This window comes from Ammospiza caudacuta, chromosome 4 (genome assembly GCF_027887145.1).
Source record: "Ammospiza caudacuta isolate bAmmCau1 chromosome 4, bAmmCau1.pri, whole genome shotgun sequence".
NCBI classification, from domain to species: domain Eukaryota; kingdom Metazoa; phylum Chordata; class Aves; order Passeriformes; family Passerellidae; genus Ammospiza; species Ammospiza caudacuta.
The window spans coordinates 42,640,248-42,712,336 of record NC_080596.1 but is presented as its reverse complement, the minus strand read 5'-3'; the positions used below and the strand labels follow the sequence as shown (position 1 = coordinate 42,712,336).

The 72,089-nt window shown below is 36.6% G+C and overlaps 2 protein-coding genes across 5 annotated transcripts; one reads left to right on the top strand and one right to left on the bottom strand.

Moving 5' to 3' along the window:
* Positions 1–20,506: 20,506 nt before the first annotated feature.
* SPCS3 (signal peptidase complex subunit 3) lies at positions 20,507–30,497 on the bottom strand. The gene is made up of 5 exons (XM_058802962.1): positions 30,256–30,497; positions 27,738–27,811; positions 25,144–25,220; positions 23,596–23,711; positions 20,507–23,152 (listed from the first exon to the last, which is right to left on the bottom strand). Exons 1-5 carry the CDS (start codon positions 30,396–30,398, stop codon positions 23,020–23,022), a joined length of 543 nt encoding a protein of 180 aa, XP_058658945.1. The 5' UTR covers positions 30,399–30,497; the 3' UTR covers positions 20,507–23,019.
* Positions 30,273–70,568, top strand: ASB5 (ankyrin repeat and SOCS box containing 5). 4 transcript variants are annotated; one of them, XM_058802960.1, is made up of 8 exons: positions 30,273–30,330; positions 60,026–60,093; positions 63,387–63,466; positions 64,530–64,637; positions 65,979–66,129; positions 66,263–66,397; positions 68,399–68,590; positions 69,962–70,568. In XM_058802960.1, the coding sequence occupies exons 2-8, from the start codon at positions 60,036–60,038 to the stop codon at positions 70,087–70,089; spliced, it is 852 nt and encodes a 283-aa protein (XP_058658943.1). In that variant the 5' UTR covers positions 30,273–30,330; positions 60,026–60,035; the 3' UTR covers positions 70,090–70,568. The 4 variants fall into 4 exon arrangements, with proteins under 4 accessions (XP_058658943.1, XP_058658940.1, XP_058658941.1 ...); XM_058802959.1 differs by lacking the exon at positions 30,273–30,330 and adding an exon at positions 54,466–54,653; XM_058802957.1 differs by lacking the exons at positions 30,273–30,330; positions 60,026–60,093 and adding an exon at positions 42,353–42,566.
* Positions 70,569–72,089: the final 1,521 nt, after the last annotated feature.

Here is a 72,089-nt window from a genome sequence, read left to right as displayed (position 1 = left end):
CAGTCTGAATGAGAAATTACAATCTTTGTCATTTACTTGCTTTGGAAACAAGGTAATGAAATAGTTTTTCTTCAAGACATAAATTTCACTGAAGAATGGGTGTATAGAGAAGACCCACCTAACAACACAGGCATACTGTGTTTAGAGGGTCAGGCTACCTCGTCAATTTTCAATGTAAAATTACGGAAAAATTTAGAAAATAATGCAAATTTACACTGATAGGTAGCATGTTATAAAATTAAATTATATAACACCAAAGACAACAACAACTACAATCATAGTCTCCTCTGTAAGTTATCCAGAAAATAACTCAAATGCATGAACAATACATTTGATAATCATGTTGTAGGCACTGGTGACACAGATATCATCAATATATTTGATGAATCTACAAACCAAAACTACATCTTTGCTCCTGCACAGATTCATGGCTGCATAAAGTATGTAGCAAAAAGGACTTGACAGTACTTTAACAGAAATCTCCTGATGTTGTTGTGTTTGCATATCTTCAGCTCTCTAAAAGTGAGACAGAGACCATGTCCTTTCCTTCATCAGTCCCTGTGTGACACTCTTGGAAGATTCAAGATTCTCCCCTGACTTTAACATACACTGGGTATGGAGGGTGGGGGAAAGCTGACTTGAAAATTAGCAGTTTCTAGCAAGAGCTCCTGTGTAAAGACGGTTGTTCTGCCCCTAATGACCATCTCTGATTGCAAGTCACTGCTAAGACAACTGCAAGGATTGCTAAAAACTTATTTCTTTGGCACATGCTCAAAAGATTTTAAGAATTTTACCTGGTTAAATGTTTGTTTGGCTTTGGCACCACCATATCAACCTCCTTCCTCCACGACTCCCCAGTATTTCTAATCACAGCAAAATCTAGGAGCAGCTAAGAGGGAATTAACTTTCCATAGACTATAGGACTGATGCAGACTGCAAAGTAGCCAAACAAGAACAACTGTCTTACACACAAGTTCAGATCAGAGTGACAGAGTGGCAGGTCATAAGGGAAGAGATTAAGACAGCTAGCTCACGGATAGACAAAGTAATTTATAATAACTAATTTCTAAACCCAACTTGAATTTAAAATTTACAATAACTACACCAACACAGACAGGAAACAGAAGCCTCTTGGAGAAACTATACAATTTTCACTTCAGCCACAAGAACCTGATGTGCCTCAAAGGAGTCTGTACCCTTTATAATAAAAATGATTTAGACTATTGCAGTCCAAATTAGACAGCTCAACCAGCCAAAGTATTGAGCATGTAACTGCTTTTGCTGTAATTTTCACTTAAACTGCAAATTTCAGTTTTCATTTCAAGCAAATCAGTCCAAATATAAAACAAGCTTGCACCACACAATTTTGCTAAAGGAAAACTGAATTTTTGATCAGGTACTAGCAGCAGAACTATAAGCCCTATTTAAAAGTTCACAGCATCATGTTAAATAGTGTCTTTAGTGCAGAAAGGTATTTATGCCTTGGCAATATCTTGCCAATTTGCAAGATTTGGCAAGAATTTGCCAATTTGCGAGAATTTGCAACCTAAAGTCAGGAGTGATCCTACCTTGGGCCTCCTGAGTTCTCCTTTTTATTATCTCCCTTAAGTTATTTAGGGATCTCACAACTTGATGATGATATATTTTATTATTGCACCAACAGAGCAAGATGCTAAGACACAAAGATCACATGATTGTTTAGGTTAAAAGGGACCTCTGTAGATCTGTCCCCAGTAAAATGTAAATTTTTAGCAGTTTTAATGATGCAGGTTTTATCCACACATGGTTTGCCATCTGTAAAAGCTTTAAAAATAAAAATATATCAACAGGAACACATTTAGTTTCCACCATTCTCACAAGCATGTGAACTAATTTTAAACCCAAGTCAGGGTTTTTCAAGTCTTAATAGGTGTATTTAAAAAAAGTCTCTTCACAGGTACAGTATATGAATAAATACTCCTAATTCCTAACCACACTGTAAGGCACATACTCTTGGAGTGCTCATTCTACTAGTAAATGAGATTCAAGTTAGCACTCACAGGATAAGTCCTATTAATGCATGTTAGGGCAACTACACAAACATATTTACATATTAGAGTAATTATAAAAACCAACAGCTTCTTAAATTAGGCAGTAAGTCCTGAGCTGGTTATTTGCTTCATTCTTAGCTGCCTCAAAAAAAGAACAGAAAAGAGTCAGTCACCAAACCTTGACTTCCAAAAATAACACATTACAGCATTACTAGACTTGGTAAAATTCTGCTAGCAATAAAGCACCTCATGTCTTCTGGGAAGAAATGCAACTCACACTAGACCATAAATGCAATAACCTTGTAAATCATGGCATTTATCATTTTGACTCTTGCTAGAAAATCATATTTAACCCATGGTTTTGTGTTTATCATTACAAAGAGACACGTCTGAGCAATAACTTGTAACAAAAGACCTGATGGATTCTGTTACTTTTATCTTGATTATCCTTTGCAATGAGAGTTTGAAGCTAATACAACTTGAACAAAGTACAGTAGATTTCTTTATAATGTAGAAGTACCGAGAAACAGGCCTATTCTGTTCTTATACATCATTTTTCACCAAGGGATCTCAAAATACTTTAAAGAAAAGGAAGGAAACGTCATTAAGCCATTTTACAGGTAGATAAATTTCAGAGATTTCAGTTTTTCTCTGCCTATTTCACATCCTCCTATGCAAGAAAAAACAATGGACACTATATTTAGAGGCAGCTTCCAAACTGTGGTCTGTGAGAATTCAGTAATTCACACAACCATATTCAAGAGTGGTTTCAGGGTGCCCTTTAAACTTGTGTGCTGATCCTGAAGTTCTAAAATTGGACAGCTGTTAACTGGGCCCCAAAAATCTTGCAAGGCAGAGGCAATGTTTATATGCACTGTGAAGTGCCAAGATACAGAAAATGAGCTCCAAATTCCAATACTCTAATACTTAAGGCCTACCCATTAAGAATTGTTACCCAATTCAGACTGAAACTAAGGTGAAATTTTTCTCTCTGTGGAAGAACTTATCTCAAAGTGTCTTCCTTTTACAAATTACCAGCAAAATTCAAAGTCATAAAAATTCATGAAAAATAGGTATTCTAATTTAGTCCAATATTTTTTTTTACATTAATGAAAATCTTGATTAAAATCGGATGTGAACTGAAAATGGGAGCTTTTAGATTGAAATTTTGAAGGAAGAATTCTATCCTTTTTGTTGGTTGTTGCTCTGTTTTTAATATTTATGATTTATTTGGGGAGGGAAATAAAACTGACTCATCTGGATTTTTGCATTAGGCGGGAAGAAGCTCTTTAGATCTCCCTAATAAAGTAATGCTGAGTATCTCAATTTTCTGATGATCCACTCTCAGTACTCAGATCCCCTAGAATGCCTGGGTTTTCATGTTCACAAGAGCCAGTCCCAGAGTCTAGAATGCCTTAGAGCTCTCTCACTTCATATGAAGGTCTCAAGATTAGGTAATAATCTCAGTACCAAATGTGAAGAACTATTTATAAAAACAACTATCTTAAATGTAGGACTAGAAGCTTAACTTTAGGGGGAAATAAAAGAAAAAAAAAAGAAAGAAAAAAGAGTATCTTCAATTAGTACTCTTTCTGCCTTACCTCCATCCATTTATTTGTCAAGCTACATAGCAACAGCAAATTATATCAACTTCAGATTCTGGCCACTTCTGTTTTCTTTAGTAATGAAAACAAGTGGCTGATAATTATGTCATGTTTGTGTAACCAGTTTCATAATGAAAAGCTCAGTGCTGTGTCAAGGGAAAGCTTTGTACACCAACCATCTCCTAAGCCCTTCCTGGCAGGAGTTCAGCAGGTTGCCACCAAAAGTTCCAGGTCACCTCAGGAAACAAAGTGGAATTAAATGTTTCCACATTAAGATTTGCAAATGCAAATCTGTCAGACAGATGGATTTCATAGCTATATCTAAGCTCTGCAATATACATCTTCCCAATGAAAGACCAGCAATTTAAGTCTAAAGAGTTTCTGGTAAAAAGGTTTTATACTACGTCAAGTCTGAAATTATGAAATCCGTTGTCTCTCATCATTAGGCCAGTTAAACTTCTAGTTATATGGCTTGAGTGTTGATACAAATGCTGGATAACCAACATGGAAACTAGTTCATGAAATTTTCTGCTCAATTGCAAACTTTTGAGTATTTCAGGAATAAATATGACAATATACAAATTTGATTTATTATGAAATACAGCCCACTTAAATGAAGCTGAAGACGTACAAGAGAGAGAAACATTCAGCTACACAATTTGTAACAAAAAATTAGATGTAATGTGCGATCCCCAGATACAATTAAAAAAAACCAAAACCCACACAAGAAACATAAAGGAAACAAGAAATCGTGCAAGTACTAGTGCTAGTTAATGCTTTTATTCAAAGGCTATCTACAGAGACAGTTTCAGGGCCAGAAGAATTTTGTTTTGTGCAAGTTTTTGATGGAATCTTTTCAGGATGAAAAGATCTTCAGGGATCCTCTCAGCCAAAGAATTCAACAGAAAACAGGAAGAAGAGAAAAAAAATTCCTTTTCTGCCACTCTGAGAGATGCTTTGGGCCATGAAGATGTTATGGAACTCTTAACATTATGGTTGATTCCATAACTAAAGTTTGCATTTTAAAATGAAAATTGACTTCCATAACAAAGATAATTCTTTCTATACTAAGAACACAGAATGTGACCTCATGATTTTTATCCCAGTATATAATGCATAGGCACAGAAATTAAAAGAGTTCAACCATTTGTTTCACTGTGATCTGTATTATTCTGTATGGAAGTGACCCTCAACACATCTAACACAAGGAAAGGACATGGCTAATAGGAATAGCACAAAATAGGCCACCAGCACTTAATTCCTGTAAATCCTACCAAACACCAAACCAATGCCAGCAAATATCTGAGTCATGGAAGCCTTTAAATGTGCTTTCAAGTAATTTTAAAAAGGAAGAACTTTACCCATACACTCACAGTCTCCAGCACTGAATGCTGCTAGCTTTCATTGCTGAAGTGTTTTTCAGGGCTCAGCTTATAAACCATAATCATAAATCAGATAAGGAGCTTGCAGGAAGTAAATCTGAGGTAAATCTAGGTCCTACTGCCCTAAATTACTTGATTACAAAAACAAATAAACAAGAATATCTGGGGATGTTTTTGAAGATGTAAATATTTTACATACCTAACACAACCTGAAATCAAGATGATTTTATATGTATTTACTCACTCAACTGAACAAGCCTGATTTTTTTTTAAAGTAGACCTTAAGTATTTAATACCCAAAGATCTGAAACAAGTCCCAAGTTATGATGCCCAAATTGCATTTCACATGTAGTAACTTGACCTGCAACTGAAGAGTGCTCAGTCCTGACTCCTATCTTAAACATATTTGACTGCACCTGTTTGTGAAAAAATGGCTTTGTATAAAAATTGAGTTATTTAAAAGTAATAAAATCCTTTTCCAAAGTTTAATGAAATGAGTGTATCGCAACTCAAATTTCATAAAGCCATTGACACTTGTAAAATATTTTCCAAGTATAAAAGTATAATTGTTCAATATTCATACAGAACTGCTCCATTAACAGTATTGTATGTACAGAACATGACAGCAAAAGTGCTCTAACACATCCTTTTTCATGTACCTGAGTGCCACATGTGTGCCAAATACCCTGCAATACCTAATTCTAATGAAATGCATCTTGCAAGGAAAGCAACTGTGAAGGAGCATTGTTAAAAAACCACTTACTCCCATTTTTAGGATGGAAACATACATTCTGAATTAGTTGGGCAAGGTTCAGGAGCCCAGACATAAAGTGGAAGAGCAGTGTGAGGTCTAAAGGACAATTTCAGGGTGCCCAGCTCACTGAGAGTACTGGTACTTTCAGTATCCTGGTACTCACTGAGAAACCAGTAAGAAGGATGAGTAGCAACCCCAAGTTGAATTTTACACACTAAAATGTGCAACTATGTGCAAAGTATGTCTTTTGCCGTAGTTTGCTATATTTTCTATTTTATTGATATGCTTAATTTTTAATTAATTACACAAAGGAAAATAAGCAAAAAGGTGAGAGTATAAATGACAAACCAGAAAAACAATATTAGATGAAAACAGGCATCCCTATAGGCAGGCACTTTGATAATCAGCAAAGGAAAAAGTAAGAACTGGGCAAATATATGAGGCTGTGCAAGGAAGAACCCCCTTAACTTTTTCCATGTCCAACTTTATGCAAAGGCTAATATATGCTTTTGTGTAGTAATTACACATAGATCTCTATTTCAAGTACTTGGGCCACCCTGAACTCAAGCAAATATTATTCATTTCATTCATGATCACAGCTCTCATTCTGCAAATAGTTCTGGAAGCAGCTTCCAGTTGAAACATCTCTAAAGCATCATTGACTTTGAACTTGCAGAGATTTCATCAGCATAAGAAAAAAAAAGCAATGACAGAACTATTTGTAAAAGTCAGACTATCAGGGGAAAATAACCTTGTAGTATGCTAATAAGAAGGCTAAAAGAAGAACACTTGCATTCTCGAAGAAAGCTAGAATTTGCCTTACAGAGGAGATGACTAATTAAGAGCGTCTTATGGTTAAAATACTGTAACCATTTACTTTTTAACCAGAAGACATTCCTTTATTTCAAATATGTCACTACAGACTCCTCCTGTTTTCATACACAGTTAAGTGGCAGACAATATCCTAAGTCTATTCTGTACAGATTTATCAGCCAAAGACTTGTTGTTGAAAAACAAGGCAAACTTGGGCACCATAGGAAAGCATTGCCAGTAAGAGGGTTAGGATATTTTTCTCCAAATTGCTTTCTTGCAAAATATGGTTTGTGTATTTTTTTTCTCTATTTTTCATGCTACCACTATGAAGAAAACACAGATTAAAAATACTTCAGAAGTGAAAAAATACATGGAAGATTCAAGTCTAGAGAGACAGAGCTGACCCTGGGGAACCATCCTTTTCTCCCATTTTGGAATGGTAAGACCTCAATAGCATGGCGGGGAGGGGAAAGGTGAAGGAAGATGAGACCTTATTTCTTATTACCTAAGCAATTGGGTTAAAGATTACAGGAAAACAAGAGAACTTTTGCTTTTAGCTTTTATATCAGAAGCCAAAGCAGACTTGGTTGAAAGAATTTGCAACACTAATTCACATCTTTCTCGTGTCTGGAATAACCTAAATTGAACTGAAGAATTAAATTAAAACATTGTTCTTTGTATACAAACATTGCAGCATCTTTGAAATTGTTTGTAATCAGAACAATTTCATCAAATAATCTTCAAGGGAAAACTAGGTATCTGGTTCATTACATCAGCAGTGAGTAGTAATTTCTCATATTTATCTCAAATCAGCTTCACTTTGTTGACACAGTTTAATCAATATTGTGCTTCTCATTATTTATTTCTTACTGTGAGAGTTAATCTTTTTCAACAGGCCTATCTAACTCAATTGTCAATTTATGAGCAAAACTAAATATGTTTTGTTAAAAAAAAGTCTTTCTGACACTGCCAACATTTTTGTGGGAGGGCAAATATTCAGCTGTAGTTATTTTCTTATTTATATTCATGTTTTTAAAAAAAAAACAAAACCAACAACACAATATATACCAAAAATACACAAAGCCTTACTTTATTTCAGGTCTTGTAAAACTCTGTATATTTTAATTTAGTAGCAACTTTAATTTAGTAGCCTCAAAACTTTTTGGTAATCTCTGACAATCTCTGCCTGTGGTAAGACATGTATAGAATTTATAGGTTTTACCTGCAAAAACTGCATTTCCAAGCACCAGGCAAACACTACCCAGTTTCCTAATATAACAGAGCTTATATTTTCATATTCATTGTCAGTGAAATAAGCCTCATCTAGCACTTTTTGTGATTTTCTGTTCCCTTTTGCTAGAAAGAAACTCTGGTGTTATTATTCTGTTAACTGCGCCTCCTGATTTTGCCTTTTTTTCTACCAGGACTGGTAATTGTCTTGTCTCTGCAAACAGATGAGACTTCCATGTTTTTCCTACAAAACCTGAATCATAAGCTTCCTAAACTCTCCAGTTCTTTAAACAATTTAGAAAGTCATTTGGATCAGGACCACTGTTCTATAATGACCATAAGTCTATGCACCTGCTTTTTTCAGTTAGGTTTTCAGGAACTCTCATAAAGCACACCATAGAACAGGTTCCACAGAGGGAAAATGTGTATAAATATAAAAATCTAAGGTAAGCACTGGTAAGAGAGACAGGACAACTTGAAGCCACACTTGGCTTTTCTGCTGAAGAAGTGGAGACAGCTGTTTAGGCAGGAATCAACACAAATGAGCTCCTAGAGCCTGGTCACTGAAAATTTGTATGTGTGTGTATGCTGGTCTGCCTCAGCTGTCAAGGAGCTCTTTGAAAACAAACTAATGATCCATTAAAACTTCCACTGAGGTAAATAATTATCACATCTTCTTTCACAGATGAGTAAATAAAGATAGTAAATAAATAGCTGGTCTGAAACCACAGAGTAAAATCAGTAGTTCCAGAAACAGAGTACCAGTTTCTATGTTTACGTATTGCCTTTAAAGAGTTTCTGTCCCACTTTACTTCTTGGTTTAGATTACAGATTAGCCTTTTAGGTTTTGCAGCTGCATATTTTAGCTCAGTTTCACAGAAAAACCTCACAAGGGAACAGAATAATATGTGTGCATTGTACAGTATTATACACCTGAGCTGCATCCAGAAGAAGCAGCAGGATGAGCACATCATATAAAGTAATCTGCTGGTAGAGTAAAAGGAAGACTCAAAAGGAATTGTCATGCAGAAGTCAGGTTTTGAAACACAAGCATCTTCCTAGTACTGCCTGATACAGGCAATATGTAGTTTCATTAGCAGCTTAACATCTAGCTCTATAATGAAGTTCCCTCCCAAATTATTTTTATTACAGCAGTAGATGGCCTTAGACCACCTTTCATGCTACTTAATTACATCCACATGTTCCAGAGGCCCAACACAGACTTCATCACCTACTGATCAATCTTTCTGAAAAGACAGGCATGGTGAGGAGCACAGAGGAGCTGCTAAGCAAGCTGCTGTAGCAGCAGGCTGGACTGACACCCTGGACTACTATGGGGGAACTGAAAACATAGTACTGCTAAACCAGAGAGGTTTGGTTAAGAGCAGCACAAAAGAAATTAGTGTAAAAGTCATACTTTTGGAAAATAACTTTATTTTTGAGAAAGACCAACTCTCAGCGGTAAGTTATGGTGAAGCAGAAAGTAAATATAATTCAATTACTTAAATAATTTATCAGAAAAATATGATCTGACAAAAATTCTTGACAAAAAACGCTGTTTGATAAGGATAGCTACACAATATCACATGTAGCACATAGGAATAAAAATACATAACCTTTAAAAACAAACAATAGGTCACACTTGAGGGCAGTTCACTTAAGAAAGAAAAGCAAACTTTCTTACTCCCTGTGAAAAAGAATAAAATTCAGCTTCTCTCCATTCTTTCTTCATTTGTGTAATGTAGAATCAAGAAAAATTACAGCTATACTTTCCACATTCCATGTCTCTCTCATAATGAAAATTTCAAATGAAAAAGAGGGAATGATAGGAAGACATTAATGTCCCTCTTTGGAGGTTGTTGTACCACCTTTTCAAAGCACTGATGCACTGAATTGAGTTTAGCGTTTGATCAGAGAGTTTGGCACATAGGACTAGCTGTTGGGACAGGCAGGGAAAAGAAGTTGTAAAGAAAGAGGCATAGCAGAATGATTAAAGCAAAGCCTAAAAAACTGAAAAGCATACTGATATACAGAATTGACACATTCACAGAAGTCAGCCATATACCTACTCTTTCAAAGATTGTCATTTTAGAGACTTAATATATTATCATATGTCTACATATTTAGGCAATATTGATCTGTGAACTTGAATAAATTGCATTTCATATTTCACTTTATCTGTCCATGGTTTTTGTTTGTGCTTTTATTACATTGCCCACCCTAACACATTCCAAGGTCTTGAAAATATTTTCAGTAGACAACCACTAAAATATCTGGTAACTTAGTAACATTAATATACTCATAAAAAAAGGCTTAATATATTTTTACTGTAAAAATAAAAAGAATACATACACATTCAGAAACAACTCTTCCAGATGACAGTTTAAAGGGTTTGCCAAATGCAGTTAAGGAACACTGATAAATTAACATGAAAATGAGTGTATATGGCACAGTATGTTTTCTGTTTAGTGGATTAACAGAGAACTTTAGCCTATTAGTGTTTTCTGTGCTATATACACATCAAATCAGCACTAAAAATACAACTTCTGTAACTTTAACTTCAGCTCCCAGATAAACAAGACTCCTTTAACGTGACAGCTATAAGCATTCACGAGAAAATAACTCTTTTCAGCAGTCATGTAACAGAAGCCATATGCAGAGACACATACCAGCAGTAGATAAAAATCTTACTATACTGAACTCAACTTCCCCAAGACACAATTTTGCTCAATGTTCCACCACATCAGAACCACTATTCCTGTTTCTCACATGGTAAAATCATGCATGTATGGATGCGACTTCATTTGATCCCAAGTGTAATCACAAGAGCATTGAGAAAGCTCTGGTGGGGAGTGCACACTTGCCGGGAGAAAAACTTTTACTGAATAACTCAGGGAGAGTGAAGTTTGAAAACATCACTCTTTCAGGGAAAACATGTAAAGAGCATTTAAATTAAGCAGTAAAATTCATCAAACCTCTGTAGTTTATCACACTGCTATCCACAGTCCTCTTTTTGTTACTGTTTTACTGCCAGTGTTCACATACTGTTACACTGAATTTAACATTTGAAAGACCTATGACTTTGTAGTATTAAACTTTAGTAGTATTTTGTAGTATTAAAGCCTTTTAAAGTAGTAAACATATTTTGCTAAACACTTCAATAAGTCAGACCCAAAGAAGGGAGAATGCCAGATAAAGAAGTCAGCTCTTGGCAGAATTCAACTCCTCTAAGTCTTCAAAGAAAGGGCAGTCTCTGAAGACAATGGATTGGGCAAGCAGTTTTTAGCATGCCATTAAACCAAAAAAAGTCCAGATCAAAAGTGGAAGCAGATTGGGCTGTCTCTCTGAAAACAATACTTTGCATGCCATAGTGTTTCTCTAATATAATTTTGACTTGGCTAGAACATTACTTTGGGTTTTCTTTAGCAGACCTTCTTTGAAAGGTGGGAACTTCTAAAGCACAGACTTCAGTTGTGAGTCATTACTATTGTTTCCTTTAAATTTTCTCACCAGCTCATCCTGCACCACTTCCCTTGTTCTCATGAATGAACAACAGTAATGGAAACATACCCATTGGTAAGAAAGACTGAGAAAACTGTTGTGATAGATTCTCAAATGTCCTGACAAAAAAAAGGCAACAGTTAATTCTAGTCGCTGATTTTAGGGCTGTTGTAGAAATTAAGGACTTAATATTAACTCATTTAATATGAACTTATTTCAATTTTGGAGCCATGAAACTCCTTAAGAGAAAAAAAAAAAAAGCATCCACCTTGTGCAACTTTGTTTTATGATCCATTACCGTAAAAAGGAAGGGGGATGTGATTTTAATCTTAAAATAATATCCCATCTGTGTAAAGGCAATACATCATCAAAGCTTCATTTCCCCATAGCATCTCTGTATATCAGCACAAGGGAAAAAAATAAAAAGTCTTTACATACCACGAAATCTTACCTCCTTTTGAGATTAATGAGCACTAGTCTGTACGTACATTAAGAGGTCACTCGACCCCATCTGTTGTGCAATAGCCAGGCACACTGGGATAAGTGAAGGAGACTGAAAAGCTTCATTTTCCCTCTATAAGTCATTGCATGCAAGCTTTGTGCTGTGGGCCCTTCGTGTGTTACGCCCTTGGAACTCCCTTTGACAGCAGTGGAATTTCTGAGAATGACATGAGCGTGGTACTGCCACATCAGGTTCTGCCAAGTGCTGCTTTCCTGCAACAAGCTCCCCCAGCTATTTGGTCTCTCCTAGTACTGAGACCTAAAGTTAAAAACCAAACAGCCCTCCACCAAACAAACAGAAAAAACCCCATGAAAATAAGGGGAATAGTCTAGTTTTACTAAAGACATGCAAACTTTAACAAGTTGTAGCCTAGACTTCGTTTTACTTAGCTACAAAGGAGGCCAAGAAATTTCCAGTTGCCCTTTCATGAAGGAGCACTATGACACAAACTCTGACTAAACACCTACTGCAATTTCTGTTCCACCATAACTATGAAGGCCTTCAAGCACAACCAGAAATATTAACATTTCTCTCCTGCAAGATTATAAATATATCGTTTTTAGATAACGATATCACAAGTCTGTTTCCTAGCTTCTCATTTGTTGCACTTTTATCCATGAAAACTGCCTCAAAAACCTGTTTTTTCTCTATCTTAAAAACTTGCTCATATAGTTTAACAAAGTCCCCCTCTGCCATGTGTTACATTGCCATCTAGTGACACATTGTAAAGGTATTTTCTGCTGATAAACTATTCTCAATCACTTTTCCCTAATGAAATTTCACTCAGTGTATTAGCTTAGGGTTAATAAAAGATTATTCAAATCATTAATGTAGTTTAATAGGAAAGGAAATTATATTATTTGATTGTTTTTAGACTATATCTCACTGTGTGTTTGCTTTTCCATAATTAGCTCTACGGCAGTCTTGCTGGTATTTTTTAATATTGTTAATGGAAAAGACCTTTATATTAGTAGGAAGTGGAAGTATTTTCTCTTTGAAAAAGAGATCACACAGGACTACTGGCATGGTTACAGACCTTGCTGTTAGTGCTCTGAATAATTATATTAATAATTTTACTGGTTTTACACTTCAAAATGAACCTTCTCCTAGTGCACATCTTACATGCCATCACCTTATCAATACCAGGTGCTTTCAAAACAATAAATCTAAGAACCAATTAAATTAAGCCAGGCCTAAGCCAAAAATGAATGGGCTTGTGCTGAAGATGAGAAACATATATGTGCTGTTGGGTTACAGCCTTCTCTCAAGCAGAGGGCCAGATAAACCAGGGTGTCACAGCCTCAGCTCACTGTGACTCTGCAAGTGGCCTGGAACAGGCATAAGATGCTCCAGCACCACCTTGCTAAGGTAATAAATGCTCTAGAGGACACAGTCAAAGCCCAGACTGACAACAGCCTTGGCAGGGTCCTTCCCTTCAGCTTTAGAAGGCCTGTGGTGTGCAGCCCAGCCCTGGGGAGCTTGCACTGCACTGCCTCTGGCTACTCTCATGACAGCTAAAAATCCAAATGAGGACAGTTCCAGAGAGCCTCATCATAGTTTGCACAAAGATTTGGTTGACAGGGTTGACTTTACCTGTCTATAGTGTATTATACCAAACAGTCTTTGAAATTGTTCCAAACAATCTTTGAAATGTTGCTACTCTCCAGAAGCTATTTTGTGCACAACAGCAAGTTTGGATGCCCTGAGCTGTTTTTATGCTTTGGACTTAGGCACTGAAGGTGACCATTTCGCTGAACTTCTTGCAATTCAGAACAGAATTAATGAGGTCCAAATGAGAAGAGTCTTGCCTCTGGCAAGAAAGTGATGCTGACCAGCTCAGGCTGCTAAGTCTAGTGATGAGACTGATTGTCCAGCTGACCAAGTCCTGACTCACTGGTTCTCTCTGCCTGAATGAAGGAGCAGTTACTTGCCATTCATTCATAGAAAACTGTTGGATCAGCAAGCTCTTCAAAATTACTTGGCCCCAACCCTTGAGTTGGGCCAATAAAGGTGGAAAAAGTATGTGAAATTTTCTTGAAATACTTTTACACTAAGTCATCTTCTTTCTAATCTGCCACTTTCAAAGTGGTTTATGAACACTACTGATTCTTATTTATAGCCGATATCTTTGTCTTTCCCTTTTAAATTGGATCAAAAATACTTTCCCAGTGCTTGCACAAAAGGGAAAACCCCACAACATTCTGGAGCAGGTATAAAACCAAAACGTCCCTGATAAATGTAGCACTCCTTTATTTCTCATATATACAGAATACAATATTTTCTTACAGCACTTATTTTGGCCCTTCTTACTTGAAGTGGCAAAAGTTGGTAGGTAGAGGACAAAAATGGTTGGTTGTTTCTAATACAGTGGGAACTGCAGAGGCAGCAATTCTCATTTCATGCTCATGCTTTCTCTTGTTTTAACCACGGCTGCTTTGAGTTTCCTGCTGCTGCAGCACCAGCAACTGACTTGTATCTTGTCTCCTTGGGAAGCAGCTGTTCCCACTTAGCAGGGGTAGATGCTCAGAACACAGACATTTACCTTAAAGAACGGGGTCACTGCGGTTATCTGTATAGAAATACCACCCCACTTCAAAGGACAGCTACTCCTGCTCCACTGCCCAAATATTTACAAAAAATAGTTTTGTTTTCTGTATGAAACACATAACAGGTAATAAATGCACTGAAATTTGCCTTAAACATATTCACAACAACAGTGCAGCTTCAGAAAGAAGATGATGCTGCCCAGACTTCATTCCCTACAGCAATCTCTACCCATACTATTCAAAGTTGGAAAATTTGATTTATATTTGCAATGAATTAGGATTCAAAATGCTTGTGAGGCAACCAACCATCACTCCCTATATAGTTTAAAACTCATCTGCATTTTTCATCTGCAGCTTTTTTTTGGCCCATGAAAGATCTGTAGAGGACCCAAGAATAACATCCCAGAGTCCCGGGGCTGTCACAGTTTTTAACTGTAAAGATTTTCTCATTGACAACAGATGATGGCAAATCCCATCCCAGGGATGAGATTCCCAGGATAAACTAAACAGCACTCTTAAATGTCACCAGACACTTAACTGCCTAGAGAACACAAATGCAAGTATGTCACTTGTGTACACATGTATATAATTGACTCATCTTTTTTTACTGTATTATACATGACATTCATAAATATGTCAAATATATTTTTAAAAAAAGTTATAATAAGACAATCAGTGTCTAAATCCAAACACTCTGAAAATTCCTTTAAATTAAAATCTCTCAATTAAAATAGGTAAAAAAACCTGCATATTAGAATTATATACCTAAATTTAAAGTCCAAATATCTTATATACCCTACTCTGAAAATGAACATTTCTCACTCGATGGTCTTGTAAAGTGAATGCCTGACATCTGCTGGTAAATATACAAACTGCATCTCGTTGAATTAAACTGTTTTTTAGACTAAGGAAGACGTTTTAGAATATGTAATTGATTAGAATAAAAGATTAAAATTATTACAATCATGACATAATGAGGCTCAAAACTGAACTGCATCAATATTGCTTTTACATATTAGACTTGAGAGAGATTCTTAGATTTTCCTACAAAATTTCCTTGCAGGAATGATCAAATCCAGTCCTCAAAAAACCAACATGAAAACCAATCATTTTTCCTCAACACGATTTTTGTTTACGTTATTTTTACTATACTAAATTATCAAAAGCAATTTTAGTGCAATTACACTGCCATTTTGTTTAGATTGGACATTCTTCAAAAAGCTATTTCTACACTATTCTGTAATATTTCAGTCATGCTACCAAAAGTATAATTGCTGGTTAAAACAACTGGAATGTCCATTAAAGCACTGACTTATAAAAGCCTAATCTGTGACAAAGGATACAAAACATTTTTTTAAGACTTCTCAAGACCCAGGAAAGATATTTCTCTAGGAAAAGCAGTGGAGAGCACTGTCCCCAGAACTGATCAAATGAAGGCTTTCAGTTTTTCTCCCTCTCATGTATTGCACAGTTCTTTTTCTAAAATCTGAGGAATTTTTAGCATGGATAATTAGGACTCAGTTTTTATGATGTACCTTTGTAACACAATGTCTTGCTGAAACACAATTCAGAAATTGATTTTGTGCACAAATGGGTCAGCATATCAGAATTAAAATAATCTTGCTGGATCACAGCAGAAATCAGGAAGGAATGAATATACCCAGGAAAATGAAAAACTAAAATATTGTATGAATTCTTTAATATGGAGTAATATGAAAGTGGTAAAAAGACTGAAGTCCTTTTTGACAAAATTTAAAAGGGGAAAAGATTTCCAAAGCTAATGACAAACCTTTGCTTAAATCCTATATGGATATGAAAGAGCAGAACGCCTTTGTCAGACAGAGAAACTGATCCTTCATTGAAAAAATAAATTGTTTGACAAGAATTTCTTTTGTAAAGTAAAAAGCTATTGTCTTCATTCAATTTTGGTTATTCATTTTCCCTCTGTACCAACAAAAACAATGAAGTATAATTAAAACTTGGTACAGTTTCTATTGAGCCTCTATATCATAATGTGCATTTCTGGTGTTGAACAATATGAACACTATACTTGGCTACGATACCACCAAAAAGAGAGCATAAAAGAATTACTATAACTTTAATTGCAAATGTAGATCAGTTTTCTGAAAGCAAACCATCCACAATTCTCTTTGACAGAATAAATTAATAAAAAAGGAGAGAGAGCTAAAAATACAAAAATTAATTAAAATCCAAGCCATCAAAAACCTTCACTTTGGTTCCAGCAAAAAAGTCATTTACACCTCATATAGCTCCCTGGGAAAAGGGTTAAATTTGTGTTGCACCCTGTAGAGTGGCCAGATAAATCTCAGTGTTTGATGCTGGTTCCTCTGAAATACAAGCAGCACTGAAAAATTGCTGAAGTTCCCTGGTGCTGACCAGTTCTTGATGGATTACACTAAACAACAGATACATATAGTATAAATATTTATTGGATCTCCCAATATAGAAAGGATAGCAGCTTGTTATGTAAAATACAAATGGAAGTTCCCCATTCTTTGTTTTCTTTATCAGTAAAAATTATGAATTTCAGAGTAATGGGAAATTGTCATGCTGGGATCAGGAGAGCATTAAAAGAGACATCACTACCAAACCCATGACATTACCATTATGTGAAGTATCCAGAAAAAAAGAAAGAAACAAACAAACCCAGACACCTCTTATCTGAAGACACCCACTGGCTTTGATAAATATTGATGGATTCTTACACAGGTTATCTCACTGTGAGAAGTGGCCTACTGTCCATGCTGAGGATGTCAGCATCTCCTTTACAAATTTCTGATTAATAACTTATTAAAGTGAGAGACAGGGAAAAAAGATACTCGTCTAGTAAAAGGCTCTACCTATACCCTATTAAGTAAAAAAAAAGTTTTATTAACCAAAAAACAAATCCTAAGGAGATACTCCTTTTTAGGAGAGACACTTGACAATACAGAGAGGTGACAACTAGGCAAAGTTCACTGCTCATGTGGATCAAACCCTGTGAAATGAGGCAGTCTTTACAGTGAGATCAGGAAACATTTTTGATGAGATATAGATCATCAAAAGTTAATGCTATTTCATTACAGCATTAAACCATACAAAACATTTTACTTTTTAATTTTAAAATTTGATAATATAAAAACCCCCAAAAAACAGTCTTTAAAAAGAAGAATGTTAATGTTGGTTTTTGCCACATGTGCATTTAGAATGCAGGCATTAGTGCACTACTCTCTTTCTTACTATACTAATTCCTAAAGCAAAATGCAAATGAACAAGTAATATTTAATGAGCAATGGGGACTAGAAAGGCAGGAAAGAAAAAGAAACCCTTGCCTGCTCTTTCTTTCAGAACTAGGAGAGAGAAAGAAAGAAAACATGAAGAAATTTACCTTCTAGAAATAAAAGTAAAGTAAAAAAAACCAAAAATCAACCAACCAAATAAACCAAAAAAACAGCAACACCACCAAACAACAAAATGCAAAACCCAGAAAGACTTCAGCAGCCACAATCTGATCGCTGTTACTTCCAAATTACAGTTAAACTAGTTTTATCTCAATCTTCAATTACAATGTCACACAAAACAGACCTCTGTCTGCCACTCATAACTACATCTAACACAAACCATTCTTAACCATAAACATTTTTACACTTCAACTCAGAAATCAGTGTTTTGGCTTATCTTCTTTCCCCATCTCATAGCTTCTACCACCACACTCTGAAACCTCATCTGTGTATCAAATCCAACAAATTCCCTTCAGCATGAGCACATGGGGCCAGAGCAGTCTCTTGGAAAACAAAAGCAAACTCTGACAGAGCAAGAAGAAACACTGAGCAAGGAGGCAGACTGAATGAATAGCACTGTACCTGCTGTGCATGATTTAACACAGAAGCAAAACTCCACACACGGCATCCAAATCCCAGCTCTGCCAAAGGCCTGCCCAATTAAGAGTTCTCAATTATCCCTTCTGGTTACCAACCACCTGTGCAGCCAGCTGGTGGAACCTGTGGTGGGTTTATCACATGCCACACAGGCAATTGTAGTTATCCCAGGATACTGTTTTGAAGACAGTTGCTTGCAAAAGCACTTCCAGTATGGCTTAAGAATGCCAGGATCTTTCTGGAATTAAATGTGTATTTTTCGTGTAAAGCACTTGGAAATCATTGCATTACAAGTGCAAAGCACATGATGACTGCTGCTAACAAAGTTAGTGGTATAATACAAACATGTCTTCTAATTACAGAAATGCTTGCTCACTGTCATGGTCTTCTAGCACTGGAAATATGTATGCCCTCTAACCCATTTCTGCCAATTTTATAATTTTAAAATGTGCCAGCTATTTCTTCAGAATTTGCTAGCAAGGAACAAAAGGGAATACAGCTGGGAAGCAGAAGAAAGTTTCAGATGAATTTGCCCATGGTTAACCCACAGTTGTTCTTTTTCCACTTTATTTTCTAAATAAAGAAAATACTTATTCACAGAGGATTTAGAATTTCATTATTAGACCATTAATGATTGAAAAAAGCAGTTGTGTTGAAGCTTGGAGTAAACAGGCAGGGGCAGTGAGGAGAGAAGGGTGAGAGGAGGGAAAGAGAAGGTGGAGAGATGGAGAGAAAAATCCTGGCCATGCAGATAATTACAGGGATGGCTGAGAGAATTGGGCAGTTCAACTGGAGAAAGTTCCAGGAACTTCTAATTGAGGCCTTCCAGCACTTGGGAGGGGCCCTAAAGAAAGACGGGCATTAACAGTTTAGCAGGGCTTGTTGAGAGAGGACAAGGGATAATGGTTTTATAATGAAGAAGGCTGGATTTATAGAAGGAAGAAGTTTGAGGGTGGAGAAGCACTGAGCATGCTGCCCAGAGGGGTTAGCTGTCCCATCCCAGGAAACATTCAAGGTCAGGCTGGATGGGGCTCTGGGCAGCCTGATGTGCTTGGAGATGTCCCTGCTCATGCAGATGGGTTGCATTAGATGGCCTTTAAATGTCCTTTCCAACCAAACTGTTCTATGACCATTGTTAATACTGAATACTCGTTTCCATCTGTGCATCTTCAGCTCATTATCTTCAATAACATTGAGAAAATGGTCTGAGGGAAGTGTTGGAGGGCACCAGAAAAAGATCCAGAAATTATTTGGCTTGTTCAAGCTAAGTCTTGGATATTTATTTTTTGTTTAATAAAAAGATGCCTGATGTAACTACTGCAATATGAATATTTACCCATGTGTGTAGAATGAGACTTTTCAGGCTAAACAATATCTGTCTGCTGCTTTTGAATGAACAGTTTAAAATTTTATAATTTCTAACTGTTTTAATGAAAAAAAAAATTCCAAAATAAAGCAGCCAAATAAACCAGAAAAACTTTTTTGAAGTCTTGACAGTTATTCTGTATGGATTTTCTGACACAAATTCGGAGCAAGATTGCTTCTCCAGTACCTGAGTTTTCAGCTTAAATAGCTTTCATTTTGCAGAACTGATCTGTAAAACCTACCATCTCGAAGCAATTTTCAGAACAACATTTTCAACAGTTGGAATCCAAAAATTATGCAGGAACTCTATTTAAATCTTGCTAGTAAACAATATAATAGCTAGGTTTAATGTCATTGTTCATAAGAAATATATAAAATAATTAACAACTGATAGAAATAATTTTTCTTAATGTCTATTTTCAATAACTGTAGAGCCACCCATAAATAAGACTGCCTGCTCAGGGGAGCAGAGCTCTAAACACAGATTTGTCAAAGCTATTTTGCCCCTCCTGCATAGAGCTGTCAGTGTAGTGCTGCATGTTTTCGATGGCAAATGGAAATGCAGGCTACTTTAAAAATTTCCCTTTTCCAGTCCTTACACAAGAACTCCTGTCTCCAGAACCTCACTTAAAAATTACTATCTGAAATCTATCTTTAGCATTTCAGTTCAGCCTCTCTCCATTAAGTAAATCAATTGCCAGGGAATACCTTGTTTGTACATATTACTTCATAAACCAGCAATATTTGGTCAGCAACACAGCTAAGAGCACACTCAGCTGCCAGCAGTACTAGTACCTCATGAGATGTGTGAGACAAGAGGAAGTCAATGCCATTAGTTCCCACAAAAGCACATTCTTTTTGTAAATGCTTTGAGAATTGTCACAACAAAATACAGTAGCCATTTGACTTTTGGAAAGGCTTTTTTTACTTTTTTATAGAGATCAGTTGAGGACTTTGCCTCCTTAAACTCTGAACCAACACCCCATCTCCGTGGCTCAGGAGCAAAAGCCAAGCTATTACAGCATCAAGTGCTCATTTATGCTGGCCTTTTCATCAGGATAAAAACAAGTTCTTCTCTCCAAGAATTTGAACTCCATGATGGTTTCTTCTTCATCCCTCTAAAATGCTTACCTCAAACATAATTTCTGTTCACAGAGAAACACAAGTAAAGCATCAAACATCACATTTGAAAGCTACTGTTTCTGTGTTTTGAAATTCTGCTACTGTCTGCTGGGAGGAATATACCATTTTGTAGGACAGAAAGTAGCTTTCTCCCTGATGCTCTTTGACAGCAGATCCTTGTCTCTGTAGTTAAAGCTTCTCTTTAATAGGCAGACATTATATTCAATGGAAGAGTACTGCCAAAGGAATGCAGGGAAGTGGTTGAATGCCAAGCCACAAGAAATGCTTCAGTAAACAACTCAAGAATATACTTTATGAAAAAATCAACCACTTATTTGGCAATTAGCAAAACAAATCCACAACTTTGCCCAATTATCTCTAAAAATATTTTGTTTTCCTTCTCTATGACAGTTTTAAGTTCTCTGTAACAGTTTTTAGAGCCATATATACAGTTGATATCAAAGCACAGCAAAAATAATGTGTTTCAATGTGCTGATTATACTACTCTGTGGAAAACAGCACAAGTTCAGAGAACTGAAATTCATGCAAATATGCTGGATACAAATGACAAATTCTCCTACAACATTTATGTAAAAATTTTTTTTAGTTTTTTTCACTTAAAATTTTGTTTGTACAGACAAAGCACCTTTTGGGAATTTTTTTCAAGACTTTTTTTGATTAATATATCAACATGAAGAATGTATTCAATAGTCACTTAGGAAAAACTCACAAATATTAAAGATCCCTTTTTAAAAGCAGGTTAGTTCCTTCAAAATCAATCAGCTCTTAGGTGAACTCAAAGGGAGATACTCTGCTCCGATCTTTTGCATCTCTTTTTTTATAAGGGTTTTCACAATGCAGTTCTCATCATTTTTCCTATTACTTTTTTTCTGATTTACAGCATTAAAACCTGAGTTTTAGTTTCCTCTTTTTCCAAGTGTCCAGTACATCTAGAACATTCCATCTGGCAATGAATTCCCTTTGTCGTGCTTTGTTTGAAGATACACACGTAAATCAGGCATTGTGCCAGGAGGGTGACAGCAGATAGAGGGGGTGCTCCATCTCCTGGCTGTCCCCTGGATGGCCTGAATGCACCAGGCAATCATGCAAGCCACTGCTGTTGCCTAGAGGCATCCTGGTACCCTGCTCCTTCCCTCCTCCACACCCCAACAGCACTGCCAGCTGTGGCTGAGGGAAGGAGCACACACAGGGGGATGTGCAGCCACAGGGAGGCTGCTTTTTCTGCAGAGGTTTTGCCTGAAGCTGCTGCATGCTGCTTGCTACCTTTCCTGGCTCATGCAACTCAGCAAGCCTTACAGGTAGACCCACTGACAATCAGGCTGGGAAATCTGCCTCAATTACTCTATCTTACCATGGGGAAACCCTCTGCTTTGGAAAGGTTTGCCCAGACTGTTTAGGGAACATCTAGCCTATCCCTTGCTGTGGAAGATCCCCTCTGATATCAGTTGTCTCAGCCCATTCTGGGACAAGCACGTTCATTCTTCCTTGATGAACAGATCCCAGTAAAAATCTAGAGATTCCATTTCAGAAAGCCTTTCTCTACCTAAAGCTTTTAGTTTTCTTACTGACTTAGCCTTATGTCTTATGCTTAAAGAAATAAGACTCATACTGAGTAGATTTCTTTTTATTCTTCCAGTTTGCTGTGTTGCAAGCAGTTATTAAAATGATTTGTAATACAGAACTGAATGTGGGCTTCATCAGTGGCACTCAAGATTTGAGGCTGACTGACAGATAATGAAATACCAGTTTTCCAAGTAGCTGCTGACAGTCCTAGAAAGGACCAAGTTTAGCCTACTGTAACATACTGCATATGGATTTAAAAAAATGCCCTAAAATGGAACAGCCATTTCCTTCTGGCACTTCCAGAAACCAACTCCAGAAAGTATATTTGAGTTCTACACAAAATAAGTAAGAATCACAGTACTTAAAAAGCCCAAACGCAGGAAGACTATCTTCTGGTTTAAAAATATTTATTTAAAAGAAAAGGAGATCTATACTTAAATGGCCAGGAAAAAAAAAATCCTCAGTTTTCCCCCTCAAAACCGTTACTCTGCAATTTACCTTTCCCCTAAGTTGCAGCTTCAATGTTTTATTAACAAAAAAAAAAAAAAAACAACCCTGAATTTTCATTTCCTTTTCCTATGCTACTATCCTGAGGAAATTAAGCTCCATTCAGTGAAAAGTTGCATGGGATGCAAGAAGAAACTGCAATAAAATGTATCCACAATATACAAGTATAAAAATATTTTGCTTATGATTCAGTACTATAATTTAATAACTTTTTGTTGTTTCATAGGTATCTGGAAAAGGTACAGACACATGTCCTGATCCTGTTACAAGAGGTAGAATGCCAGCATTTGGTACAACATTCCAGGAGAGAGTCAAGGTGATATTCCTGTTTCCCCTGCAAAAGCAACAAAGACTATCAGCACAAAAACTCAAGTTAAGTGATTTAATTAACAGTTACTAGTATTAAATAAATTAGGATACAGATTGTTTATCTGGTCCAGAAACAACAAGCTGTTTAATTTTAGGTAGTTACTGCCTACTTTTTTTTACTTGACCCCTTTGGAGTTGGGTGGACCACAAAACCAATTTTACACAGACTGAAGGCAGAAACCCAGAAGCCTGTTGCTCATAATAGCAGTGCATCTTCCAGTCTACAGAATACATAGGGTATCTGTACCCCAAGGCCATCTTCTACCAATCAAAGGTGCAATAGAGATGACAGAGTATCACACAGAATACAGGCACCTTACTACACCAATGAACACATGTATTAAATGCAAAGTATGTAAGTAAATCAAGATACCATGAATACTAGTAATAAAACAAATATTTACTTACTTGAGACCATTTCCATCATCAAAGAAAAAGTACTTTGACTTCATGTCTTTTAAGGACAGCCTTGGGTTATCTCCTCTCAACATGATCTTGTCCCAAAGGACCACCTGATTTAGGGCCTAAAATCACAATTGTAATTAAGTCAGCAAGGTATCTTACCAGATCACATTCAGACAATGGACCTTCATCGCACTATTCCTCTAAAAATCCCTTTTGCAAGTACATGCTTGCAATCCCTAGCTAATTTAACAAAGTAACACTTCACAATGGGGTAATGTAATACTACTACATGGTGAAGTGCGGCATGGAATAACCGGAAACAACAAGGAACATTTTAAAACACAAGAAAGACATTTTTAAAAAAAGTCATATGCTTTAGAAGAATTACAAAGCATAAAGGGGTTTCCTTCTGAATTGCAAAGTAAGTCACTTTCAAAGCAGTATTTAGACTTTGTTTCAAATAAAGGACCTAAACTGAGTTAGCGTGACTCTGCTTATGTCCGTATCATTTTTCCAACTTTAATGGAAATCTCCATTTTAATTGCAAGCATAACCCCAAAAAATTTATTAACAGTTGAAAAAGTGAGATCCCAAGTTCTTATGTTACTGGAATTTACACTGTAAATTCTTTACACCCTAAAGTGTAAAGTTGTTTCAAGTAGATGCAAAACAGTCTTGTTTACTAATCTATAGAACAATTTAGAAAAATACATCCCAGTATTTGTGAGAAATGTTGAGTTACATGAAAGAAAAATCTAAAATATGGAACAATACAGTAAAATCACTGTACAATCTAGTACAAACACAATATCCACCACCTTGTTTAATATAACTAAGGTACTTGAAAAAAAAGTTAAAAAAGAAGGACAGTTTTGTACAGCAAGTTAAGAAAATCCTGAAGTTTCACCATTTCCTTGCAATGTCACCACAGCAGCTTTAACTAGAATTCAGTGGTACTATGGCAGCATGCTGTTTCATGAAAGCAATGTTTTAAACGCTGCTCCACATAGCTTCTATCAGATCAGTAAAAAGGGTTTTCAACTATCCCAAAGGGAAGGCTCAGTAGCAACCAATTTAAAGGAACGAGGCAAATTATATTGAGAAGTATGACAAGGTAATGTAAATGAATTACGGGGCTACAGTAACTGGTAGGGCCAACTGTGATCCACGAACAAAACACACACCACATCAGGCCAGCCCAGAAGCCACTCCCTCCTGTTTCTAACAGCAGTCAACTGCAGACATTTAGGAAAAAAGTAAAATGGACAGAAAAGGTGAAAAAACTTATTTACAGTATACTATTGTAAGTATACTGCAACACAAGGCATGTGTCATTTTTCTCCCATTTTACTGGGCATATATCAAGTTAGGTTTTATGGAAGTAAGCTTCCCAGCCTATGATTTAACTGTCAAGAAAATAATCATGAAGGCCAGCGCAGGCTAGTAGGAAATACTGGTGCCCTTAACTCTTCTCAGCAGAACTACAGAATGCTTAAAAATAGCTGCAGCACTAAAATGAGCAATTGCTTCAAACCTCTTTTTAATACTTACATTGTTTTTCGTTGAATATTCTGCAGACAAATATAGAAACAACTGTTTAACATTCCAATCAAATATACTCTGCAGATGTATGCAAGTTAAGAAAAATACCATACAGTACTTACATAACCTTGTTTTATTTAGTAGATCTAAGTAGTCTATAATCATTACAGTGAGCTCTTACCTTTCAACATACCTCATCTTACTCATAAATCAGAGCACTGCCAGCAGTTTGAACACAAGTTTTAGTCATAATAAAGTGACAGGTTTTCAGGTGGGTATTTCTTTTTACTACTTATGAAATCTAGCTGCTATTTCTCCTCCAATAATTTAAGAGTTCTATATTTGACACTGCAAGCTAGTAACCACAATCCTCTGCTAGACAACCTATTATAAAACCTTAAACATAAAAGTCACAACAGAATTCTTCCACAAATATCCCCAAGGCAATTTTTATAGTATCAGAGAACCCTTGCATCCAAATACAATAACGTTAAACAGTATATAAATACAAAATTGGTGAAGACTAGGGAATTCAAAGAGCCTTTAATGCCCATGTTAGAGAAATTAGAATATGGGAAGTATTTCATATTGGAAGGGACCCCAAAAATTAGCAAATTTGATTCTCTACTGACAACAAAGAAAGCTCATTAGACTTGAACAAAAAACTCTGATCAGATTTTTAATCAGCAGTAAAGAACTGATGACTGCCATTTGAGACAGTATAATAATGCTGGGAATCTAAATAGTTGTCTGTTTATTTAACAATAATGCGTGACTGCTAAGGAAAACACTTTTTAATTCACAATAGAGATTAGCTGTAATCTTTTATTTCCTAGTCCTCTTTTCTATTCTATTTGCCATTATCTCAAAAGAATAAATAGATTCCCTAACCAGCCTCAAAATCTGTTTCTCCTTCTTCCACTCATCCCAAGACACACATGTTTTTCAGCTACTAATTCAAAGGGCAAGAAAGGAAAGAATTAAATATTTAACTCCTGTCACAGCAAGAATAGGTAGAAATATTTTACTTGAAGATTTTTTTGTCACCTGGCTCAAAATATCAAACAAGATTTTGAAGATCTCCTTGACAGGATTTCTAATCACTTGCAAAAGTAAACAATGAATTAAATAAGCTTAAAGGAGATTGTCAAAATTCTATGCTCCCTTTCCTTTGCCTAGTTCCTTTTTCTAACTGCCATTTTATTTAACTTCTCCCAGAACTAACAACTTCTTTCTGGTAGTTAAGACAGTCCATGTACCTGTACCTCTTCACAAATTTTGAACAAAAAACCCTACCAGACTTCAACAGCTCTATGTATTGCAAGCTTTGTTTATGCCAGGCATGAGAGATTCAGTCAGAATATTTTTTTTTTAAAGGCTGTTACTAGTAGCAGTCATTCAAACATGGAATCTTTATGCTCACATATTGCAGACTAATCCTTTTATAAGAACATTTCTTTTAGCGGTCCTGTCCTGCTTTGCTCTGCTTCTCTCTATACACAATGTGTACAGGTCTGTGCATCTAATTTAGAATTCAGTCTCTGTTTTTAATATGTATAAGCTTTTCAGAGGTAAAACTCAGGAACTTGCTTCTCCTGTTTCCAGTTGATTGAAAAAAAAAAATCCTCTTATTCCTGTGCAAACAGGCCTGCAAAAATCTGATTAGCCTGTTTATCCAGCATTTGTATCAGGAGTTGTATTTTGTGTGGTCTGCTCACACAAGACAGTGTTCTTCAAAAGGGCGAAACCAAAACACAGAGGTGATCAGTGCCTTGCCTAACAGACAAAACCCAGCAGACAGGGAAAAATCCCAGGATTCTCAGACCAGCTGCAAAACATGGTTTAGTGTAACCACCTGAACATGCCACCTATTATTTGGTACTGACTTCTGAAGAAAAACTCTTTCAAGAGCCTAAATGCAGACTAGCAGGGAAGCAAAGAAATACAAAAAAAACCCCCTGCAAAACTGCAAGAGCAATTGAGAAAGAGACCAAAAAACAATGTGATACATCTTTCAGTAAACTGTATGCTTCCCAATGAATTTCATACTATTCAATGCTAAAGATTAGAGTGTTTAACATCTAAGCAAGTAAACTATTACAATGCCTTTTTTATTTTTAGAAAATTATGGGTACTTCTATGCAACTTTTATACAGTCAGGACTTAGAAATCCTCACAACAAATTGAGTTTGAAAGGTGCAGTTCCTACATCAGGTGTGACATTCAAAACAATATCCTATATAAACCCTACCATTAATCCACTCCTCAAACCACTGATACAAACTTCACTTAAAAGTAATAATGTCTAGATGTTAAACTGCATTCCCCATTATTAGATACAGTGCACTTAACAAAAGAGCCTGATTTCAAAAAAAGGCATTAAACAACTTGTCAACTACTAAAGACCAAAGAGCTTGTTTAAGTTCTATTTCACTGCCATAGCTATGCAAAATACTATTTTTAGCTGCTTTAAATTTTTATTTTTAGACAAATTGCTAGTTTTCCCCGTGTCCTGAATATCTGAAGATTATAAGGTAACAAAAATAGCATCTAAGTGTTCTCATTCCAAAAAGTCTGCAAACCATATTTTCCATTAAGGATATCTGCAGTAATGTCAAATGTGACGAATCCCAGATCACTTCTTTCTCTAGGTCCAGTGAAATCTTCTACATTTTTTCTAGGAGAAAACAAAACACAAGATTATCCTTTCTCATTATTTATATCTTACACATTACAAAAATTATGGTTTTTATTAGATATTTCCCACATACATTTTCTATATTTTGCTTTATATACTTCTGGCTAAAATGCAATCAACATTACAAACTAACACCCACCTTCCAGAAATTATGGTGTCCCAGTTTCAAATGTCAGGCCTTGACACCACAGCGTCTAAGACATGTAAGTAGCCTATTGACTTTTTCCTGTTAACAAAAATCTGTATATAAGCTGGACTACATTTCACTTTAGTAAAATATGTTTTAGCATCTCCATATAAGTAAAACTGATTAGGACACCATCAGCATAGCAGTCTGCTGGCAAGCACATTCAATCTTATTTCTCAACTGTCCTTGAAGAAACAAAAAAAACCAAAGCCTCTCGTGAGGCTTTGACCATTCCAACACAACAGTTTACATGCATAGTTCACACAAGTCTCAAGATTTATTCCTGTGATGTATTTAAGTAACAGCATGAAGAAAATAGTTATTTTCATCTACATTCTGGAAAATGGTATCATTTTGGAAGGCTTTATTATAAGTGTCCATTTGGAAAACTACCTCATGTTGGCACACTAAAACACAATGCAAAGAGTAACTGGAAAATAACAGACACACAGCAGATATTGCCATATGTATTCATAAAGCTTATCAGTTTACCAAACTTACCATCTACAAAGAGGAATACCACAGGCAATTGGCTTGGCCATCAACTATGAACCTCAACTCTTCATTGAACAATTTTTTTATGTATTATGAACTTCATAGCTATATTTATTCCAGTTCAGAAATTAGTCAATTAAAATATTATTTCATTAAAACCAGGTTTAGTAATCTCAAATTAAAAAAAAAGTTTACAAGTGAAGAAAATACTTTTGGAGATAGCAGATAAGAAAAACACCACTAAATCTTCACAACTTAAGCCCTGTTATGAATTTTCATCTCTTTGCAAAAAGCAGTATTTTTAAGTAGAAAACCTTATCAAGCACTTGACTTCCTCTCTTAACCATTGTCAGTCAGATGGAGTAGCAGGCCTGAGCTTGGGGACTCCAGAACTTCTCAGACATTCAAGAGAAGCAGATTAGGTGTAGCACCTCCCAGTAACACCAGATCTGCGTGCATCACACAAGGGACTGGCAATACACATTTCACCCGAATCAGGCATTTGTATGCTGCCCTATATATGCCCTGAGCTCACCATAACAGTCGAAGACATGCTTTTATGTTAAGTTTGTGCTTTTGCAATCCTCAGTGTAGCATGAATACAGGTTCTTGGTTTTTTTCCTGCGGTATTAAACCAGTCTGAAAGGTGATGGCAGTCCCTTTATTTGCAATCATGTCTCCTTTCAAGTCCTGCTATTAGGCATCCACAGGTGACACAACTTGGGGTGGTTCCAAAGCTCCACAGAATCATCACCAAATCACAGAATGGCCTGGGTTGGAAGGGACCTTAAAGATCATCAATTTCCAACCTTCCTAACATGGACAGGGACACCTTTCACTAGTCCAAGTAGTGCAGAGCTCCATCCAACCTGGCACTAAACACTTCCAAAGTGTGCTGCTTTAGCTCCCTAATCTGAGCCAAAACCAACCTAACAAAAAAACATGAGCTGAGTTAAAGCAGGTCAGTTAAACGTCCTATGACCCAGATTCCCCAGTGTCCTCTGGTAAAGAACCGCGTGGCAAAAACGGGAGCAAAGACCTCCACTCATAGGTGGCTGTAACAGCTGCTCAAATGCTTGTGGAACTACTGCCCTCCACTATATGGAAGTTCTCTGTGAGGAAGTCTCCTTTCAGAGAAAAAACCCCACCCCGAACTAACACCAAAACTGGGAAAAAAGGTTCCCCAGCACAAGTTTGCATCAGCCCATTTTATCTGTGTAGGCAATGCGTTTTGATGTGCTATTGTGTCCTACACTTGGTGCACTTCGCAGAAAAGAAGCCATCCCAATCACTTTGCTACCATAGGACAGAAAGTATGCTAGGTTATCAATGGAGGAACCCAAGAGAGCTACTAATCAAAAGCAAAAGGTACTACAATGGGATAAATGTTCATGGGATGAACTCCACGTTCCTGCAATCCCTGTCTCCCCCCAGCCGCGGGCAGCAGCTGGCTCCGCTCCGCTCCCGGGACCGAGGCGGCCGGGCCGCTCCCCGAGCGCCGCCCCGGCTCCCGCCCGGCCGCGCCGTCGTGGGGCTCCCCCATTGGCCCGCTCGGAGCGCAGGAGGCCGAGCCCGAGCGCCGCGCGAGCCGCCGGCCGCCCCTGCCGGCCGCAGCGTCCCCTCACCCGCCCCTGGCTCTCGGCTCCCGAGCCCTTCACTCCCCAGCGGGCAGCGCCTGCCGCCCGGCCGGGCCCGGCCCTGTCCCGCCGCTCCCTTCCTTCCCTCTCCGCGCCGCACTCACAGCGTGACCCGGGAGACGGCGATGCGGACGGGCACGCTGCGCTCCTTGAAGGCGGTGGTGATGAAGCAGCCGAAGGTGAGCGCCGCCATCACGCTCAGCGAGAAGGCGAAGAGCGAGTTGGCCCGGGACAGCACCGTGTTCATCTCCCCGCTGGGCCCGGCCGGGGCTGCGGCCGCTGGTCGGGCGGGGCGGGCGCGCGGACGCGGCAGGAAGCGGGAAGCGGCGGGCAGGGGGGCCGCGCGCGCGACCGCCGGGAGGGGGCGTGGCGTCGCGCCGGCTGGGCGGGCTCCAGGATGGCCACGCCCCCTCGTCAACCCCGCCCCGTTCCGCCAGGAGATGGGCGGCGCCGGCGCCGGAGCGCGACATGGCGGCCGTGACATGGCGGCCGTGGTGGGGCGGGCAGGGAAGTGCTCTGTGGGTCCTCTGTCTGCCTCCCCCTGTGCTCCCAGGGCACTCCCTCTTACAGAGCATCTGTCGCTCTCCTGGATTTTTGCATTCGTGTAGTAAAGCGTAAATGAGTTTTAGGCGGAGGCTTGTATTTTTACTTGATGTCTGTATCTTGCTTTCACTGGTGGTGCTATTTGCCATTTCCTCCCTTGCTTCCTATGGGATGTTCCTATTCATTTGCCCTTTGTTACACACGTGCTCAGTGTGTCAATGTTCTTGCTTAGACATTTCCTTTAGTAGCTGGGCGTGTTCCTGGATCTTCTTCTTTGGCGTGGTGATCCCACACCGTCCGGCAGGGTGAGGCAGCCTTTCACCTTACCCCACCAATTTGGTTGAAGTTTCAATTTAAATTGGTACCAGCAAAGATCAGTTTGTGTAGTGAGGTGATTCCTTACTCCTCCTGGGGCCCCTCTTTGGTGCCCATTCCTGCTTCCCGGACCTGCAACGTTATCCATGTGAGAGTCCAGGGGGATGAGAACTTTTCAATGCTTTGGTGCCCTTCTTTTCGGTGTTCCCAACCGCCGTATTCGTGTGTATTAACTATACCAGAACGGATAAACCGGGATTTCCGGGGCTGCCAATAGGTGTCAGCAGTGATTCGGTTACGTTTGATTTCCCAGCCCTGAGGTTGCAGCGCTGCAGACACAGGGAGTAGGAGCAGGAGCTCCGAGCCAGGAGTCTGACAGGGTGGGAGCCTCATGGGGACTGAAGGGACAGGGAGAAGAAGGTGGGCACTGCCGGGCCTTTCTAAAATGTTCTGTAATGATGGTGCTGTTTCTTTTCCTCCCTGTAGCCAAGAGCCAGGTCTATGAATCAGGGAAATAAACCTTTGCAGAAAAAGGTAGGAAATAGAAAAGGAAAAAGATCATACTGAGGCTTTTTGTTTCCTCAGACTGAGTACCTACAGCACATGTCTGTTTGGCCTGCAGGATGTGAAGGTACCTATGGAGACATTCCTTTGGGAGCCCTGTGTTCCGCTATCTGTGCATTTGCCACATTGAGATCAGTCACAATCCGAAAGAGGGTAGGCTCTTTTCTGGATTGCATTTCCTAATTATTGGCCTTTTTGATATTTCATAAGAGTTTCAGCAGTACAGAGAGTTTCTTGTGTAAAGATTTTTGTTGGCTTGTTATTATTTTATGCTATTCAAAATATTAATTATTGTCATGGTGCATGGTCTGGAACTTGTTGTTGCTGAAACCTTGGATTATTTTTACTGAAAAGTGGGTACTTTTCCCCAAAATAGTTGAAGACTTAGAAGCATTAAGGAAGCTTTTACTGTAAGCTTCATTTCATAAGTTATAAAATGTCTGCTGCTTTCAAAAGGATAGTTCAAAAGCGAATGCCGTTTTTTCTCATATCTATGAAGAACAGAAGGCTTAATCACCTTTGTTCTTGTTTTTAGTTCATGTAGTTGCTATTTCGAGTTTTTCATACTAAACAACTCTTTAATTAAAAATAGGCTCTTTGGCAGAATGTACAGGAATGAAGTAGTGAAATTTTGAAAGCAGTAGTTAGGTACCGGCAAAAGATCAAAATCAAAAGGCTTAGCCAAATTAATGTGTTTTTAAGGCAGTGGATAAATATGGCTATTGCTTGTGGAGGTTTGGATTTATTTTAGTAGAAACCTTAAATAAGTATCACTTAAAAGCACAGTAAACAGGAGAAGACAGATGGTGTAATTTATTCAAGGACTGATCTATTACTGTTTCAGAATAAAGAAACCTATAGCTTTTTAATGACTGAAATGTTGCAAAATCAAAATAGGAAAGTATCTTGAAATAAGGCAGTTGTGGGAGAAAATTATTCACAATAGCTGTTTAGTCGTAAGTTCTAGATTGCTCTTTGAAAGGTATAAAATATGATCTTTTGTGAAGAATGGTGACATAATATTAATATCAAAAGTTGATGACAGCTAAATAAGTTATGTTACTGGGAATTGAGCAAATACTATAATTATGGAAACAAATTTGAAGGAGCTTGGGGAAGCAGAAAACTTTGGGAGACCATTTCCAAGATGCAGTGGAATGGTATTCATTACACCCAAGCAGCATCCTTAAGCCCAGACCAGCAAAGCACAAGGCAGTGTCAGTGTTCAGGCTGGCTGTTACTTCAAGAAATGTCATGCTTTTCATTACAAACTCGTTGAAAAAAATTCAGAGATAGGATTGGCAGCAGGTCTGAAATGTAGAATTTGCCATCCTTCTCCAGTCCTCAGCCTAAAATTATCTGACTTTGCAAATGAGTTTTTGTACACTCTTTGATCTATTAAACATGTTCTTTTTTTATAGTGCCGGCACTTCAGCAGGATTGATCCTTGTCAGCAGCTGATGATAAGTGGTCTTTTGAGAGAGAGTAGCTTGCTTTCTTTGATTGATATGTTTCTACTCTGATGTTCAAGTTACGGAGCAATTCCTTTCATCATCTGTAAACAAAATAGCAAGTGTTGACACTGACCATCAACAGAGATTGCTATGAGTTCTTTGTTTTCCCACTGAAGTCATATTGGTTCTAACACAGAACACATAGATGGAAGCTTTGGGGTGTATGTTGTGAATTTCAGGTGAAAGGGAGGTGTTAACTTCAGCCCAGCACCTGTAGCCTTCTTGGGGCTTAAGTTTCTGACTAATTTTACAGCTGAAAATTTAGGTGCCTGTGGCATCTTTGGCACCTAGATAGATGAGGACCTTTTTTTTGATCTAGGTACATGTATGTATGTCTTGATCTTTTTACCATGAATGACTAAATAGTTTCTTGTATTTGTCCTTTATTAATTGTTGAAATGTTAATTCTTTAAGAGACAGTAGCAGCACACAGCCTCTTAGACAGCTCTGGGTAGGTAGGAAGATAAAGATTAAAATAAATGTGATGCTGTCATGATCAGCTGTCTCTTGCAACAGCCCCCTTTCAGTTAACACCTCTTCTGGATGGCTCATTTTTACAGCTGGCGTGGAAAGGCTGTGACTAAGAGAAGAGGCTTTTTGGACTGCATTTGATTCTAATGTTCTCCTCACCTCCATTTTTTAAGCTTTGGATCTACACAGTATGCAGAATAAGAAGATAAGCAAAAAGAAGTTTTCACTTGTCTTTGTGGTATTACTGTGAATCCTTCAGCAAGAAAATCTCGGGGAATTTTTAATTTCTGATTTCAGAATGAAGTTGATATTTTACAATATTGTCTCATTTAGTGGCATAATATATGGTAAAATAAAAGCTGCATCACAGAGAGAATCAAATGTTCTTGGCTCCAAAGTCAATATGTTTTGGAGCCTAACGTAGTTAAGTTTTGGCTCCTGTGAGGTTTGCCCATTTCATGGCCTATGAAGCCAGGTTAGTAAATTCATTCAAACATTACTAATTTAGCTTAACCTTTCTGACTTCATTGTGCTTTCCATTCTGGGCTAGAAACCCGAGTGCTACTGCTCCACCTCAGCTGGGGTTTAACCTCATTCACTCAGCCACTTGCAAGACTTCATCACAAGGTATTTTTATGTCTCTTGTAAAGGCATCAAGCAGAGACTTGTCATGCCTCAGCTTGAAGAAAAAGATGTTTTACTGGCTCTGTCATGGTGATATCATTTAGCTGATACCAATTTTAGTGGATGGAAAAAGCCTTTCTGTTACGAGCAGTAGCCATGGAAGTCAGCATATAATGACATAAGCTTGCAGAATAAACTTTTAACTCTCATCCCTACTATTGACTGTGTAATTTCCTTTTATTAACAACATTCTTAGGCAACAAAATACGCTTTACAGAGAAAGAAGAAAAATTAAACCACTTAACCACTTTTACTTAGTCAAGAACAAAACCTGACAAAGTTTGAAGAAAGGGGGAATAAAAGTAAACAAATTATTTCACTGTTTTGAGAAACAAAAAATATTTTTGAAGAAAAAATTTAAATGGTTAAAGAAAAATTTACAGACAGCCTGTAAGGAAGAATAAAATTAACAATTTTGAAAGGAATTCAAATTGATGACACAAGATTCACAGCTTAAGAATTGTTTTTATTTAGAGGCATCTATTTAATAAGAACAGGTGACATTTTTGCTGTTAGTTGAAGAAAAGATTAAAAACTACAAAAATACCAGGTTTACTTAATGAATTTAGATTAATAAGGTGGTTGCCCTGCCTACTAAAGTTAGTTTGTCAATCTAGTTGAAACACCAAAAGCATAGCTCCTGTGGTATCACAATCCTAAGAGGTTGAGTTGCCGCAGGGGGAATCTCTGTTCTGTAGACATGGTTTGCAATGAAAGAAATTGCTTGGACCCGAGAAAGGAACTCTACAAAGGGAAAGAGGTGCAAAATGAGGAGATTCTTCCCAAGATTCACTGATACACCTGTGTCAGTACATAAGGCCATCAAAAATTATGCCTAAGTATCCTTAAGAAGAGGCAGTGCGTATGTGCATTTTGACATTACTCTCCCCTCATAGTTTGCTACGAGTTTTTCCAGGGGGTCATTTGCCTTGTCACAGAATGGGTTGTAGAGGGTGGGTGTGAGTGGTTTTTTCATTGTAAAGTCCAACAAGATTGGTTTTAATTTATTAAGAGTTGAAATTGCCAGATTTTGAACTGAGGAATGTACCAGTACACATTCCTTCCTGTTGATTTCCAGCAAGGGAGAGAGAGGGGCAGGAACCTTTAGCTGAGGAATGGAGTGGGCAGCTGGAGGAGGTAACTTTAATTTAAACTTCTGGGGGGCAAGATTTGCTAGAGTTTGTCTGTCAGCAGGCTGCGTGTGCCTGCTGTCTGACACGTTTCAGGGGTTAGTAATGTCTCTAAGTACACACATGACTTATTTTGGAATGTTCTGTAATACTCTTAATAGTTGAGTTATGTTAGGTATCCAAAGAGGACTGCAACAAATACTGTAAATAAACTTACTACGTTTCTAGCAAAACTCAGATTGAATTTACTTGTAAACTTGTTGGTCATACCTGCTTCCCTTCTGGGTAGAACTTTGCTGTCAGTGATTAGATGGACTGGTTAAACAGATCAGGCACATTCATGTGGTAATGTGACAGCACAATTGGCTGATGCCAGACTTGTAGCTGAAGGGGAATCTATCCCCATTATGAGAAGCAGCTGTCCAGTGGTGCATAACAAAGGGCTACGAACTAAACAGTACTATGTTATTTTTTCAAGGACTGAGAAAGTTAGAAGACTAAAATTTCATGATCACTTAAGTATCTGAGTTACTTTTTATGCTTTTAAATACATGTTATATGGAGAATGTCTGCTGTGTGCAGAGATGCTGATTGATATTTAATCTCTGACCAGTAATCCCATTCTCTGGAAATCCAGACATACAAGTCTGTAGGCTAGAATTATTTTCTAAGATAGGAGTAGTATTTCCAACTACTAGAAAAGGCAAAACACCTCAATGAAACCATTTTTAATTCATTAAGAGTTAGTAGAATAAACAGTCTTTTTATGATGTTAGAAATGAAATCATTAATGTACTCAAATAACTTGATTTGTATAGAGCCTAAACTGTGTCAGACCAACGATTTTAGTACACTGGACCAAAAAAGTACCACTGTACCTCCCAAAAGGATGAATTTGAACTTCTACAGCAGTTCAAGAGCTGTGGAAATAATGTGCTACACCAAAATATAAAGAGAAAGTATATACATAACAAACCTTTGTAAATTTTTGTGTATTAAAGCTCTTTTAAAGGAACTGTTGTGCTTCATTGTTAGAGAAGGCAAATGGTGTCTAAATAAGTAACTGTTAAGTAGAATGGGTGTCAAAAGCCAGAGCTCAACTATGAGGAGAAGTGTTTTAAGACACTCTCATTTTTCCCTGGTGTGCCACTAAAGTTGTCATTGCATTGCATTTTGAAACAGACTTTTGGTTCAAGTCTTTGGTTGGGTTATCAGGCTATTAGCAGGGATTATGAGAACTACAGAAATTGGAATGAAACTAACTTTGGTTATGAGTTGTAACTTCATGTTGTATGGTGTGTGTAGATCCTGGATAGACATGGCATTCAGGAAGAAATCTGTAAATAGGAGAAATGGGTCTTTCATTTCTTTGGTTTGCAGTGTTATATCTGTTGTAATTGGCAACACAACTCTCAGGTTTTTGTGCTGATAGTATGGCTTTGTCATGATACTCAAGTAATTTTGTAGAATTCTTAAGGATACCAATGAGGTGCAGTGAAAAAGCAGTTCAGATCTAAACCAAGTTTCCTCTTTTCTGGATGAAAAAGTTTGTGTTCTCTCATATTTTGTCTTTTCATTCTCCCAGAGCAGTAGCACACAGTCTGTACTTCAGCCACCTCTTCCCTTCATATTTTATGAAGAGTAGTATTTGGGTTGTATAAATGGGCTTGAGCTCCTGTTTAGAAAAGGACACAGCAGCTGCTTGATGTTTCCCAGTCACTCCAGCTTCTGAATTTCTTCAGGTAAATATGACTTGTTTGGGTTTATTTTCTGTGCCTAAGCATAAATGCACCATATCCTTAACTTACGAATTATATTAATGAAAAGAACATTTAAGACTTTTTGAAGACTGATTTATGGTATGTATGCCTTTTTATTGTCTTCAATAAGATGTCAAGGTAACATTTTGAATAGTGAGGAAATAAATTTTAAAATAGTTCCTTTGAGTCTAGATTTCTCCAGTTCAAATGCTTTGAATATAAAATGGTAGAAAAAAGTGCTGAACATAGATTAAGAAGTAAATGATATAACATTCAGTAGCTTTAGATAAGTAGGTAAAATATTGAAGATTAGCATATCATACACTCATTAAAATACAAGTCAGCTGGTCACTAAGCAGATAATTGTTGATGCTGAGTTAGACATTTCCTTTTCAGTAGCTCATGCTTCTCTTTTTTTGAGCCCTTCATGAAGCATTTTATGCTTATATCAGAAATTCAGTACTAAAATTTGATTTCTTACTCATATTTTATTTTAAACTCTTTGTTTCAAGGGTATTACTTTAAAAATTTCTCCTGGTTGGCTGCCTATAATATATAAAAGAATAAATTCTTATAAGCACCTAAGAGTTCCTGTTTCTCTGCCTCTTATCTGAAAATCTTCTCTTATCCCTGTAATTGGACAGAAGTGTCAGAATCAGGATGTCTTGTGTATATCTAGATGTCTCTTATATGTGGAGGAAGACATGCTGGTGAAGTGTCATAGAAATAATTCCTTGTATTGTATTTCATCTTTATCTCATTTTTAAAATAAACATTTTCCCTTTCAGGGTTTTATATGCATCTCCAAAATGGAGAAGATAACTGTTAAGACTAACTGTAATGGAATCTGTGTTGTGAATATAATTACTCTTTTACATCTTCTATCATTTAGTTTAAATAGATTACTTTAAAAAATATAAATAGAAAGAAGTATGTTTTCCAAACGTAACAACACAGCATGTGCTACAAAGAAATCATATTTCTAAGGGTTTTGTAGTCTTTGATGTTAAAAAAAGTGCCTTCAAAGACTAAATATTCTGTCAGTTGTGTTAATTTTCTTTTGTATCTCAGCTTACTGAAAATTAGACACACCAGTCTTCTAAAGCATAGAAGAAAAATTGTGAGAATAAAATAGTTTATGAATGTGGTTATGCAATTAATCATAGATGATAGAGCACAGGTTTTGTGGTTTTCGTTTTTTTTTTTCCCCTTTGGTTTTTTGTTTGTTTGGTTTGTTTGTTTGTTTGGTTTGTTTTTCTAAAAATTACTTTGTTTGGTTGAGGGTAAATTGTACACTAGATTTTGGACAGTTTGAATTAGCACAAACAGGTGCCAATGCTGGATACTTTCTTTCTGCACTTGGCTGCTACACAGCAAAGCCTTAAAGGCCAGCGTACTTTGTCTGAGCTCTGGCATTTGAAATGAACCCCTTTATGGTCATTATAAACAGCAGGATTGCTATCTTGATTCTACAGATTATGTTCTTGAGAAATGATAGCTGACCAAGCTACATTAAAAGGGAACTCTAGGACCATAAATTCCAGCATTTGAAGTTTCTTAAGGGGTTTTAAAATTAAAATAGTTAATTGCCAGAAGTGGGGAAGCATATCAGAGGAATCATTACATTGTTCTTGTTTTATTTGCTGGAAATGTGCTAGTTTGTCAAGGTAAGGGTATCCTCATCTGCCACAGTATTACTATCTTCTTAAACAAAATAAAAATACAAATATTGTTAATCTGCAATGTACCTTGTTGCCATTTTCTTGTGTGCTATGATAAAACCCTAAATGCTAAAATAATTTTACATCCCATCTCTTCTGTTGACATTAAGTGAATGAACCATCAAGATTTCATTTTATTTAGGTTTGTAATCTGAATTTTGTATTAAAATAAAAGTTATTAAATACATAGTTAGTTATTCTTTTTACCAGGATACTTGAGTGGTTTTTTAACAGCAATGAAGTTATCTTCAGAACACTCCACATTTTACTAGAGAGGAAATGAGGCCAAGAAGTTTCATTCCCAAAAGTCAAAACTACATGGGAAATGCGAATATCCAGATTAAGCCACTGCTCTTTTTAAGTGTTTTGATATCATTATAGTGTTGTACATTTGTTACATATGGTACATTTCCATTTGGAACCTCTCAATATTCTGAAGTGCTGCAAGATATTGCCATGCAACAGAAAATGTGGAACACTTACATCTCACTTTTTTACAGTCCTTCATGTCATCTCATTGACTGCCAGATCCTTCATTTACTTACCTATGTTTCTGTTTTCTGATTTCCATTGCAACAGCTGTAGCTTTCTGTTTCTGGTTTTCCCAGTCTGCATGGGCTTCCTCTCAGCTATTCTGTGTTCAGATCTCGCATTCACATTGTTGGTTCTCCCAAAATGCTGTGTGGGCGTTAACTTCTAAGCACTTGCTCAGTTTTCATGACTGGGTGCCTCATAGCATGGCTTTGCCAGCAAGCTGTAACAGTAATTTCTGTAGCTCTTTAGAACGCTTAGATTAGGATAGACTTGGTTCTGTGCAGCTGGGAGAGTTTCCAGCTAAGATGGCACATAAGAGTTACAGAGCACTAAAAAAAGAGGAAATATTATAAGACTAATTTTGCCAATTTCTGATGAGTATGTGTGAACTGGAATTCTCAAAACTCATGATTTCATGTATTTTTTCATCCTTATGTAGTTTATTACTGATGAGGGAAATTTTTGAAAGGACACGAGGCAAGTTTTGATACAGGAATAACCTTCCTGTTCAATTTTCATCTTGTTCCTAAAAGTGGTTTTACAAATCTGTGAGGTTGTTTGAAACATTACTTACAGAATACTAAATGCAAGTTAGCCTTATTATTGTAGTTTTAAATTTACTTTTTCTTGAACCTCGACAGAAAAAAATAACTTGAAAAAAGCAATCTAACAATTGAGAAATTTATTTTGTGATTTATCTACTGCAGTTATAAGAAGCAGGAAACAGTATTGTATGGTGAAGATGAATTCTGAGCACTGTTAACTCCTGCTGTTATTTATGGTAATTGCTATTTGGAGTTTTGCCTCTAAAAAGAAAGATTATTTTGTTTGTTAACAAAATATGGGAGAAGTCCAGATGAGAAAGCAAGTACTAGGTGGCATAACATGAAAAAAGGGAAAAGGGGTCAGGTAAAAGACTGTAAGGAAGAAAAAGCTTTCTGTAACACAATTATGACTTTTCCTTGTACTGCATGGTAAATTTGTGAAACAGGTCCATAAGGTAGCTGGAAAATTCTGTGGACTGATCAAGTTAAGCTTAGTAATACTAGTACAAATATGGGAGAACTAAGAAATTCCAGTATTGGGTGTGTTACTAAGGAAAATACCATTTCTATTAATGATTGAAACAGAGCTTGGCAGTGGTAGCTCAGATCATAATGCCTTTTATACTTGTGGAAAACATGACGCCTCAATGCAGTGTCGGATAACAATGTGCCAAATATAAAAAGGGATTTTCATTTGGCATTTTAAGTACTCATTCCCGCTTCTAAGAATGGTATGAGGAAAGCAGTTCCTATTCTGGCTGGATGAGAAAATGTCTATAAATGAAATTTGGTAAAAATTTGGGTATTTTTTTTACTAACTAATATAGTTTACAAGGTAAACTCCTTTTTAATTTCCTTTTCTAGTTATGATTGACTTTTAAGTGGACTAAATGTTTTCAAAGAAAAATACCTGTTGCCTCTTTCTCTCAAGATAAGCACAATTCACTTCCTGTCTGTCAAAAATTTTAATAATTTCTAAGAACATTTCTACTTATCATTGTCTTTTCTTCATTTGTATAGATTTGTTTGCATTTAGTTTCCAGAAAACATTATAGCTTCTTACTCTAATAAATTACTCTGAGAGTCAGATGATAAGAGGTGCCTTATTGTTTCCACTTCCCTTCAGAAGTATGGTTTTGTATTATAGTGCTTTATATCTGCTATTCTGTTCATTGAAGTCAGGGTGATTTGTGGATGCAGTGACATTTGGATCATACCCTTTTATCCTGATGGACTGCTGCCAACATTCTAAAATATCTTTGTTTTTTTCTAATCATCAAATGAGAATCCAGGTTAGAATAGAAAGGTTTAGGATTACTTTGGTTAGAGCATTTTAAGTTATAATTCAAGTCACTGTTTTTTTAATTTAGAAGGAAGTATAAAAGTTTAGGGTAGGACCCTTTCTTGTGCTGCCAGGAATTTTTCCTTTAGGATTATAGTTCACTTAGAAATCTGGTTCTGTCATGCAGCTCCTCAGTTTGTATCATGTTGCAACTCAGCAATTTACTGAGCAATTACTCACACACTAATGGAACAACTTGTGAGTGACTGCTGATGACTGTGAGTAATAGCTTTATGGTATAAAGGCAAATTAATTCTTAAAAAATTGGAGGAATTTAGATTCCCCTCTCTAAATCTGGCCAACAGATAAAGCCTGTCGTGTCATATGATGCAGCACAATGAAATACATTTCATAACTATTAGAAATCTTCCATGTTGAAATGTTACCATTGCATTTTAATTAATTTAATTTTAGGTGCTCCAGGTCTTATGGATAAAAATATCTAGATGTTTGACTCGTATCACCTACTCTGAATACTGTTTTATGTATAGTGCTAAAGTCTAGATACTTTCATTCAGCCTGAGCAAAATAATGAGACTGTCAAAGCTGATATATATTAAATCTCTGTTTATTTATTAATGTGTACTTCAATTATTTACTTCAATTATATGATTCTAGTTTTTTAAGGAAAGAATATTAGTCTGACATAAAATGAAATATCAGAAAAGAGCAATTGTACTTAAGCAGCAGGAGAACATATTTTAGCAAAAACATGTTATCTGAGTTATGTGGTTTAGTACACAAATTTAAGGAGTTTATAATAATACTTTTGAAGATGTATTTTAAACATGTAAATAAATGAATTAGAAACACAGAATTTGTAATGCAACAGACCTTTTAAGTGGAACAAGTACAATCCAGGATCTTGGAACCTGCTGTCCCACATGAATATCACCGGGCTAGCAAGAGCGGTAGTGAACTCAGTACTACGTACAGTATAAATAATCGTCATATTTTGCGCAGCAGGCATCATGACCAGCTGATATTTTCTTTCCTCGGGACCAGTTGTTCCCAAGAGTGCATGGCTGGAGCCATCTGATCTTATCAACACATTTGAGAGCCCGACCCAAACACTGACAGAGGTTTTGCTGCAGCAATGACTGTCATAGAAGAAAGTCGCCCTTTTGCACAACAGTTATCCAATGTCTACTTTACTATACTTTCACTTTTTTGTTTTAAACTTTTTGTGAAGATCAGCCTTGCTATACTTAGTCATTTCTACATTGTGAAAGGAAACCGTAAGGAAGCAGCAAGGATAGCTGCTGAATTTTATGGAGTTCCTCAAGGACAAGGTATATTTGTATATACTCTGTTATCTCTACTGTTTGGGGATTTTGTTTTTCAGGTAATTACTTATCTGGTAGCCTCATTTGCATTCAGTTTTTCAAGTGATATGTGTGAGTGAGGTTTTTGTTCTGTACTTGTTGCTGTGTTTTTTATAAACAAAATTATCTGTAGGAGGGTTGTTAGATTATGTGAGCTTTTTTTTTTGTTTTTTTTGTTTGTTTGTTTGTTTGTTTGTTTTAATTAAGTTGAGAATAAAATTCAAATACCACAGCCAGTTTTCTATTTGGAGAGAGGCCTAGATTTAAGATGCCTGTGTATAAATAAGGTTGCCAAATACTTCCCAATCTGGGACTATTTTCCCAGTTGCTCCTAATGTCCCCCAGATTACCACGCATAGTTGAAATTTTCCAAGTTTGGCATATGATTATTTTGCAATGCTCTAGTGAAACTAGTCAAAATATTTCTGAAAGTTATGTCTTGATTAGGGTAAAATTTTCATATAGTAATTTTTTGAGAGATATAGTCCTCATATACCTTGAATAAGTTGACTCTTGGCACAAAGCAGGAACCTTAATAACAGTTTATCAGGGCCAACTTTTGGGCATGTATGTGGAAATCCTTCAGATTTTACTGGATCGTAAAGCTCTTGTGAAAATTTCTTTTTCTGTTCCCACTAGCAGAACTTTGGCAGAACTGTTGCCCCAAGTTCATCAGTAGTGAGGTACCATTTTTTCATTCAGTTCTTCTGCATTACAGAGCACTCTTTCTTCTAAATTGTGGCATGCTGGCACATGACTGAGCCCTGATTTTGCTCAGCTTGGGATCCCTGCTACCTCATTTGTCTTCATTATTTTTCCTTATATTCTGGGATGGCATCAAGCTGAGTTAGGCAATGGAACAGAAAGACTTGTCTTTCCTCTTGCTGCCTGTATCACTCATCCCTAGGTACCACAAATGTGAAGACAAAGCCCAAGTTAAACATGAGGGAGAAACTATGAGCCAGAAATGAAATGAGCCAGAACAGTTTCAAACTCAAAAGATTTTTTCAATCTTCAATGTTGGGACTAAAGCTAGACATTTTGTGTAGGGGTGTTAAAATTTGCAATCCAGAAAGAAAGGCTTAAATCCTAAAGCAGGAATTAGCTTACTTTGCAGAAGATTTACTTGAGATGGATTTCATCATGTGTTTTCTGCACAAGCTCTGAAACCCAGGGTTTTTACATCTGAGCCTGTTAATGGCACCACTTGAACTACTGTGCATGTGTGTGAGTGTATGTGCAGATACAGGTGTGGGAGGGTGTGGGTGTGTATGTATATGTTCACTACAGTAGGGTAGGAAGGGCACAGGCAGGAATACTTGCAGAGAATGGGAAAGGCCTTACTTGAAGTCAAGAATTTTTTGCCAGACGCTGCTCGCTAGCTCTAAGGCAGCTCTTTATAGGGAGACCAACACACGAGCTGGGCACAGAAGGAAAGAGACTTGGGAGGAACTGGAGTGAAAGGAATAACATGCATCAGTCTGGAGAGTAAAATAGTGTTTATGGTGTTACCTGTTGCTGAACTCAGGAATCTGTAATTCAGGCATTTTTCAAAAGTCTCATACCTAAAGAAATTTTAAGCATTAAGTATTACTAAGCATTATAGTAGCTGGCCAATGCAAAAGGTGAAAATCTATCACTTTTGCAGGTTACTGTTTTGGTCATGTAGCAGAGGTTTTTATTGATTTTAGGGTCAAACATATGGTAGGTTTTCTAGTTTTCTGCTTGTTTTATTAAAAGAAAATAGTTAATGCAACTATTTTGTGCTTAAGTTGGACTTTTTACAGTTCAACATCAGTGTGCCACTGTCCAGCTTGCAGTGGTTGGTTCTGGATTTGTAACAGTTGTAAGCACATGTCCAGCTAGTGTTACAGAATCTGCTATTCATCCATTAGTTGGGACTAACAGCAGCAATCCTTGCTCATTGGGATGCAAATAATTCTCCTAAGAATCGATATTTTATCTTTTCTGTATTTATTTCTATATCTGTGGAAAGAGGCATGCTAATGTCTGAAGTCACAATGTGTTGTGGGATTTGATTTTTTGGTGTTGGTGAAACAGAGGGATGCCTCAGTAGACTTCATGTAATACATGTAACAAAATATCCCGTTAAAAGTGGTATCTAAAAGATGCACAACAGGTAACATTGAGCATGAAACTGCTTTAAACATTACATTGTAAAATTAAATACTGAGTATCCTCCTAATTAATGATCCATTCTGTGTTTTTTCTCAAGTAGCAGAGAAACCTTGGCAGAAAAAACACAGCACAAAGAACCACCAAGACAGATAATTAGCCTAGCATCTGTCATTAGCTAATTGAAGTTTATAGTGTTTCAATAAGTAATTCAAATTAGAGGAAATGTTTCTTTTTATTTTCTAGTTTTAACCTGATTACATCCTCTCAAAATTCTGTTAGGAATAGTATTTTAGGTTTGCTGTTAATAACAAAAGATTACTTATTGCTGTTATAATGGCTTGTCTAGGATAGAGTGCTATAATTTTGAAGAAAAAAGAACCTTTGTAAATGTGCTACTAGGCACAGGCATTATTTCATATTTTCTAAATTGACCCCTTGAGTTAAAATAAGTCTTTCTTTTATGAAGTCTGTGTAATTGAGGGTGTTGCAGGTACAGACAGGTAGTTTTTGGTGGAACCCCTTTTGTCAAACTGAAGGTATAGAGGTCAGTTCAGGAACTGAGGCCCAGGGATCATGCATTTCAAGGCTGACTTGCTTTATTTTGTCACTTTTTCTTTATTAAATATAAAGAGACAGCTTTGCCTGTGTCATCTGCTTTGTGTGGTCTTGTTGCTAAATGGGTCGTACTTTGTTCCTTAATATTTCAGGAATATTTTCAGTTTCAGTAGTCAGCAATTTACACTCCATTTATCCTTTGGATCTCAAGTGTACATGAATGGCTGGATAATGTCACAGTCATTAATTAGAAATTATTATACTGTTTATGTGACATGGAAATAAAGGAACTAGATCAGTGTTCAGCATCAGCTAAGAACAAAAAAGTGTATGTAAAGGCTCTGCTAATTATAGGGCACTTTCATTTGTTTATGGAAATGATGTCTGAGTAAAACATTTCCTGTGTATAGCTCAAAGGTACCTTCAGAGGTAAATTGAATGCTCTAGGATCAAATATACATGAGTTATCTGGTGAATGCTGGGCTAATCTGTTTTTAAAATGCTTAGTAATAGAGATTTCTGCAGCATCCTTATGCAACCAATATCAGGTTTTCTGTTCTCATCACTAAACTGCTTCCCACTTCCTCCAAGGGTGACCTAAATCTGTGTCTCTGCTAACTAAATTCATTAAATATGATTGTTTCTCTCTGTGTATGAGAAGTAATCAATTTAATGACTATTATCATGCATTTTCTTACTTTTGCTGGTTTTTTTTTCTTTTCTAGAATAAAGTAAAAAGCATTTAATTTAGTCTGTCCTCCTAAGTCTTATTTTCTAGCACCTGGAGTTACTGCAGTTGCTCTCCCTTGGACTTGTGCCAGTTCATATATAGTTTACAGACATCTTTACTGATGTATAATTTCCCATGTTAAACAGAGTGCTCCAGCTGAGACTTTATGAGTGTAACCAGGGAACTATTAGTTGTATACAAGTGGAACACTTATGTCATGTGCCATGTATATGGCACCCTGTGTAATACCTCCTGGAATGGTGCTGCCCCCTCAGCAGTAAAGTATTATGGATAGAGGCTGTAGCCTGTAAGCCACATGTTAAAACAAAGTCACTGTGTTGTGCATTTGCTTTTTCCTCTCTATGTACAGTACTTTGTACTGGCCTTCAGCTAATTTCATGCTGTCTTGGTATCAGACAATTTCTCTGTTTTACTTTTCTGTTTTGAATTGCTTCTCTCTGAGCAGTTGTAGCATCTACAGTTTAGTGTCATCTAGTGCCTGCATAAAAATAAATACATTATTCTATCATTCACAATATTAAAAGCCTGAATAGCACCAAATGCAGGACAGAACTTTGCAGTCTTTTTTACATTTGCTTTAAGTGAATTGAAGACCTGGGTCCTAATAAGCTATTAGAGTTGAATTTTTTTTTTCAGTGAAGTCAGTGTTATTGGTACCATAAAAATTAAATGAAAAAGGGATACATTCTATTATAAAGGTGCCATTTGCTGAGTTATTTTTAACTCTGGCACTAATTTTGTAAACACTTACTCATATACACTTGCTCCATTGACTTGAAAGGGACTGATTAGTTGTTTGGAGCCAAGTGCTTTCCAATTGGGCACTAGAGCTGTGTTAGAAATAGCTTGTGGTGCCTAGTGTTTCTTTATTTATTGTGTTGAAGTGAACATTTACATATTCATTGCATTTGAAATTTTGCAAAAGTCAATATTTTATTGATTTCTTTCTTAATGGGTAAAGACATAACAAGTGTATATGTTTGCTCCATTTTAAAATCCTGTGCCCTACAAACTGATGCACAAGAATAAACTAACCTGAAAATTAACTTTGGGTATATTTAGCTCCTTAGCAGACTATGTGTAATGACAGTGACCTGCACATTAACATTTCTTCTTTCATGTTATTTCCAGATCTGTGAAGAGTTAATAAATCAGCCTTTTGTACAGCTGTTGCTGGATGAACACTGGAGGGTCAAAAGCAGCTTTTAGACTCTTCCTACTATAGCAACTAACAAGTCATATCGTGAAAGTGCTCTGTGTATAGGAGCACTGGGTTAGAGCTTCAGATGAGTTTTATAGTATAGTTGCTTTAGGATGTGGTAGTAGTGCTGTGGTATGAAGTGATTTCAAAGTTTGTGGATCAAATCTAAAGAATTAATAAATTATCAGATGTTTTGGGTCTGTAAGATATAAATTCTGCAAAAAAATACTGGTAAGATCTTGGTTTGTATGAAAGAGCCTATACTTTCTTACTCAAGATAACCTTACAGAAGGAGGCATAGTTCCCACTCATAAACATTTTTATAAGGCAGAAGGTGTCTATTTTATCAAAAGTAAACCTGATACTCAGTAATTGTCTAAATTATCTACAAGCAGAAAGTGATAGAGAGGAACCTTCTTACAAAAAAATTTGCAGAGGTTAACATAGCATAAACAGCAAAGAGTCATGTACATATACAGATATCTGGGGTCTGATAGACAAGCTAAGTTGTTCTGAGAATGTAAAATGATTTGTCTTAAATATCGTATTTTTTAATTATGTCACCTGTCTTCACAAAAATTTGTATAAAATTTCACTTTATCCATAAGTGTGTGCGTTAAAGTTACTTGAAAGCAGAAATTATGTTTCTGGTATGCTTCTCAAAATACATTCTGATTTTGCAGAAAAGGAGAGGTGAATATGGCCTGGTTTCTTGTAAGGTTAAGAAAGGCTACTCTTGAGTGACTGTAGCAAATTCTAAGCTACCCAGCTTTGCTGTATGTGTCTTGATCAGGCATGGTAGGAAAGCTCAGTACACTGGTTAGGCTAAATTAAGCCATCCACGGGATTGTGGTAGTTCAGTCTACTGAGTCTCCATCTTCTCACAGAGACTGGTAAATACTATGAAGTTTTCTGTTTCCTTTTTTCTTGTACACTGAGAACTACTTGGGTAGTCCCAAGAATATGGTCCTTAAAGTACAGCTCATAAATGGACAATAATGTTGTGTTTCAGTGTTAGAGATCTACTGTTTGTATGGCTTGTAGTGAATGATTAGAGCAAAGTTTTCATATTTATTTTATCCTAACAAGTTGCAATTGATAATGCCACTCAGCAACAGTTGTTAGGTAGGGAAGATAGGCATGAGGCATTTTCTCAACTTGCATTCCACAGAGATCACAGTTCTATTAATAAAAGCCATACAAGACCTCTCTTAGCTTCCTGGATACAATGGAGATTCATTTAGCAATGATAGGAATATTGTATGGCATACCTATTCACCATACCACTTGGTGTAAGGCACCACATTTAGCATTTGTTTTTCATTTGCAGCACGTAAGCTAATGGTGTAAAAATGCTTAAGATAGTGTGAATATTCTTTTTTGAAATTTTAGAAGGGTTTTTTTTTTGATGGAGCTCATCACTTTCTCTTGTATGCTAAATAACTTTGCCTAGTATGACAAATGACTGCCAAAGAAGAGTCATACTGCAGAATAACACCAAAAAGGCACCTTCTTTGAAGGAAGGAAATGACACCACATATTAGACAAATACCAGAACATTCTTCCTTGAAGAACATATTCTATCTTAAAGAGGTTTTGCTCAGAGTTATATGATGCAACTAAATTGACATGGCCTTAGCCCTGACTTATTTGCAGCAACAAAGAGCAAGAACATCTGTTGGCAAGCATGTTACTTTTAATTCAAATTTTTCATTTTTTACATCCCTCATCTGAAAGAAAATTTCTGAGGCCACAGAAAAATCTAGTGAATATGTATGCTGGAGCCTGTTTGCATGCTTGCCTCTTGAAAAGAAACTGGTATAGCCTGTCATGTGGATTTGTTTGTGGGGTTTGCTTTTTACTCTTCTGTAAATGTGAGGACCTCCTTGAGGTCCCCCAGCTGCATTTTTTGGTTGGTTTCATTCAGGTGTGCCTCCTTGAAATGTATTTTTTTTCTGAATGTGGACCTTAACTTTTCACCAGCCTAGGTCCCATTGGCTTGCTTGGAGTGTACACTCTAAACTCACATGGAAATGCCCTTCATCAATAGATTTCTCTATTTTTCTGTGTGAAATGAAGAGTAAGCTTATGAAATAATAAAAGCACAAAGTGAACATTATGAACTCTGATGTATCTTAAAACCTGGGGGTTTAAAGGTGCATAGCAATAAGACTGAAAGGCAATCCTGGATCAATCTGTCTGTGAGGCTTTAAAGAGAACTGGTATTAAAGAAGATATGCAGAAAACTGCAGTATTGGCTTGGGGCAAGCTCAGCTGTACCATCTGCCCTGGTCTTTCTTGCATTGGTGGGGCATAAGGCAACAGGGGAAGACCAAAATAGCAGAGCTCCCTGAAGGTGATGTTCCTTCCTTCAGCCACTGGATTTTTATGGGCAGGGTATTGCTATTCACATTGCTCTCTTGTAGGGAATGTTCTCAAACACTTGCAATGCAGGCAAACTGAGTGAACTTTTGCCAGTTAGAGGATGATGGCTTGGGGGGAATTGCACAGCATGCCTGAGTACTGAGCTCTGCTCAGGACTGCAGCAATCCTGGCTGGCCATAAATCCTTTGTGGCATGCTGCATCTGTTGCACCCGTGGATGTTACTCTCTGTGCCATGTCTGGAGCCTTCCTGGCAATAGATATGCTCTCTCTCTTTATGGCTGTTCTTTCACTGTTATTGACTCACGATTCTCTCTGGGGTGTCCTTTACCACTCCTATGCTGACTACAGGTTTCATGCCTGTGTCTGTCTTGCTGTCAATATCTGGAGCTCAGGCCTGCTTGGTAACTGATTTGCTTAGGTTCTGCCCCATGATTTCTGTAATTTAGTTTAGTTTACATATTAGCAATTTTTCTATGTTACTACATGAAAAGTCTGACAGGTACACATTGCAAACAAGCCAAAAAATATAATAAATGTGTCACTGTTCTGTATTGGACTTCTGGGAGACCTGAGACAAAGCCTTTATCGTATCAGAAGTTTAAATATTTTTTCAACCTTTAGTTATGATTCCAGCATCCAAGAACATAAGGTGTAACAACTGTAGAAAGCTCAGGAGAAGAGGTAGGGAAATTATTGGCTAGACAGCCAATCATCATCATCATAATCTTCTTCTACTACTACTACTACTGATTTGGATTTCCAGCTAAGAGTCAGTGATGAAATTGTATTAAGAGTATGTAATAGATTTTTTTTAGAGCTTATAATGGTGTAAAGAAATGTCATTTTATGCTTAAGTAATTAATGACCATTAAAGCATTCTCTACCTATCTGCTGGTGTTTGTTAAGAGGACTGGTTGGTGACCTGGATAATGCCTAAGCTTCTTGTTGCCTGCTAATGACTTTATATCACCATCATACTTGCCATGAAGAATGGCTTGATGCAAGAATCTATTTAACAAACAAATAAAAAGTTGTTCAGGCCTTTCCCTGTTCCCCTCCTAGAGCTTTATCCCTGTACTTTCATGGTGCATTTATGTTCCTTGGCATTGAGTTGGCACTGTAAAATGTAACACTGGCACTACTGTGGCCTTGTAGGATGCTGTTTTTGTCAGAAACCACAGTTCCTCAATCTTTCCTAAAATTTGCTTCATCCTGGCATCTCCTACAGGGAGCAATGTTCAAGATTTCTTCTGGTTTGTTTTTGGCAATGTCAAATAGCAGGCCACTGCTGAGGTACTGGCACTGAGCCACAGGGAGCCTGTTTGTCATTTCAGCTTCTTGGTTGCAGGGTGTGGATCACATGAGCAGGAAGAATCAGTTTCTAGTCCTGTTCCAGAACTTAGTGTGGCACGTTCCATGCAGTCACTGTGACCCCATAGTAATCCTGGTCACGAAAACAGAGTAACCTGAAAGCACAGAACAGTTTGGGAAGCAAAGTGGGTCATCAGTTTGCTGTTTTGAGATGGTTGCACACAAAATACTGATCTGTGACATTTGAAAACGGTGCAATTTTGTGCAATTTTTCCTAAGATAAATTACTGTTATACGAGTTTGGACGGTATTGCATTGGACTGCATCATATTTTGAAAAGTCAAGGGGGTTTGTGGTATTGTTGGTTTTATCAACACATTTTTTGTGTGTTACCACAATTGCACCTCTGTTGCCTTAAAAATAGTCTTGAAAATAGAATGAGTTTCCTGCTGAAAGGGAGGAACAAAAATTTACTTCTATTTTCATTCCCACCTGTTAAGAACTGTTACCCCTTTAAACTCAGAGCTATGTGCTGACATGGAAATGTTCAAACTTTACTCATATTTCCTTTTATAAAAATCTGGAATAAAAAGATTTTGAGAGTTTCCTTCAACACTTCTTCCTCTGCGTTATAAATTTGAACAGAACTAATTATTAATGAAATTTAACATAGTGCTTTATTTAAAGCTTGTATGCTAATTTAGGCCAGAATTCCAAACCTATCAGTAAAGTTCTCTGGTTTCCTTACTGTCAGACTGTAGCATCTGTCCCTTCCCCTGGCTGCTTTTTTGAAGGTAACTGCATTGCTTCCATGAGTAACTGTAATCTAAATGCTGTGCCTAACTGCTTCTTTGCCAAGTCAGGAAAAATAATGGTCAGCTGTGTTTTTTACATGCTTGGACATCTCCTTAGACTTGTGTTAAAGGTTTTCTGGCAGATTTTGGAAGTGTTTGAATGTCTTCTACAGAGAAAAATCTGAAGAACATAATATCAGGACTAAGCCTAAGTGGTTTTGTAGTTTTGAATGTTAATAGTTTTATCACCTAATGAAGTTGAAAGATACTGATTTTTATTTTGTAGCTGATGTAGTCCAGGGCATAAATGAGAACGAACACGTAGCAAATCCGTGTCAGAGGTGGAACTGAAGTAGCACAGTCTTCAGCCTTACTCCATGGTTTTAGCCATGTTTATTCCCTCATCTCAACTATATTTTTAAAATAATTTTGGATTATTTTTGATGCCATTTTAGCTTTTTCTTTTTTATTTTTGTATTTATGAACTGTTTTAATAAGACTTTTAAATGTTTTTTGCCTGGAGGTTGAATGGTTGGGCCTAGCAGAATTTAGTGAAAAGTTCCTTCTGCAGTCCTGAACTGGATAAGCTTTGCCTTTTTTAAAGCACAAAAATGCATATTGTTTTATTGTTCTCTAGAGTATTCAAATTAACTCTATGATTGGCAAGCATCTATGGAATATCTTTGTGTAATGGAGATACTTTTCCTACAAGCCATGCTTTGGAGGTGGAGGGTTTTGGGGGTGCTCTAACTGCATGGGGAGCTCCTTGTTTCCTGGCAGTTGTCTGCACAGGAGGGCAGGTGATGCTGGCTCCTGTGGGGCTCTGCCTCGTTGAAGCCATGGCAGCTGCCTCTGTACCTGCTGCTTTCCTGGCTCCTGCCAGCCACACCTCCCCGACAAGTAAGAGAGAACAGAGGCTGGAATCAGTGTGGGAAGCATTTGTATGAAGTGCTTCCAGGTTTGTACCACTCCTGTAGAAAGATGCAGATTCATTCTCAGCTGACAACCTCACCCACAAAACTCCTACAAAAAAATGTAGATTTTTTTCTTGCCAGACCACTGTCAATTCCTGATCTGCAGTCCCAGATGCTTTGCTTGATCCTGGTCCTCACCACATTCTCCTGAGAGTCCTGGAATTCCATTCCAAATGGAAATTTAAAACTGAGATGAGCCTCAGAGCCATGACAAATACAAAAACTGTCAGTTTATTTCTCACAGGAGAATAATGCTGGTATCTTCCCGCACAGGCACATGTTACATGTCCCTAGTATGCTCTCCTGTTAATTGCCCTTCCAATACTTATTTACTTGGAAGAAAGCATAATTCTAGTATTTAAGTGATATATTTATAATGTCCTGTTTATAATGAGACATTTTGTGAAAGCTCTGTTTCAGATTTACATGCAGAGATTTGATATGTTGAAGTGTTTATTTCAGTCTGGGAGATATTCTGGTTTGTTCAGCTAGATAAAACCCGAGGAAAACAGTTGTCTGAAGGCAGCCCAATGTCTGTGAGAGTGCTGTTTTGTTCTGTCTTGTGAGAAGAGCAGTAGCCCACCTGCTTCTGTTCTGTAAAGGGTGTAGCACTGTTCCAAGTGAGACAGTTCTCATGTGCTGCAATTTCAAGGTGAAATTTGCAGCTGCTCCTTCTTCTTCCCCTCGCCCTATCTACCTATAATCTTGCCTCTGATTTTCTCCTAAAGAAAACCAAGAGGGATGTAGAAAATTTCGTTAAATATCTGAACATTATTTCAGAATTTTAGGGATTAAGTTTTGTAAGGTACCTGAAAAAATAGTATTAGTGAAACTCAGTAATGTTGAGTTGCTTGTTAAAAATTTACAAGTGGCTACTTTATATATCTGTAGAGGAGAATAATGAGGAAATACTACAAGGAAATGCTGGGGAGGTAAAGGCGACATTTTAACATATTTTTATTAGAGAGAAATCACTGTCTTTTACTCTGATGCAATTTTATCCTGGATTGCTTCTCTTTGCAGATTTCTGTTGTATAGTATCAGCCTGATACATAGTAATGAACAAAAAATTCTAGCACTTTTTGGTTGGTTTTGTTGCTGTTTCTAAAAAATATTGATCTGTGCTTCTTCTGGGAAGACTACAGCCTTACTTTCACAATGGGATCAGACTTTCAAAATAATTTTTTTTAAATCGAAACATGCCTTTATTCAGGATTTAGTTTCATTGACATTTGTAGGATAACTTGCCCCCTATTTAAAAAAAAAACAAAACCAAGAAACAAACCACAGAAAATCAGGAGTGTTTCAAAATTTCATGGATTCTCCGGAATTCTAAAATCACTCTTTACTGCACATTACATATCAGTAAAACCTGATGCAGTAATAATTGTTGTTACTATTATTAAAAGATAAAATAATTTTGGGTTTCTGTTTTAGGCTGCTTGGTATTCAAGCAGCAAAACATTTGAATACTTATGCTTTAGGAATCTGTTTCTTTTTTGTGTTAAATGATTAAAAAATTAACACCTTTCCATTTAAATCATGTAAATAGTTAAGACTCATGCTGTAGCTAAGCTGATTCTTTCTCTGTTTTAAAAATAGAAAATGCTGGAGCAGTCCTTCCCTTCCCCCACTCTGTAGTCACTAGTCCAAGCTAGTAAATGTTACTGAATGGATTTCAGTGTTGTGGCCATTCTACAGTAAGTACAGCAAGATCCTTTGTGAGAAAGCGAAAGGAGGAAAAAAGGTGCTAGAGATCATTAGTGGATGTTCGTCAGAGCAGAGCACCTGCACCAATGACAGACAGGCTTTCCTCGAGAAACAGATCATGACAACAAACACTGCTGTGCAGAGGAGCCAGAATCTCCCCAAAAGACGCCTAGAAAGTGTAGGGGAGTGCCCTGCAAAACGGAAAGCTGGCTGGGGCATTCTGACCAGCCAAGGTTAGTACAGCAGCCATTTCACAAACCGGTACTGAAATATGCTAAGCTGACCCAATTGATGATGGTCTAGCTATAAAACTGATTTTTGGTTTTTTAGGTTTTTTTTTCTAGCTGTAATGTAAATGCATGCTTTTGTTAGTGGGACTTTATTGTCTTGCATGGGTTAACACGAGGGTACTGAGGCTATTTTCGTTCTTTCTGCTCTCTTATCAGCTGATCTAAAATACCATTTCTTGTTTATCTGCCCTATTTGTTTTATGCAAGTGTTTAAGGCTTGACTTACCCTGACTTTTGGTGTCCTGTCACAAGGTAACTGGATACTAAAGGTTAATTGTTTACTATAGGGAACCAGGGAATGAAAGGAGGGGGAGGAGTAAACTTTACATATAACTTTATGTGTAAGGAGTCTAAAGATATCTGAAATAGAAGGCGATAGAGGAACACAGGTGACTGAATTATTGTCCTGTACTAAGATACTAAGGACAAAATATAATTGTAAGGCTTTCCATAGAGAAGTACTTAGGAGGTTTTTAAGTTGCTGAACACTGACATTTTCAACAATGAGGAATAAACTCTGTTAGAAGTGTTTAGGACTCCTATTGCCTGTGCCATATTTTCCTCTAATTTTTTTTCCATAGTCCAAGTGTGTAAAAGGGAGCTTTGAATAATTGCAAGAGTGTTAAGAGGAATTTTTTTGAAAGAGTGATCATAATTCCATGATTTAATATTGATGATATCGTAAGGTTTAGAGTGAAACAAAATAAGAAATGAAGGAAGTCAACCTTGAAATTCATGATCATATGATATAAAATAAAAAGATGGAAATGTTAAAATAGTCAATGAAAGTAGTAGACAGGAGTGAGTTCATATGTTTTACATAAAGGAACTGTGAATTTACCATGTAAAATATGGTTTAGCTATATGTTAGCTAGATTCTTAAAATATATTCTTATTCTTAAAATAGCTTTGATGATTTCTAGTATTGACAGTTTTAGAATGAAGCAATATTCAAGAATTTAAGCATGTTTCCTTATCTTCCAAGTAACCATTTGAATGAAATGATACTGTATGATTGCATTTATTCATCAGTTTTAATATGCAGAGCACCTTTTGCCCTCATGTTTTTCACTGTTTGGGCTAAGATTTCCTGACCTAAAGAAACTTTTATTTATCGTCATTTTAGCTCGTTAGGTCAGTATTTTCGAAAAAAACTTGGACAATATCCCTCAGCTGAAAAGAAATTTCACAAGAGTTTATCAGTGTTAGTACTAGCCACTCCATTGTATGGTTGAAGGTTAGGCTCTCTTGATACTCTTACAAAGAAATAGCCACAATTAATCTAGTTTTGAAATTCTCAGAATCTAAGTAAAATATGGGAACTAAAATTTTCTGTAGAATCCATCTTAACAGGGTCTAGCTACTTAGAGCCTCTTTTTAATTGCCATGCTGGGAATATACATTTCTTGATAGGCATCCTGAAGTACTGAGAGACCTCTGTTGCATTTAAAGCTTCTGATTGTTGCAGTGCACTTGAATAGCAAATATATCTTTTATAAACTCTGAAGGATGCTTTTTTTCCTTCCTGTCTATTTCATCCATGCGGGTATCCAAACCTGACTTGGCTCTACAGGCACCCTTGCAGAGCAAAGGGAGAGAAAGTCATACTGCAATGCAGTCTGTAATTAAATAAGCAGATTGGAAAATGGACTGCAAGTGATGCAGAGGGTGGAATATATCATAAGATTGGATAGAAGGGTGAAAGGATAGAGTCAAAATGGGAAAAGGCCTTCAGCCTGCTGGCTTGAGGGGCTACAACTCCAGAATCTCATGGATGTGACAAAAATTACACACGGCACAGATTTGCTGCACAAATGCTTTCTGTTTATAAGGTTTAGGATTAGGCCCTAGGCTGCATTCACACTCAGGCAGGCTGGGAAAATGCAGAGAATTCTCAGCAGTTTGGGGAAAATTGTTTGTACTCTCGATTAAGACTGAGACTGTGTTTGAGGAGCAAAATTATTCCAGACTTTAATCTTCAGAGTCTGAACTCAGCTCAGAATGTCCATAGGCCTTTTCTGTCACCTTCTAGTTGGGAAGGGGACTGAAAAACCTTTACTTTGTTTTTGTGACTTGTCCAAGGAAATAATAACAGCCAAAGAATATTACCAGCTGCTCCTCCTACTCAAGTCATATCTGATGAGGATCTAATAGATTACTGAATTTGGAGATTTATGTGATTTTACATCTTGGCATTCTAGCTAGGGCATACAGACTTTGCAAGCTACTTTAGGTTAGAAAAACATCCAGACAGTTGTTGATGCTTCAAGAAGATGGAAACACAACCTGTGCATGAGCAATGGATGTGGAGCTGTGGCTGTGCTTTCATGTGACACGAGAAGGGGCCTGACACACTCCTTCCCACACATGCAAGGCTGAGGACAGCCAGCAGTGACTGCTGCTGCTCCCACCATTACCATTGCCATCATCTTCACATGGCTTAATGTTAATTCTGTTGGGAACCAAGCAAGCTGTGTTTGGAAATTGCTGTTGTGTCATTCTAGGCTTTTTTGTAGAGTTCAGTGGCTTGTGTTTCTGTGGGAAAAGTATGGAAAAGTGCAATGCCAAACACTCAAAATGTTACCTGTGCCACCCTGATTTGACCATTCAGTGCATTATAGCCCAGTACTTGACAGCCCAGTCACATGATGTACTCTTCCTCAAAGCCCCAGCCTCCTTAGCTGTGCTCCTTCTCCAACATGAATGATGTTCTGAAAATGCATTAGTTTTATACCCAGAAAAAACATGCCCTATGTTCTGCTGTTTGATGCAAAGGTGAGAATCATGCGGTGAATGGTAGGGAGAAAGGGTTAGTGTTTTAATGTCCTTAAAAGTAAATTCCATTCTTGTCTTTGGAACCTATGTGTTTTAAGACCAGTCACCTAATGTAAAAGCTTTTTGGCTGATCATGGTTATTATTATCTAAAACTGAAATTTCAGATGCTCAGAGCTCTCATAACCATAATTAAACTGTGCTTTTAGTGTGCACTCTAATGTTTAAGAACTCAAAAAAAAAAGCTGTTAGAATGGTTTTATAATTCAAGCATCAAAACTCTGTCTTTTAGTTCTTTAGTTATAAAATAGTATGAATGGATGATCTGAAATAGCTTCAGCAGAGGAGTTAAAGTATTCTTTTATCATTGGGACAATACCATGAAAAAGGCAGTAGAAAATCAATAACGTTACCGTGAGTTTGTGGTTTGGATGACATATCTTAAAGAGATCCTGCTAGACATGGAGATAAAAAAAATTTTGAATACCAACTCATTCACTGAATGCAACACTGGAATGGCAAAACTAATGTGTCATGTGGTGCAGGTGCTGTTAGACAGATGACTGTGTGGGAAAGCTTTGTATGGCTTTTAGGAGTAGGCAATTGCTAGCATTTACCTTTGGAATGAAGCCCCCAGTTTGTAGATTTAAAGTCTACATTATGGTAAACAATAGAAAGTTTATCATAATGTTGTATACTGGTTTGAATTAATCAAGTTTTCATTGTTTTTATACATATATGCAAATATATATATATGTACACTGTTATATAGTTATATTGTTAGAGAATTTTCATATTACTTGAAACATTGAAATGACATATGTAAATACCACTTTAATGACATCTTCTCTTTCATACATATTTTAATGCTCTCTAGCCTAAATTCTAATTCTCTTGGAGTTCTTCATTGTTGACTGTTTAAACTTCATTTATTAAAAAAAAAGTGCCTTTTGTTTTTCTGGTCATATCTAATCATGATAGTTAAGCATCATAGATATATTTCTTAAAGTTTAAATCCTTCACTGAAGATTTTTTAAAATAGTTTTCACCATAAAATATCACTTGAGTAGTTGACATGCTTCTTTATCCTACAAGGGATTTAGACAAATGAGTAATTTTATAGTCCCACAATAAAAATCTTTTCTAACCTAATTAGATATATAAAATGTCAGACACTTTGAACAACTGGGGTGAAGTGATTCTGTTGATCTTGGGACTCTGACGTGCCAGGTTTTTCTCTTTAGTTATTGATCCTGTATGTTGCTTCAGTTGCCAGAAGCTGAAGCACTCAGAATGCATCTTAAAAACTAAAAGGTAACAGTGCTTGTGTAAATACATAGCTTTTGTTGGTTTTGCAGAAATAAATATTAGCTGCAATGCTTTCCAAATACTCTGTGTTTTTCATCTCCCTGTAATGAGCTGTGTCAGGCTTCTATTTTCAGTTCTTCTTTGATGATAGTGCTTCTTCTGATGACTGGGACTCCATCTGTTTAGCCATAGACCAGTAATTTTTTTAAGTGCTGAGCCCTGGTATAAATACTCTCCCAAAAAGAACTTATTCATTACAGTTCTCCTTTTGAAAATCTAACCTTTAATTTACTTTTTATACTGAGTTGGGGGTTGTTGTTTTGTTCGGTTTTTGGTTGGTTTTTTTAGAGACTTCACAAATTTTTAGAAATTAATACAAAAGGAATTATATGACTGGAGGTAAAGACTGTTGTGAAAATATTTTTACTTAGTATTTTACTACTATAATTATAATTTCAGGAATGACTTATAGATAATTGCAGGTAAAGGATGTAAAGGAGTGAAGTCTGTAGGGAAATGTGAGGAAAAGAACATTAATGACTTAGAAATGAATCAAAGTCAAGAACTGCAAACCCCCTATTTTTGGATGTTTTCACTGCTGAGAATAGCTATCAATGCCCCAGTTCAAAAACCAAAGAATATTTTAGAACATAATTGAAGGAATAGCGAACTACTAAAAGAAAAACACAGTTCAGGTACAGCTCAAACAGCATTTGAAACATGTTCAGGATATCTTTGCTTTTCTTTCTAGATGTATTATGAGTAAGTAGTAAAATAACATAGGGACATTTGGCAGTGCTTCCCTTAAAACCTATGTACTGTTACTGATTTTTGAGGACACAAAACTATGTCTTTGCACGAGGTTAAAATAGAAGGAGTTTTTCCTGCAGTTTATTCATGTCAAGGTTTTCTTGATTTCACTGTGAGTTTCTCTTGTGCTGAAATTCTGGTTAATCTGTCTTGGAAAGCCAATGCAGATACTGGCACTTTGAGAAGCTGATATGTTAAAGAAAGAAATGTAAAAAAGTGACAAAAAAGGGCAGCAGTCCTTTGCCATAAGAAACTGACAGCTTGTACGCGCTCACATATTCAAAGCTGTGTTTACTGAAGGCTGGAAGTTCGTATTACAGGGAGCTGCTGATCTTCCAAACATAGCCAGGGTGTTTTAGGAACAGGTCCAACTAGCAAGAGCAGGCTTTTTTTATTATTATTTTAATTTTTTTTTATTTTCCAGATTGAAAGAAATGAGTAGGATTTATAATTGCAATTGGCTGGAAGTGCCATGGGGAGATGGAGATTTAGGTATTGTATAATAATTTGCAATTTTTTTTAACTTCACCTGTTAATGCAGTGAATCTATTTCTTCTTTCTTGTTAATGCTTACAAAGCATTGATGCTTTGTAATAGTTTGCCTTTGTGGTAAACTATACATCAGAGAACTTGAAACTAATGTGGCTTCTGTATATAGTTAGAGATACTTTGTATTCAGCATTGTCAGGGGCCATAGGGAATTAATGCATTATCAATTTTGGAGTAGACTATTTTTGCTTTTATTGCTATTACAAACACAATGAATGAAAGTGTTTATGTTTCTGCTAATGACTTCTAAGTGAGAGACACTGTAATTTATAGATTAGCAGAAGGCAGTAATCTAGGCAAAGGGTTCAAGAACACCTTTGATGTTTATTTATGGTAAATATTTATGTTGAACATATTCTTGTCCCTGTGGTATTTAATGATGAATTACTATGTATATCAACAAGTCATTTGGAATGTGAATTTTATTTTTCCAGACTTGGTTGGCACAAAATTGTTCTGCAACTTTTTGCTTTTAGATTTTATTTGTAGTAGAGATGATACAAGCATTTTGCTTGTATCCATCATTTTATGGATTTATCAGAAACAGCTGGCTGCTGAATATCTCTGCCTGAAAATAGGGATATAAGGTGGGTCTAGGTGCAAACCAGAGCTTATAACAGGATCTGGCATAATTTGATTATCAAATGTCATTGGAGTAATTAAGAGGCATTCTTCTGATCAATCCAAGATGGAAGGAGGTGAAGGAAATGAAAGCAGATAACTGTTGCTTTCAGATCCTACCTGCATCTTTGTTGTGTTTATACATGGCTAAAAGAATGTCTGAAATGTAAGTGTATTGAATGAGCATAAAAGCCTCATAACTCTCATGATTTTATAAGATGTTTTTCCATAGAATCAGTTCTTTTTTTTTCTTTCCATTGAGTAGGATAAACTGAGAAAGAGATGTTCTCATCTATAGAGACAGAAGGCCAAAATTACCAAAAGCAACCTCTAAATACAGATTTAAATTTGAGGAATTTTTTGCAGCAGCCAGCAGGATAACTTAATGGATCTAATTTATTTGAATTAGAACAACTTGAATGCTCATTCAGATACTACTGCAGAAGAAGAAAAACACTGATCGAAATACTCATAGTGATTACACACATCCAAACCACAGTACAATAAATCTATCTAAGCTTGTTGGTATGACAAAGAAAATATTGATGATTTGTCAAAATTGGTCACTTGAAGGTTTCTGAGCTCAAGGGTTTTTTAATGTATAATAGCCCTTAAAATCCCAATCACTTTGTGTGTGGGGGGTTAAGTTGGTTTCTTTTTGGTGGTGGGTTTTTTTTGTTTTATTTGTTTGTTTTGTTTTGTGGGTTTAGCTTGTTTTAATCTTTTTCTTTTTTGACTATCAATAAGAATTTCAAAACTTTACATTAAATAAACCTGAAGTAAAAAGTACAGGGAGTAATGTGTGTGCATGTATATGTACATGCACACACAGATGACCAGAGCTTAGTGCAAATAATTCTGACAGAGGATTGGAAACTGGATCTTGCCAATAGTCCATCTACTGCCACAGATGAAAGAGTTCAAGGAGCTTCACACATACAGGATACTCTGACATTATAGAAATTTCACTGCATTTTTAAAATCAGGTTTATAAAACCTTACTGTCATAGTTTTAAGTTTCTGCAATCGGCTCTATGTAGTCTTATGATAATTTAAATAATCATCTGTGCTTTTGTTTTGCCAAGTTTTTGATGTCAGTAGTATTCAGTAGTGCTGAGTCACAAAGTGCACCATGTTCTCCAAGATGCAGTCATACTTCTGTGTAAATTTTAGTCTCATTCACTAACACCAGTAGGAAAATGGAGGTTTTATCTACAATTTCCTATTGAGCACTATTCCATATGATTTAACTAGGCCCTGATTTCTTTTCATGTTGAATAACCTTAAACTTTCTGTCATTCTTGATGTGATTTGAGGGGGTTGTTTATAGTAAACAAAAGTGTACTTTCTGAAACAGGCTAGTGGACAGGAGTCCAATAGGAAACAGAAACAGGGTCTATTTCTGGGGTGTAGTTATCTTAGAGCTTAGGCTGGTGACTGCCAGTGATTGAGCAACAGCCTTTGCATTTCAGACTCATTGCTTTGCCAGTAAATGCAGTGGCTGGCTCTGTAGGCAGTCCCTGCCCATGGCAGAGTCAAACCTGCATGCTTGGAAAAGTCACCTGCCAGTGTTAGCAATTCATCATGCCAGGCAATTCTCTCTGTGTTTCTTCAGGAATTTTGGGCAGCTTGATATAACTCACACAAGTTATTGTATTGGCATTTTACAGTTCTAGTGATTTTGTTCTTAGAGGAACAAATACTGATAATTCATAGTACATTTTGAAGATGTTTTTTTCCTTGCCCAGCCTCTCAAAACTGAATTTTCAAAATTCCTGCCATAAATCGGTTTCAGCTCTGGCTGCAGCCTTGGCTGGCTAGAAGGGACCTGTGAGTGTGCAGTCTTGCAGAGGAAAGGGCAGGTCCTTCAGCAAGAGCTTCAGGATTGCTCTGGAAGCTGGGCTGGGAGTTATGGAGGGTTATGTGTGTGAATGCAGGGTTGTTGTTGGGTTACTATTCTTTTTTACCTTTCTCTTTTGAGGGTGATAAATAAATGAAAATTAAGGCCAAAACTTTACAGTAGACATATCTAATTATTTTTAAGCCTAATAGTTTATGGAATGAGAACTTAGACTTTATATCTTTTTTATACTTTTGTAATTTTTTTACTGTGATTCTCACTGTATTGTTCTCCTTGCACTTGTGTAGCAGCTTCAGATTAATCTGACCATACATAAAGATTCCCACATTGCTTTTCATATAAACCAACTTCTTTGTGACTTCTTCAGGCAGCTTTATGTCTGGTTTAAGTTCAAATAATGCCTATATTCCAGCTACAAAGTTTTATTATGTGTATTAAAAATGAACAATGCAAAAATAGAAGTGGAATATGGTAATTTATTAAATTTATTAAATTTATTGAATAGATGACTGGTATCAATATCTCTATATTTTGTACTGTGGACTGCATAATAATTTATTAGAGATGTGTTACAATTAATAATAGAGCACTATTTTACTGCTTAGAAACTGATGATTTCAGTCTCTAAAGAGGAAAAATTAATTTCATAGGACATTTGACTTCATTCTGTGTATCATATTTTCTGCTTTGGTCTGTGCATTCCAAACCCTTTCTAATTCATATGGCTTATTCAATAAATGTTGTTGTTATATAGGTTCTTGGGCAGATCGCTCACCTCTGCATGAGGCAGCCAGCCAAGGACGTCTTCTTTCTCTTAAGACTTTATTGTCACAGGTGAAGGCTCTGTTTTTACAATTGCTTTCATTTTTAATGTCATTTAATTTCTCAGCATAGATTATTAATGCAGATTTAGTATGCTTTGTTATGCTTTTTTCACTTGAATTTTTCAGAGCAATACATATTTAGGAATTTTTCATATGATAATATTTAAGCTAGTATTTAAAATATTTCCTCTGTATGTTTCAACCCCCATCCACCCCTGCCCCCCCCCCCTCCCCCCAAAAAAATCCCAAACCAAAATTGTGTCTAAATTTATGTCAGTCATCCCCTCTTGCATGGTATAAATCAATATAAAGCAGTTTCACTGCTTTAAGCCTTTGGGTAAATAGAGCAAGTCAGGAAAATACTAGTTAACAGGAAGAATCACTGAAAGATTCTGGGTTTTGCATTGTTGTCATTTAAAAAAATTGCTAATATCAAAGGGAGAGACTGTAAAGGCTAAATTTTAATATTAAAATATTGTCCTATTAGCTATTTTCAATATTAAAAATTTTCAATATTGAAAAATTATACTACACATTTGATGAAAGCAGGTAGACAAAGTTGTTAGTTCTTAAGAATCAAACAACATCTACTGCAAAAAAATTAGAAGGCTTGGTGATTTTACCAATTCAATAAATGTTTTCTTTGCTAAAAATTCATAGCTTTGGATATTTCACCTGTTAAGTCACAGGTTGGAAGAGTCATAGGAGAGTGTAGACTCAGGACTTTGTGGGGTTTTAAAGATTAACAAGAGTGGAGATGCACCACCCTTCCTCTCATCTGTTTCAGGGTTTCACTGCCCCCCAGTTAAATTTTGTTCCACATAGCTACTTGGAATTTGCCATGTTCTGACTTGGGTCTGTTGCCTTTTGCCCTGTCACTGTGCATCTAAGCAGTCTGCATATTTTATGCCTATTTCTGATTAAAAATAAATGTTCACTGAGCATTAATTTATTGCGAGTTGAATTTTAAGCCTATTTAGAGTATTGTAAACTATTCATTTGAACAGTAGTGTGAGGAAATTATTCTTAATAGGTTTTGTATGATCTTTAAATACCATTCACATCTATTTTAGGGGTACAATGTAGACACACTAACAATTGACCAAGTAACTCCACTCCATGAAGCCTGCTTGGGAGACCATGTAGGATGTGCAAGAATCCTCCTTGAAGCAGGAGCAAACGTAAGGCTTTGGTATTGTTTTCTTTTATATGAAGTCCAATTCTAACCTTTGCTTAACTAAGAAGGAGATATTGCTTGATTTTAATGTAACTGGTCTCTACTTACCTTGTTCATCTCATGTAATTACAGCTGCCATCTGAATGCTAGCAAATGAGTGATGGGCAGCCACTGAGGCAGTACTGAGTTGGAGTGAGTCTGTTAGCAGTCTTCATTATGATATTTCACTTCAAAAATATGGAATGCATTCCTCTACTGGGTTCCTCTTGTTTGAGGTGGCTTTCAGGAGGCTTTTCTTTTAATCTTCAGAATGTGTGCTGTCACACTGCACCTCTGTGCTCTTAAAATTCTTTGGTATGAGTAGAAAAAAGCACAGTCTCTTTTCTATGCTCCTGGCATAAATGGTCTTATCTTTTATCCCAAAATGAAAATGGGACTTCATGGAACACTTTCAGTGCAATATCTGCTGACATCAGAGTTCAAGTGCATAGTCTCTGATCTTTGTAATGGAAATATTTACTGTTCTTAAAATTCAGTTTGCAGAATCATGTGGAAAATGTCTGTGTTATTATAGAAAAATAAAAAAGATACATAGATATTTCCAAAGCAAATTTCTCCCTACTTCATCTAGCACAAGGAGTCTAAAGATACAAAACTATAAGAAAAAAAAAATTCTCACCTGGTTATTTTTAGTGTTTGTAATTGTTTTGGTGGGTTTAGGGGGTACATGGAAGAAGATGGGCCAGAGTCCTGGAAGAAGCCTTCTCCTCATACCTGTTTTCCTTCCTTTAGTATTATTAGGCCTCACAAACTTGTCTTCTTTGTCTCCTTTCTTTCTCACACTGGAAATATTCAGTTGAAGAGTGAGGTTGGTATTAAAGCAGTGAGCCTGTGCTATTAGTTTTGTCTCCATGCTGAGAAATATCACTTGAATCCGGAGACTAAAACTACAGAAGAAAATGGCAAATAATCCTCAATTCCTGCCAGAGCTGTGGAGAGAAGATCCCTTTGTCCCATTAGTATGCAAAGTGTAAATTTTCTGTTTCATTGAAACAAGCTCAGTGAAATGACTTTTGAAAATTATTTACTGCCCAGATGTCAATATATGCTCTTTAGTATTCCAGGTGTTTTTATCCAACATACTTTAACAAGAATAACAGTAAACTAATTCCAACTGAGAAGCATGGTAAGAGAAAGACAGTTTCACAGAGACTGGTCAGTTAACTTGTTATTTTAATGAGTACTTTTTTTTTTTTTTTGTATTTTATGCAATTTCTAACTATTTCCTGTTTAAAAATATACCTTTCTTTTAATTCTTTTTGTAAATAGATTTTATATATTCTAGGTAAATGCTACAACAATTGATGGAGTGACACCTTTATTTAATGCCTGTTCGAGAGGCAGTGCAGCATGTGCTGACCTCCTGTTACAGTACGGTGCCAAAGCTCAGTGGGAGTCCTGTCTGCCATCACCAACACATGAAGCAGCCAGCAGAGGTAAGAAATCAGCTCCTCAATAAACATGGAGCAGCTGAGCAATGTCTCAGTAAGAGGGTTAAGAAATGTGTGTGGTTTTGTCCATGAGGCAGCATGCTGAAGTCCAGCAAACTGTCGTGCTTTGTACTGACAGGTCACAGTGAATGTCTGGAGGTACTGATATCCTGGGGTATAGATGTTGACCAAGATCTTCCTCATTTGGGAACACCTCTGTATGTAGCTTGTGTTTCACAGCAGATCCATTGCATTCGAAAGCTTCTTTATGCAGGTATGTCATGATTTAAACAAAATATTACTGGTCTGCAAAATAAGCATATTGTACTCACCTTTCAACTAGCTGTGCTCAGCCAATTGAACAGGAACCCTTGCTTGCAGGGTTCTACTTCAAAGTTTAGGCTGAATAATATTTTCTTATCATTTACTTTTTTTTTTTTTGGTGTCACAGTAAGCTTAAAACAAAAAAAGTAAGCAAAACTAGTAAGAATTGAATGTTCAAAATTTCAACACATAGTGCAGCTTTGTAGATATTAATTTTCTGTCGGAAAAAGAAGGGTAAAAATGAGCTTTGAGAAATTTCATATAGTAATCATTGAGATTTCAGTCAAACTCCTTTAGCAATGAAGTCCTCCTTGCTTTCATTCTTCAGCAAGTTCTGACTGATCTTTGCACAAGGCGTAGAGGCTGAGTTGCAGAGGGAAGGGGTGAGGTAAAAGGCATCTGATCCTAAATTTCACATTATTTTTTTAATCAATGGATTAGAGATGTTGAAGGCTGGCTCTGTTTCAGCACAAGGCCAGGGACACAACTGGCATAGCTGAAAGACAGTTTGGTGCATTTCAGGTATTTACATACAGGGCTTTTACATCCTGCAGAACAAGGAATTAAAATGCATATATGAATAATTCAGTCTTGCTATCATTGCACCAGAATAGTTTTTCTAGTTGATTGCATGCTATATTTAGAACTTAAACAAGCAGTTAAAGTGTTTCTCATTGAGTCCATCTTCTCGGATGATTAATTATTCTATGTCATGATTTTTTATGTTTAAGAACAGCAAAAGTATAATTAGCATACTTTGGGATTCAAATACTACTATACAGAAAAAACAGTAACAGAAGGGCATATTCTGCATTTGTTGGTGCCCTGAAGTAGAAAAGGGTATGTAAATGGAGAATTTAAGTAACTACTTATGTAAATTAAATTTTTTCATGTTTTATCAGTTTGTGACAATGTACTAGAAGTTCAAAAGCAGGTAGACAATGAAATAAGCAAGAGAAGGCAGAAGCATGCTCCAATTGTTAATATAAGAACAGGGAATTATTCAGATTTCAGATCCAATTACTATAGACCTGTGACATTATTATTTTACTCAAATGGACATTTAAAATGCAAAAAGTGTTGAATCAGGGAGTAAAGTTGGTACAGAAGGCAATTATTGGTCTCACAAGGTCAGTAAGAAGTCTGAAGAAGGCTGGGTTTTAGATCAACCAACAGCTTCCATGTGTAAGGGAGATTCTTCCACACTAGCTAGTTTAGTTTAACTCTCGTATGGGTTTTTTTTCTTGAATATGAATGCATTATTGCAAATTAATTTAGTCCATTTTAATTTAAAACATGTTAAAAATTACATATTAATATAAAAGTGTACTAATTAGAACCCATTAGAGATTAGAGAATTATTGGTTTGGGATTTTTTTTCCTATTAGCTTTCTTGACCATGTATCTCACCTTAACTAAAATTAAAAAAACTAATTTATAGATTAATAAATAAAGGTTGGATGGGATGGGAGTTTATTTCAAACCCACTGCCAGCTTCAACATGTGAAAAATTATAAGGTATTCAAGATTCTTTCTTGAGTTGGTGTATTCACAAAAATATACATATAAAACTTCAGTTTAGTGATATTTTTTTAAGACTTAAATAAGGAAAGTATGTTTTTTATGTAGTGCAAATTTTCTTAAATATGAACAAAAAGTGCTTTTTATGATTAGGCAATGGTGATGCTTCTGTTATCTGATTGGTACCTGATGCTTTTTTAGCTGGTTGTACTTGGATAATAAAACCTAGGCTAAAAAACTAAAACCCAAACAAAACACTGATGTGATTAGTTATAGTTCTATGCAATAAAATAATAATAAAGTGGCTAAATGCACTATGGCAATCCAGACCAGTGGTGGTTTTTATTTGCTTTGTAGCCTCATCTTTCTTACTCAATGGCAAATTTAATTAATCTCTTCTTACGTCTCTTTATGTGCATCTGCCCACCAGGTGCCAACGTGCAGAAGGGAAAGCATTTGCAAACCCCACTCCATGCCGCTGCCCAGCATTCTAGTACAGAGATTGTAAACTTACTCCTTGAATTTGGGGCAGACATAAATGCCAAAAATTCAGATTTTGAGAGGCCTGTTGATTTAGCTGCCCCAAGCAGTTTAGTGGAGACACTGCTGCTCTTCCATGAAGGTAAGTTTTAGATGTTTATATTTGAAAACTGCAACTTGTGTTATCAAAATAACCAAACCTACCTAGAAAAACCCCCAATTTAACAGTCAAAAAAACCCATGTTATAGAAGGTAACACTAGGCTGTATGAAATGATTATATGAGCATTCAGGTAATTTCCTTTCTAATTATAAACATACTCAGCAATATTTAGCCTCAGGCCAGAGCCCATTGACCAAGCAGCATCAGAATTCATACAAGCTGAAAAAGTATCGCCGTATATTTATTGGGTGTTTACTTAAGTAGATATTTAAGCTACATTTTTATTGGTTTTTACAGAGCTTTTTGAAAAGAAACAGAGTATTTAAATTTCAGGTTAAAAACATATTTCATTTTGTTCAGCTGTCATAATATTTTAAATATGTATTTTATGTGCATATAAAGCAAATTATTTTGATTATGGGCAATATAAAAAGAGTAAGAATTTTAATTTTCTAAATTTTCTTTACAAAATTTTCAAAACCTGAGAAACAGAAGACTAAAGAGTCTATATTTCCTCAAACCTCTTAAAGGTCTATCTGCCTTGTCAAGAGAGAATATTGCAAAGAGAACTGGACTTGTTTAGACTGAACTATGTATAATGTAAAAATAAGCCACAAGAGAATGCAGCTATTTCAATAACCATGGGCGTCTCTTTAGAGGTGAACTGACAAGTAACACTGATTCATGTTTACCTCCAAAAAAAAACCACCCTGTAGTCTGAATGCTGCTAACAAAACCCCTCGAAAAGCTATATGTTTTCATAAATTTACCAAGACTAGTAATGTTTTTAAAAGTTAGAGCAAAGAAAAATATTACATTGCATGAAACATATCCAGGTTTATTGTCCAGAGAAAACAGCATTTTTAAGGAATGGGGGGCAGAATGATAAAGACATTATGATTAAGTAGTAAGACCATTAAATATGGTCCAGGATCTTGGGGTATTTTTCCTGCTTATTCTTGTTGCAGTGATGCATTGGTATTGCAGCTGGTAGTGCTGTAGCAGGTATGGAACCTGTGCTGTGAATTAAGAAAACCAAAACAACAAGTCTGCAGTTTTTAAAAATTATTGACATCAGATATTTTCTGGGAACTGGTTTTTAATTTAAAAAAATCTGACCTTGTCTTGCTTTCTTTAGTATTTCCCTAACTGTTTATTAAGGTTTAAGCAGCCCCAGTCTTTGTCTTTGAGGGGAGAAAGACAGTGAAGGAAACGGAATGAAGAAAAAGGTCATATTTGCAAAATATGAATTTTTTTTCTTTTTTTAGAAATCTATTATTGTGTGAGGCAGTTGTAAAACAAAGTGCTGGCTTTTATAATTGTACAATTAAACTTCTTTCTTTATTTGCAGCCACACCATCTTCTCTTTGTCAGCTCTGCCGACTATGTATCCGAAATTACATAGGAAGAGCTAGACTGCATCTTGTTCCACAACTCCAGTTGCCAACAATACTTAAGAATTTCTTACAGTATAGATAACATAGTAATTAATTGTTAGAAACTTAAATATAGCAAGTACATTTTTTTTCTGTTTATTGTACATTTTATCTAAAGAACTGCTGGGCGGAAAAAAAAGCCTTTCGCATATTGCTTAGAAAAATGGTATCTTTGACACCTGGTGTTGGAAATGTAATAGCAATTGGGAGCCATTCAGCAACTAGTGCCAAGGTGCTAATCCAGCTGAATTGAATAAGTGTGCTGATACTCTGGGACATGATTGTATAACTTTACCTTAACCCTTTATAGCTTTAGTGCTGTTAACTTCAATTGTGTTTATGTTTTTAAAATCTGTTTCACACACCTCAACCACAAAGAGTTTCTTCATTATTATTTGTTAAGTTTGTCCATTTAGAGTCAATATTTTATGTATTTTCCAATCTCTGTTGTTTGTGTACCTAAAAATACTTGGTCATGGGTGCACTATATGCATTGATAAAAATAAAACAATTAAACATCAATTCTTTTTCTTTTTCTTTTTATAGACAGTTCATTAATCACAGTGAGAAACTTCCTTTACTCTTCCTCACTGCCTGTGCTGTGGATTGTAATTAAACTGATGTTAACATAACTTCAGTTTTTTATAGAATTCTGTTTACTGGTACAATTAGGAACTTACTTCTCAAAATCCTTAATACGGAGATACTTTTGGTATCCTCTTATAAGAAAGAATTTTATGGGCACTTCGGTTATCTTTTCATAACAGTGCTGTATCACAAGAATTTAATGGGCATATTAAATAATTACTTGCCTCAGAGAAAGATATATTTTAATATGTAGTGTCTGTGAGATTTCTGAAGGCATATAGTAGGAGATGTGGATACTGAATCTTCAAGCTCAAATTCAGGAGGTGAATACAAGGTTTCAAAAATGTCAGTTTTCTGTATTAAGATGGGTACAGCTCATGAGAGGACATTACTTCTCTTACTACATATTTTGTAAACATTTACCCAGCTCCAAAAATCCTATTGCAAATTCCCAGAATACTCCAGCAGGCATTTCTGTGAAAAGGTATTGTTCAACTCTAGCCAGAGACAGAATGGTGACACCCCCAAGGGACATTAGAAAACCCTGAGGCTTTGCTTATGCCCTTGAATTTTTGATGATTGTGATCTGAATAGATTAAGATGCAGGACTCCTCCTTTTCCCTCTTCTCATTTGCTGTTCTTTTGAGAACAGATTACTTTCTCAGTGACTGATGCTCAGTTCCTGCAAACCAAAGCACGGGACATCTGAAAACTTGCCATTTGCCCTTGGTGATTCACCCTCTTCCATTCCTTTTCAGTGACTCCTTTCAGTATTTATGTTTCTACTGGAAAGATGATAAGTGAGGAACTAACTATAGAGGAAGCTTTCACAAAAAGGAATGCTTACTCAGTTGCTAAATAATATGCTCCTAATAAAAAATGTAGCTGTCTTGACACTGTTTAATAACCTTAATTTGCTTCTGTTTACTGCAAAAGCTCTAGTTAGGGGGCTTTTCTGGAGTCCTTGGAAAGTCAAATGCAGATATGAGGAGCTGCTTAGGAGTCCATCATATCCTGAGTCTGTACTGGGGTGTGTGTAGTGGTTTTTATTTTCATCCAGAAAGTAGCGATTTGTGGTTTTAGGTACAACACCATTACTGTGTATTACTCCCACAAACAAGCCAACTTTGAAGTGCCAAGCCAACCACAGCACTGCTGAACTTCTCCACGTAGAATGAGCTCATTTAGAACCTCACCTTCAGGTGTACATATATTTCTTTTCAAGTTTCATTCAGACAAAGTGGCAAAAAAAGTTCTCATGTTCTAGACACCTGTACCAGATTGGAGCAAACACAGCTATTCTGCAAAACACCTATTTGGAGCACAACTAGATAAGGTTAAAAGTTTTGCTGAGTGTCACACCAGAGTTCAGGCCATCTCACTGCAAATAGGTGTGTTCATGCTCTTGTGGCATTTGCAAAATTTATTCCCACCATTCTCCATGATCCCTGCCAC

Excerpts from the sequence above, each read along its gene's own strand:
- SPCS3 (XM_058802962.1), bottom strand. The coding sequence starts at position 30,398 with ATGAACACGGTGCTGTCCCGGGCCAACTCGCTCTTCGCCTTCTCGCTG. Across the intron at positions 27,812-30,255 it reads GCCGTCTCCCGGGTCACGCT|AAAAAATGTAGAAGATTTCA; the intron begins GTGAGTGCGGCG and ends GTTTTCTCCTAG. Across the intron at positions 25,221-27,737 it reads CACATTTGACATTACTGCAG|ATCTGCAGAGTATATTTGAT; the intron begins ATATCCTTAATG and ends TAACTTGCATAC.
- ASB5 (XM_058802957.1), top strand. The coding sequence starts at position 42,371 with ATGACTGTCATAGAAGAAAGTCGCCCTTTTGCACAACAGTTATCCAAT. Across the intron at positions 42,567-63,386 it reads TGGAGTTCCTCAAGGACAAG|GTTCTTGGGCAGATCGCTCA; the intron begins GTATATTTGTAT and ends GTTGTTATATAG. Across the intron at positions 64,638-65,978 it reads TCCTTGAAGCAGGAGCAAAC|GTAAATGCTACAACAATTGA; the intron begins GTAAGGCTTTGG and ends TATATATTCTAG.